We start from the raw sequence: 66,925 nt of genomic DNA on the forward strand, positions 1-66,925 counted from the left end.
CCCCCCAAAAAAAAAAATTAAAATCTAACTTTTTTCATAATTTTAGGCCAATTTGTATTTTGCTACATATTTTTGATAAAAAAAAAAAAAATCCCAATAAGCGTATTTTGATTGGTTTGCCAAAAGTTATCACGTCTACAAACTAGGGGAAAGATTTATGTCATTTTTATTTATTTTAATTATTTTTTACTAGTAATGGCGGCGATCAGCGATTTTTAGCAGGACTTCGACGTTGCGGCAGACAAATCGGACACCTAACTGTCATTTTTGACACTTTTGGGGGGACCAGTGACATTACTACAGTAATCAGTGCTAAAAATATGTACTGTTACTGTAATAGTGACACTGGGAGGGAAGGGGGTTAACCCGAGGTGATCAAAGGGTTAGGTGTGAGCCTAGGGGGTGTTTTCTAACTGTATGGGGGAGGGGCTTGTGAAATGACCATAGAGACCTGTGTTCCTATATAGAAGGATCACAGGCGCTCTGTGATCATTTCAGGGAGAACAACGGTCAGCTGAATTTACAACAGCAGGCCGTCGTTCTCTCTCAGCGGGGAGAAATCGCGGGTGCCCGGCGACAATTGCCGCCGCTGGCCCCGTGGATTGGCATCAACGCTGCCTAGTGGGGGCCCCCAGGAGCGCTCCCACGAGCCAACGTGCCCATACAAAACAACGAAATATACAAGTAGGCACTTTGTACCCACTTTTAATGTACAGAGGGGAAGAGGTGGAGCCTAAAGAGGAAGTTGTGTGGTTTACATATTGAAAAACAGGTCTGAAACAGGAAGGGATGTGGCCTTGACAGGGAGGGGTGGGTCATAGGTAAATTAGGGGGTGCACGAGTTTAGTCCGGCCTAGGGCAGCACAAAACCTAAATACACCACTGGCCTGCCCCGTGCATCAGAGACCCTGCTGGTAAGTGGGGGTGGGAGCGTACAGTAAATCGGCGTTGGGCGATTTACGAAAGTGGTTAAGCTGCCCACTAGATGGCGCTTTTCCCTTTTTATAAACACACACAAAGGAGTGGTGGGAGAAATTGCAAACGATTCAGAAAGGAATCGCAACACATTCCTGTTCGGATTCTGTGCAGTGCGATTTGCGCCCATATATTTTGTATTGACGCAAATTGCACCGCGATGTATCGGTTTTGGGCAGTACCGATACTCACGCCAATGCTTGGTATTGGTACCGTTACCGATACTGGTATTTGTGAACCCCTCATTCCAACCATTCCATTCTACATCCAAAACCAAAAAAGAAAAAGAGTCAGAAATTGGGCTTTAATATCTCGAAGTCTCTTTTTTTTTAATTCTTAAATATTTCCTGAAAATTCTTTTAAGTTTTTATCCATTCTGGAGTCAAGTGTAAGGATTCAGAACATGGTTTCAGTTCCGCAGGACTTGAAAGTCGGGCGAACAAAGGCACGGCGCTTGCTTTGCCTCGTCGGTTCTCAGCTGGGACTTCCTCGGTGCCTCAGCAGAAGACGCTTGTCAAAACCACTTCTGCAGTGATATTTATTAAAGTCGTCTAATTGGAGGTTATCCAAAGGTCATATTTAATGTTCTCTACAGAGAGAGGACGATCACATCCCGTTCATGGGCGATGACAGGAAGGCCGCCGACGATAAAGCCTCAAGGAGGCTTCAAAAACCGGCACGAACCATGGTGGCCTCCAAAGTCTGGGGAAATTCAAAGCCCGACCTTCACGTTTCATCCTTGTATGAGACTCGGGCACCTTCCCGCGGAAGGGAACTGTTTGCATAATTAATTAGGAGACGGTTTAATGCGAGTGATATGTTGACAATGATTAATTAGCTTAATATTTGCTCGGCGTTGGGAGACCTCTCCGCGAGTTGGAAGTCCTCGTAGAAAACAAGTCTTTGTTTACCGCGCTAATTGATTACTAAATAACTTGCCAGAAAATTTGGATTCCTAATTGAAACCCCCCCCCCCCGCCCCAGACGTGAGGGAGTTTGCTTTTTTCTTTACTGCAGGCATGAAGCTAAAATATCCAACAGCATGGAAGAAGACTCACGCCGGCTACGGTACTGCTAGGTCCAGTACTGTATCCACCTAAGCCACCGGGGCACGCAACCTCCGGAATTCCTCACTCCACAAACACATTTACGTAGTGTGAAGCTGCACATTGCTATTCCAAATAACTTAAAAACAACTTTATTGATCTAGCAGGAATGAGGACACCCCACTCACACCTCTTCATGGCATGATTTGCCCCTTACTGGAGGGGTTCATCATAGAGCTCTAAGTGGTTAAATCCCAGTAGGGGGAAAACACGTCAGTAGAATTGTGGGTGGAGTATCCTCATTTATGCTGGACCGGTAAAGTTGTTTTGAAGCCATTAGGGGAATAGTTACATACCACCACTGATGCATTTTGCCCCCTACTGGGTCCTCTTTATAGAACTCTATGATTAAGCCCCGGTAGGGGGTAATATGTGTCAATAGAGATGTATGTGGAGTGTCCTAATTTCTGCTGGATCAATAAAGTTGTTTCAAAGCAATTGGAGGTTTGGTTACATACCGCCACTGACGCATATTGCCCCCTACTGGGTCCTGTTTATAGAGATTTATGATTAAGCCCCCGTAGGGGGTGAAATGTGTCAATAGAGGTGTATGTGGAGTGTCCTCATTTCTGCTGGACCAATAAAGTTGTTTTGAAGTCATTAGGGGGAATAGTTACATACCACCACTGACGCATTTTGCCCCCTACTGGGTCCTGTTTATAGAACTCTATGATTAAGCCCCGGTAGGGGGTGAAATGTGTCAATAAAGCTGTATGTGGAGTGTCCTTATTTCTGCTGGATCAATAAAGTTGTTTCAAAGCCATTGGAGGTTTGGTTACATACCTCCACTAACGCATTTTGCCCCCTACTGGATCCTTTTCATAGAGCTCTATAATTAAGCCCCGGTAGGGGGTAAAATGTGTCAATAGAGGTGTATGTGGAGTGTCCTCATTTCTGCTGGATCAATAAAGTTGTATTGAAGCCATTAGGGGGAATAGTTACATACTGCCACTGACGCATTTTGCCCCCTACTGGATCCTTTTCATAGAGCTCTATAATTAAGCCCCGGTAGGGGGTGAAATGTGTCAATTGAGGTGTATGTGGAGTGTCCTAATTTCTGCTGGATCAATAAAGTTGTATTGAAGTCATTAGGGGGAATAGTTACATACCACCACTGACGCATTTTGCCCCCTACTGGGTCCTGTTTATAGAGATTTATGATTAAGCCCCGTAGGGGGTGAAATGTGTCAATAGAGATGTATGTGGAGTGTCCTAATTTCTGCTGGACCAATAAAGTTGTTTTGAAGCCATTAGGGGGAATAGTTACATACCGCCACTGATGCATTTTTCCCCCTACTGGGTCCTGTTTATAGAGATTTATGATTAAGCCCCGGTAGGGGGTAATATGTGTCAATAGAGATGTATGTGGAGTGTCCTAATTTCTGCTGGATCAATAAAGCTGTTTCAAAGCCATTGGAGGCTTGGTTACATACCCCCACTGACGCATATTGCCCCCTACTGGATCCTGTTTATAGAGATTTATGATTAAGCCCCCCGTAGGGGGTGAAATGTGTCAATAGAGGTGTATGTGGAATGTCCTCATTTCTGCTGGACCAATAAAGTTGTTTTGAAGTCATTAGGGGGAATAGTTACATACCACCACTGACGCATTTTGCCCCCTACTGGGTCCTGTTTATAGAACTCTATGATTAAGCCCCGGTAGGGGGTGAAATGTGTCAATAAAGCTGTATGTGGAGTGTCCTTATTTCTGCTGGATCAATAAAGTTGTTTCAAAGCCATTGGAGGTTTGGTTACATACCTCCACTAATGCATTTTGCCCCCTACTGGATCCTTTTCATAGAGCTCTATAATTAAGCCCCGGTAGGGGGTGAAATGTGTCAATAGAGGTGTATGTGGAGTGTCCTCATTTCTGCTGGATCAATAAAGTTGTATTGAAGCCATTAGGGGGAATAGTTACATACCGCCACTGACGCATTTTGCCCCTACTGGATCCTTTTCATAGAGCTCTATAATTAAGCCCCGGCAGTATATCTGTGGCGGGCGGTCGCAAGTGGTTAATTACCACTGGGGGGATTTTTTATTGTTTGCTAAACAATTTAAAAAAGACTGAAATTTTTGGGGAAAAAAAAACATTTTCATAGTTTGTTATAAAAATTTTAAAGCAGGTAATTTTTCTCCTTCACTGATGTGCGCTCATGAGGCTGCACTGATAGGTTGCACTGATGGCTACTGATGAGGCAGCACTGGTGTGCACTGATGAGGCTGCATTGATAGGTGGCACTGATGGGCTCTGATATGCAGGACTGATGGGCGGCACTTGTAGGTGGCACTGGTAGACAGCACTGATTGGCAGCACTAATAGGTGACACTGATGAGGAGGCACTGATGGGCACTGATTGGCAACACTGATTATCAGTGCCAATGTCCCTTTAACACAAGCTGGTTATAAGCTCTCTTTTTCTCTTTTCACGCTGTCATTGGACACGGCTGATCACTTGATAAAGGGCCGCTGTGATTGTCCCTTTACCCCGATCTGTGATCAGCTGAGTCCAAAGGACTATTTAACAGCAATGTAGGTGTATGATAGGTGGGTACCCTGTATGAGTACAATAGGTAGGTGTATGATAGGTGGGTACCCTGTGTGAGTAGAATAGGTAGTTATTTGATAGGTGGGTACCCTGTATGAGTACAATTGGTAGGTATATGCTAGGTGGGTACTCTGTATGGGTACAATAGGTAGGTGTTTGCTAGGTGGGTACCCTGTATGAGTACAATAGGTAGGTGTATACTAGGTTGGTACCCTCCATGAGTACAATAGGTAGGTGTTTGATAGGTGGGTACCCTGTATGAGTACAATTGGTAGGTGTATGCTAGATGGGTACCCTGTATGAGTGTAAGAGGTAGGTGTTTGATAGGTGGGTACCCTGTATGAGTACAATAGGTAGGTGTTTGATAGGTGGGTACTCTGTATGAGTACAATAGGTAGGTGTATGATAGGTGGGTACCCTGTATGAGAACAATAGGTAGGTGTATGATAGGTGGGTACTCTGTATGAGTACAATAGGTAGGTGTTTGATAGGTGGGTACCCTGTATGAGTACAATAGGTAGGTGTATGATAGGTGGGTACCCTGTATGGGTACAATAGGAAGGTGTATGATAGTTGGGTACCCTGTATGAGTACAATAGGTAGGTGTATGCTAGGTGGGTACCCTGTGTGAGTAGAATAGGTAGTTATTTGATAGGTGGGTACCCTGTATGAGTACAATTGGTAGGTGTATGCTAGGTGGGTACCCTGTATGAGTAGAATAGGTAGGTGCATGCTAGGTGGGTACCCTGTATGGGTACAATAGGTAGGTGTTTGCTAGGTGGGTACCCTGTATGAGTAGAATAGGTAGGTGAATGCTAGGTGGGTACCCTCTATGAGTACAATAGGTAGGTGTATACTAGGTTGGTACCCTCTATGAGTACAATAGGTAGGTGTATACTAGGTTGGTACCCTCTTTGAGTACAATAGGTAGGTGTATGCTAGGTGGGTACCCTGTATGAGTACAATTGGTAGGTGTATGCTAGATGGGTACCCTGTATGAGTGTAAGAGGTAGGTGTTTGATAGGTGGGTACCCTGTATGAGTACAATAGGTAGGTGTTTGATAGGTGGGTACTCTGCATGAGTACAATAGGTAGGTGTTTGATAGGTGGGTACCCTGTATGAGTACAATAGGTAGGTGTATGCTAGGTGGGTACCCTGTGTGAGTAGAATATGTAGTTATTTGATAGGTGGGTACCCTGTATGAGTACAATTGGTAGGTGTATGCTAGGTAGGTACCCTGTATAAGTAGAATAGGTAGGTGCATGCTAGGTGGGTACCCTGTATGGGTACAATAGGTAGGTGTATGCTAGGTGGGTACCCTGTATGAGTACAATAGGTAGGTGTATACTAGGTTGGTACCCTCTATGAGTACAATGGGTAGGTGTTTGATAGGTGGGTACCCTGTATGAGTACAATAGGTAGGTGTATGCTTGGTGGGTATCCTGTATGAGTATAATAGGTAGGTGTATGCTAGGTAGGTACCCTCTATTAGTACAATAGGAAGGTGTTTGATAGGTGGGTACCCTGTATGAGTACAATTGGTAGGTGTATGCTAGATGGGTACCCTGTATGAGATTAAGAGGTAGGTGTTTGATAGGTGGGTACCCTGTATGAGTACAATAGGTAGGTGTTTGATAGGTGGGTACTCTGTATGAGTACAATAGGTAGGTGTATGATAGGTGGGTACCCTGTATGAGTACAATAGGTAGGTGTATGCTAGGTGGGTAACCTGTATGAGTACAATAGGTAGGTGTATGCTAGGTGGGTACCCTGTATGAGTACAATAGGTAGGTGTATTATAGGTGGGTACCCTGTATGAGTACAATAGGTAGGTGTATGCTAGGTGGGTACCCTATATAAGTACAATAGGTAGGTGTTTGATAGGTGGGTACCCTGTATGAGTACAATAGGTAGGTGCATGATAGGTGGGTACCCTGTGTGAGTACAATAGGTAGGTGCATGATAGGTGGGTACCCTGTGTGAGTACAATAGGTAGGTGTATGCTAGGTGGGTACCCTATATAAGTACAATAGGTAGGTGTTTGATAGGTGGGTACCCTGTATGAGTACAATAGGTAGGTGCATGATAGGTGGGTACCCTGTGTGAGTACAATAGGTAGGTGTTTGATAGGTGGGTACCCTGTATGAGTAGAATAGGTAGGTGTATGCTAGGTGGGTACCCTGTATAGATAGAATAGGTAGGTGCATGCCAGGTGGGTACCCTGTATGAGTACAATAGGTAAGTGTGTGTATGATAGGTGGGTACTCCGTATGAGTACAATAGGTAGATGTATGATAGGTGGGTACCCTGTATGAGTACAAAAGGAAGGTGCATCCTAGGTGGGTACTATGTATGAGTATGATAGGTAGGTGTATGATAGGTGGGTACCCTTCATGAGTACCATAGGTAAGTGTATGACACGTGGGTACCCTGTATGAGTACAATAGGTAGGTGTGTCATAGGTGGGTACCCTGTATGAGTACAATAGGTAGGTGTATGTTAGGAGGGTACTCTGCATGAGTAGAATAGGTAGGTGTTTGATAGGTGGGTACCCTGTATGAATACAATAGGTAGGTGTATGCTAGGTGGGTACCCTGTATGAGTGTAATAGGTAGGTGTTTGATAGGTGGGTACCCTGTTTGAGTACAATAGGTAGATGTGTGATCGGTGGGTACTCTGTATGAGTACAATAGGTAGGTTTGTGATAGGTGGGTACATGTATGAGGGTGATAGGTAGGTGTTTGGTAGGTTGGTACTCTGTATGAGTACAATAGGTAGGTGTATGCTAGGTGGGTACTATGTATGAGGATGATAGGTAGGGGTATGATAGGTGGGTACATGTTTGAGAATGATAGGTAGGTGTATTATAGGTGGGTACACTGTATGAGTACAATAGGTAGGTGTTTGATAGGTTGGTACCCTGTATGAGTACAATAGGTAGGTGTATGCTAGGTGGGTACCCTGTATGAGTACAATAGGTAGGTGTTTGATAGGTGGGTACCCTGTATCAGTACAATAGGTAGGTGTGTGATCGGTGGGTACTCTGTATGAGTACAATAGGTAGGTTTGTGATAGGTGGGTACATGTATGAGGGTGATAGGTAGGTGTATGATAGGTGGGTACTCTGTATGAGGATGATAGGTAGGTGTATGATAGGTGAGTACAGGTAGGTGTATGATAGGGAGGTACCCCCATTCATGTTCTGGTGCATCATTCTGCTCCTTGGCATCTTGTTTTCATTATAAGGCTCACAGAGATATTGTTAGCAAACAGATGAGGAATTATCATAAACAATTTCTTCTCCCCCCGAGCCGTCCTCTGATCGGTAAAGTGACATTCTTCATTCTCTTACCGCTAAACCAACCGTCTGCCATCAGAAGGCTCCGGGGAACGTCAGGATGACAAACTAATCACCAATGAAAAGTCATTTCCTATTCCACATCCATCCTGTACTTTTCCAGATGTGGATTGTTATGTTTTCTACACAAAGTTTAAAGTGAATATTCAAATGTAAGAAGGAGAAGATAATCCTCTCCGGGTCACCGATGGACATCTACAGAACTACAGACTGCTAAGTGGAAGATTCTGCCATTACTTTTAGGCCCTGATTAGTTTAAGTAACAGCTGAGTGGGAGGGTCACCGCCACTTCCATCTGATCAGTCCCAGTGATTGCTAAGCAGGAGGATCTGCAGTCAGTACAACATGGTGATGGAAGAGGAAATCTTCCAATGGGGATACTTGTTCTGATGCTAGCCATCTAAAAGTGGGTCCTCTCCAAGGGGGCCCCAGGTCTTTCTCGCTTCTACCAATACCTCTGATGAAACCAGGTGTACAGACCCATGAACTCAGCACAGGGATGGTGGGAACCCTTCATAATGGGAACAGCAGGTGTGCAGACCTGGGAACTCAGCACAGGGGTGGTGGGAACCCCTCATAATGGGCACAGCGGGTGTACAGATCCAGGAACTCAGCAAAGGGATGGTGGGAAACTGCCATTCTACTCCTTGACAGTGAGATATGAGGTTGCTGGTTCCTTAGCTCGTGTGCTTCCAGAAGCCAGGGGCTAGAGTTGCTTCTCTGCCCCAGGAAGGATGCTGGATCCTGGGGAGGACCCTGGCGGGGGCCCCCTGGATAGGCCTGAGACTAGGCCTCAGTCTAAGGAAGACATGGAGCTCGGCCCAAGGAGGGGTGAATCCCTGCCTACCTTTAGGCGAAGGACTGTTGAAAAGCTGAGGCGGATTGAGAAAGAGGAGGAGAAATTGGCAACTTTGAAAGTAGAATTTAAAAAGAAAAAGTTGTATTGTGCCAAACTGTACAGTAAGAAGAGACCGGCTCTGAGGCCTGAATTGAAGGACTTAGAGCAAGCTTTGAAGAAGCAGAAAGAGTTGGTGAGCTCTCTGAAGGAAAGCTGTGAAGCACTTCAGGAGAAATACAGGAATGAGGAACGTTTTAGCCGTATGAGGAGAGGAGCCGTTTCCAGCATGGAGAGTGACCCAGTCAGTGAGGAGATTCAGGTACCGACAGAGTCAGCAGAGAGTGAGAAAGTGGGCCCGGAGGATGAGCCCAGCTCTTCAACACCTCAGGCATCTGCTGAGCCCCCAATGGCGGAGGCCTCTGTCTCCCTCCCTCTGCAGCAGCAATGTGGAACATCTGAGCAGGAGGTTGAGGGGGGTACTGGCATGTTGGAGTTCGTCGCTGAGCTGGAATCCCCTCTGGATGGAAGAAAGTTCCATTTTTCTGCAGATTCCCCAGATGAGGAGATGGATACCGTTCCTCGCCCTATGAGAGAGAGACCTGTGGAGAGAGGAAGATTCACCATAAAATCTGTAACAGCCAGGAGGGAGTTTGATCCCACCATCAGCCATGACACTGCAGAGGTAACACAGCAAGCAGGTACAGTGTGTGTGCAAAGTGGTGATGTGAACTTTAATGACAATATGCTTGCTGAGGGTTGTAGTGCTATGGGCTGTCAGCCCACACCCATAAACAAAGTGCAGCATGCAGTGCAACCTGATGCACCTGCTGAAAAAACTCCACTTTTAAATGCAAGTGGTGAGAAAACTGAAAATAACATTAAGCTTCTGGTTGAAGAGTCTGCAGAGAGGAGCACCTCGGACATTGCAGAGGCTTTGCCTGGACCAAATACAGTGGCTGTTCCTGAGCATGGTGGAGGAGATGCTGGGAGCAGTAGTACTATAACTTTTTTGGAGTCTGCAGTAGACAAGTCTGTGATTGAACCCAGGAAAGCAGCTGAGTGCTCAGAGAAGGGGGAGGGGGTGGGTCTTGTCTCTGCTGCTCCAAAGACTGCAAGGGTTGATTCAGGCTTCTTGTCATCAGGTGTGTCTGTGTCCAAAGACAATGCTGCAATTGCTGGTGGTATGTCTGGGAGGAAAACCTATGCTGGTGCTGCTGAAGGGTTTGGGAGGGGGGTGCAAGCAGGGAAGGAGCATGGAAATGTTTTATCTTCCTCATTATTTAAAAGGAGGAATGTGGTTCAGCTCAGATGGGAAGGCGAAGGTATTCCGCCATATAGGAGAGCTGTGGTGGATAAGATTCTGCAGATGGGCTTTAAACCTGCAGATATCTTTGCCCTGATCAGTCCGACCGGCTCCTATGAGTATGATTTGTCCTTTGTCCGTCCGGAGTCTTTGGACATATTTTGGGAGAAATATGAGCATGTGTGTAGGAGCCTGCCGGACTGGAAAGGGCTCATCCCCAAAGTTGTGTCACGTCAGCCACTTATTAAAATAGTGACAATTCTTGTGCGCAATGAGTCCATTCCACAAGGGGATTTATCTGTATGGCTGAGGAGATATGGAGACATCCTGAGCCCCTTACACAAAATTATGGATGATCGAGGAATATGGACGGGGGGATGGTCTGTGCAGCTAAAACTAAGAGTCATGGATAATGTCATCCAGCATCTGCCATCCTCAGCTTTCCTGGGGAGGGACAGACTGACCATATTCTATCCAGGCCAGCCAAAGCTGTGCAATAAGTGTGGGGATAAAGGGCACTTTGCATCCTCCTGTCCAGTAATGAAATGCTCTCTGTGTCAGGATTTAGGGCATTTGGCAAAAGATTGCAATATTATAAGGTGCAACCTGTGCAATGTGGTGGGGCATCCTTATAGCCAGTGTCCTGAGGCAATGCACAACCAGCCTGAGCTCATGAGAGAGTTCTTCCGCCTGGACATGGAGGATGCTCAGAGCTCAGCAGCTAGGGTGCCTGCGATTTCCTCCGAGTCTGTACCAATACCCAGTGTGCCTGTCTCTTCCCAGTCTGTGGTGCCCCAGTCTGTGCCGATTCCCAGTGTGTCAGTGTCTTCCCAGTCTGTATCTAAGGTATCGGTTACTAAGAATGTGTCCAATCCTTCTGTGTCTATGTCTTCCAAAATTGCAGAGGCGGCAAGAGGTGCTGAGGCAGGGGCATCAAGTACAGTGCCAGTCCCCTCCCCTAGACATTGCAGGGCTTCTATTAGGGACCATGGGGTGCAGAGGAGTGGGGAGAATGGTGAAGAGGCTGGCCTGGTGGTAGATCAGGTAAGGGAGAGTGGGGGTGAAGGGGAGGGTGAGAGTGGGGAAACTGTTATTTCCAATTTGTCCAAGGGGGATGTGGAATGGTTGGAGGAGAAAAGAAAGAAGGGCAAAAGAAGAAAAAAAAGGGTTCAGCTACTCACAGTCCTGAGGTTTTGCCTTTGACAAATAAGTTTGGGGTCCTGTCAGATGATGATGATGAATGGGACTTGTTGAGTACAGAATCTTCCATGGATGATGAGTCGCAGGGTGCATTGAAGCGCACTGGTTCTCCAGGGGGAGAGAGTAGTCAGCCTAAGAAACGGCTGCCTCAATTATCCGTTAAAAGTGGCACCCAATAATGTTATCAGCTGAAAATCAGTCATAAAATATAATTTTTGATTAAAGGTTCCATGCATGGTGAAGTTTCTTAGTCTGGCTCTCTCATAGGGTTTATGCTGTGTGCAATTTGGTTTATTTATTATGTTCTTGTTTTGTATAGTTATATTCAATTATTTTGTAAATATGTTATTTATAATTTATTTATTATGGTTTTATTGTATATAAGTTGATTGTTTGTAAGAATTTCCAATAAACAAAATTAACCCTTCATAATGGGAACAGCAGGTGTGCAGACCTGGGAACTCAGCACAGGGGTGGTGGGAACCCCTCATAATGGGCACAGCGGGTGTACAGATCCAGGAACTCAGCAAAGGGATGGTGGGAAACTGCCATTCTACTCCTTGACAGTGAGATATGAGGTTGCTGGTTCCTTAGCTCGTGTGCTTCCAGAAACTGGGGCTAGAGTTGCTTCTCTACCCCCAGGAGGGATGCTGGATCCTGGGAAGGACCCCGGCGGGGGCCCCCTGGATAGGCCTGTGACAAGGCCTCAGTCTGTGGAAGATACTGGGCCTGATCCAAGGAGAGATGAGTCCCTGTCTGCAATTAGATGGAGGATTGTTGGTAAGCTGACGAGGACTGATAAAGAGGAGAAATTGGCAGCTTTGAAGGCTGAGTAAAGAAAGAAAAAGCTGATTTGTGCCAAAGTGTACACCAAGAAGAGACCGGCTCTGAGGCCTGGGTTAAAGGACTTGGAGCAAGCTTTGAAGAAGCAGGAAGAACTGGTGAGCTCTCTGAAGGAGAACAGAGGAGCATTTAAGGAAAAATATAAGAATGAGGAATGTTTCAGCCGAATGAGGAGAGGAGCCACTTTCAGCATGGAGAGTGACCCAGTCAGTGAGGAGATAAAGGTACTGACAGAGTCAGCAGAGAGTGAGAAAGTGGGTCCGGAAGATGAGCCCAGCTCTTCAACACCTCAGACATCTGCTGAGCCTCCAATGATGGAGGCCTCTGTCATCCTCCCTCTGCAGCAGCAATATGGAACATCTGAGCAGGAGGTAGAGGGGGTACTACTGGCATGCTGGAGGTTATCGCCGAGCTGGAATCCCCTCTGGATGGAAGAAAATTCTATTTCTCTGGGGATTCCTCAGATGACGATGAGGAGAAGGGTACCATTCCTCACCCTTTGAAAGAAAGACATGTGGAGAGAGGAAGATTCACCATGAAGTTTGCAACAACCAAGAGGAAGTTTGATCCCACTGTCGGCCATGACAAAACAGCAAGCAGGTACAGTGTGTGTACAAGGTGGTGATGTGAACTTCAATAATGACAATGTGCTTGCTGAGGGTTGTAGTGCTATGGGCTTTCAGCCCAGACCCATAGACAATGTACAGCATGCAATGCAACCTGATGCACCTGCTGATAAAACCTCAAATTTAAATGCAATTGGTGGGAGAGCTGGAGATAACTGTGAGCTTCTGGGGGAAGAGACTGCAGAGAGGAGTGCCATGGACATTGCGGAGGCTTTGCCTGGAGCAGTTACAGTGGCTGTTCCTGAGAATGGTGGAAGAGGTGCTGAGAGCAGTGGTACCACAACTGTCTGGGAGTCTGCTGTAGATGGGACTGGGTTTGAACCCAGGAAAGCAGCAGTCAGAGTGGTCAAAGCAGGGGGAGGGGGTGGGTCTTGCCTCTGCTGCTCCAATGACTTCTATGGTTGATACAAACTCCTTGTCAGCAGGTTTGGTTATGCCTAAGGACATTGCTGCAAATGCTGGTGGTGTGTCTGTGAGGAAAACATATGCTGGTGCTGCTGCAGGATCTGGGAGGAGGGAGCAAGCAGGGAAGGAGCATGGAAATGTTTTATCTTCCTCAATATTTAAAAGGAGGAATGTTGTGCAGCTTTGATGGGAGGGTGAGGGTATTCCTCCACATAGGATAGCAGTAGTGCATAGGATTCTGCAGATGGGGTTTAGACCCACAGATATCTTTGCCCTGATCAGTCCGGCCGGGTTCCTATGAGTACGATTTGTCCTTTATCCGTCCAGGGTCTTTGGACATATTTTGGGAGAGGTATGAGCATGTGTGTAGAAGCCTGTCGGACTGGAAAGGACTCATCCCCAAGGTTGTATCACTTCAGCCACTCATTAAAATGGTGACAATTCTTGTCCGCAATGAGTCCATACCACAAGGGGATTTATCTGTATGGTTGAGGAGATATGGAGACATCCTGAGCCCTTAACCACTTGCCTACAGTTTACTTTCACCCCCTTCCTGCCCAGGCCAATTTTCAGCTTTCAGCACTCTCACACTTTCAATGACAATTGCGCGGTCATGCAACACTGTACCCATATGAAATTTTTATCATTTTTTTCACACAAATAGAGCTTTCTTTTGGTGGTATTTAATTACTGCTAGGTTTTTTATTTCTTACAAAAAAAAAAAAGAAAAAGTCAGAAGATTTTGAAAAAAAAAAAGTTTTTCTTATTTTCTGTGAGTAAATTTTGAAAATAAATATATTTTTCTCCTTCACTGATGTGCGCTGATGAGACGGCACTGATGGGCACTGATAGGCTGCACTGATGGGCGCTGATGAGGTGGCACTGATGAGGAGGCACTGATGAGGAGGTACTAATATGCCGCACTGATGGGCACTGATAGGCGGCACTGATGAGCACTGATAGGCGACACTGATGAGCACTGAGAGGTGACACTGATGGGCACTGAGAGGCGGCACTGATGGGAGGCACTGATGGGCACTGACAGGCGGCACTGATGGACACTAACCAGTGGCATCGATGGCCACTGACGGGTGGCACTGATGAGCGGCACTGATTGACACTGATGGGCAGCACCATTAGTGCCCATAGTGCTGCTAGTCAGTGCCCATCAGTGCCTAGATAAGGAGGCACTGATGGGCACTGACTGGCAGCACTATGAGCACTGATTGTGGGCACTGATTGTGGGCACTGATGGCGGGCACTGATGCTGGGCATTAATTGGCACTATATTTACATTTTGTGTAATCAGGGCACTGATGATCAGTGCCCTGATTACATGTATTTGTCTCCCCTGTGAGGAGGAGCCGCTGATCGGCTCTCCTGGCCTCACACACTGACAGTGTGAGGCGAGGAGAGCCAAATAACGGCACTTCCTCATTTACATGTGACCGGCTGTGATTGGATGCAGCCGATCACATGGGTAAAGAGTCATGTCATTGACTCTTTACCGAGATCGGGATCGCACCGTGTCCTAACAACAGGGGCGCACGAGAGAGGCTGTCCTGGTGGGTAGTCATATGACGGCGTCCCAGGATAATAGCTACACCGATACGCCGTCATTTGACGGTGGGCGGGTAGTAAGTGGTTAAAGAAGATTATAAATGATTGAGGAATATGGACGATGGGGTGGTCTGTGCAGCGAAAACTGGGAGTCATTGACAATGCCATCCAGCATCTGCCATCCTCAGCTTTTTCTGGGGAGGGACAGGCTGACCATCTTATATCCAGGCCAGACAAAGTTGTGTAATAAGTGTGGGGATAAAGGGCACTTTGCGTCCTCCTGTCCGGTGATGAAGTACTCCCTGTGTCAGGGTTTAGGGCATTTGGCAAAGGATTGTAACATTATAAGGTGAAACCTGTGTAATCCAGTGGGGCATCCTTATAGTCAGTGTCCTGACGTAATGCACAACCAGCCTGAGTTCTTCCGTCTGGACATGGAGGATGCTCAGAGCTCAGCAGCTAGGGTGCCTGTAATTCCCTCTGAGTCTGTGGCAATGACCAGTGTGTCAGTGTCTTCCCAGTCTGTGGTGCCCCAGTCTATGCGTTTGCCTAATGTGCCTGTGTCTTCCCAGTCTGCGGTTCCCCAGTCTGTGCGTTTGCCTAGTGTGCCTGTGTCTTCCCAGTCTGTGGTGCCCCAGTCTGTGCATTTGCCTAGTGTGTCAGTGTCTTCCCAATCAGTTCCTAAGGTATCAGTTACCGAGAATGTGTCCAATCCTTCTGTGTCTATACCTTCCAAAATTGCAGAGGTAGCAAGAGGTGCTGAGGCAGGGGCATCAAGTGCAGTGCCAGCCCCCCTTTCTCAGCAATGCAGGGCTTCTATTAAGGACCATGGGGTATGGAGGAGTGGAGCAAATGGTGAGGAGGCTGGCCTGGCGGCAGATAAGGTAAGGGAGAGTGTGGGGGGGGGGGGGTGAAGGGGAGGGTAATAGTAGAGAAACTGTTATTTCTGGTTTGTCCAAGGATAATTGGTTAGAGGAGAAAAGGAGGAAGGACAAAAGAAGGAAAAAAAGGTGTTCAGTTACCCAAGGTCCTAAGGTTTTGCCTTTGGAAAATAAGTTTGGGGTCTTGTCAGATGATGATGATGAATGGGACTTGTTAAGCACAGCGTCTTCTATGGATTATGAGTCCCAGGGTGCACTGAAGCGCACTGGTTCTCCAAGGAGAGAGAGCAGTCAGGCTAAGAAACGGCTTCCCCAATTATCCTGAAGGCAGTTCCCTCTCCGTTAAAAAAGGCAACCATTAATGTTGCAAGCTTAAAATCAGTGAATGCTCATCAAATGGCCCTATTTTTGCTCAGAGAGTTTGATGCTGACATTTTGTTTTTTTGCAAGAGATCAATCTGAGTAGTCTGGCTGATATACATCTGGCAAAGAAGGAGTGGAAGTGTGGTCCCTCCTTTTGGTCTCTTGCGGCCGAGCCTTACAGGGCGGTTTGCGGTCCTATTTTCCGGTATGGTAATGTGCCGACGAGTAATTGAGGTAGAGATTGGGAGATGCATGAATTTGGATGTCTCTGTTAGAGGGTAGGACCTGCGCCTGATTAACAGATGAAATGGAACAGGAAATGCCTCATTACAGAGATTAACCCTTTTCTTTTTACGGCTCAGCAGGTTATCTTTGGAGGAGACTTCAACACCATTACTAGGTCTAAAGAAAGGAGAGGTTTCAGAGATAAGCTGGGCTATGACAGCCTTTTCCTGAATGCAATGGTTAGGGAAGCAGGTCTGGTAGATGCGCACATTAAGCGCTGCCCAGACAGAACGGGGTTCACTTTTCAGCGAGGTAATAGTCAGAGTAGGACAGAGAGATTTTTTTTTAAAGGGGGACTTTACTTTTTCGGCACCTGTGTGTCGGGCAGTGGAGTTTTCTATCTGGGATTCTGAATGCCTCAGGGATGCCACCTTGGAGGAAGGGTATCTGGAGATTGATTTTGGTCACCCTGGATGATGAGGAAGTAAGACAATCCTTTGAGGATTTTTTTCAGGCACAGGTAACTATCCTAGACTTTTGCAACAGTAAGTCAGAATGGTGGGAGCTTATAAAGCAGCGGCATTTTAGGCTTTTCAAGGCCATAGGGAGAAAGAGACATCAAAATAAGTATATCACCTACCAGGGTTTGCAGAGGAAACTTGGCCACCTTGTTTTTAATGGAGGAGATTCTGGGGCGATCTCTGAGGTGAAGCTCCTCCTGAGGAGACATCAATATGACCGGCACGCCTCTTTGGTTCAGGAAAGGGACTATGGGAAATACCATTCACCTGACCCTTACCAGAACTGTAAACAGAGCGTAGCAATTAAGATGGTCAATGGCCTGAAGGACAGTACGGGCTCTCTGACGAAGTCTAGGTCAGGTATCCTGGAGGTCATCAGGTCATACTATGCCGATCTCCTGGGAGGAAAGAACCTTGATCGGGCAGGGTTGTTAAGCTTTTTGGACTCTACACCAGGTCTGGAAAGTAATGTTCCTTTGATGAATTTGACAGATGAAATCACTGCAGATGAGGTGATCCAGGCTATTGATCAACTAGCCATCAGGAAAACGCCAGAGCCAGATGGTTTTACAGCTGAATTTTATAAATGTTTTAAGACGATCCTGGCTTCATACCTCTAGCCTCTATCTTTATATATGTGAAGGTAAACTTGAAGTTTCTTTCTGTGAGTGATTGGGGCTGCCTGAGAGTGGAGGAGTGGTGGAGTCCATGGATAATTTTTGGTGCCCTTTTAATATAGAGGTGTACAACAGGGTAGGGAGGGCTCTGAGTGTGCCCTTCCTCCCCATATGAATTATGCAGCATGGGTGTATGGGGAATTCCTTACACCCTTTTGAAAACACTTTTTTTAGTTAGTCTAGTAGTCCATTATTTGACATGGAGTGCACGGTGCCAGGTATCCTTACGGAGTAAAATCCTCCCTGTTGAGGTGGTGGTGCAGGACATTCTGGGTGAGGTTGGGAAGATTCGGGGTCTTGAGAAAGACAGGTGGCAGCAGGAGGCCTGGATAAAGGCGTGGAGGAATATCAGGACTCTGTAGCTGCTGCCTGTTGATCTCGGGGTGTGCGGCTTTTCTTTCTGTCCTTGCTTCACTCCCCTAGATTTTCAGATAAAATATATTTTTGATAAAAGGCTACATGCATGGTGACGGTGATGTTCCTTAGTCTGGCTCTCTCGCAGGGTTTATGTTGGTTTATTTATTATGTTCTTGTTTGTTTTTTGGTTTTGTATAGTTATAATTATTTTGTAAATTTGTTATTTATTAATTTATTTATTACTAGACATTAAGCCCGTTAAATTAACGGGCGCTAGAACATATGGCTGACTGAGCGGCTCTCGCTTATCTCTTTTTTTTTCTAACAACGCGAGAGCCGCATGACACAGCCAGCTCTGCACATAGCGTCCCTGTGGCCCTAGCAACAGAGACACGCGCAGAGCTGACCGAGCGGCTCTCGCGTGCGAGTGCGTACCCGCCGCGTGCCCGCACACACACGCTGCTTCAAGAGTTTTGGCCAGCCGTCCGACTGGGGTGTATGTAGAATATCTATTCTATACTAATAATATGCAAGTGTCTCTGCGTCCGTCCCTGTGTCTGTTGGATTGCGCTACTGCGCATGTCCCCCACGGACAGCCGTTGGGACTGGGGGCGGGCACCATGTCAGGGGCCCCAGAAGTAAGTCACACTGACCTGTGTAGGATGGGGAGCTCCTCGGTGTCGGAGGCCAGGTCCCGGGTGTTGGGGGTTACCCCGATAATGGTGCTCTTCAGGGAAGTTCCTCTGAGCAGGCGGCTCCGGACCAGATCCATATTCCCCGGAGAGTCTACACTCACCCGCATGCTGGAGCCGGGCAGGAGCACCTCGTCATGGGTCAGGAGAAGAGGCAGGCGCCGGGGGATCTAGATAAAACCGCTAGAGGCCATGACCGGCCACACACACAATCCGCACACCGACCGACCAAACTCACTGACAGCTCCGAGTCCGGGCAAAGAGCAGCAAGACTACAACTACGGAGAGCGGCCGGAGACAAATCATCTCCGCCTGAGGAAACCACCGCCATCTTGTGATATCCTACATACACCCCAATATAATCACCTCATCATATACTATACACCCCAGTATCATCACCTAATCAGATATCCTGATGATACTGGGGTGTATAGTATATGATGAGGTGATTATATTGGGGTGTATAGTATGTAGGATATCACAATATATGATGAGGTGATTTCTGTCCTCAGCCCTGTGTGGTGAATTCCCAGTTGTAATACTCACAGTTGGCCAGTAGATGGCGGTGGTTTCCTCAGGCGGAGATGATTTGTCTCCGGCCGCTCTCCGTAGTTGTAGTCTTGCTGCTCTTTGCCCGGACTCGGAGCTGTCAGTGAGTTCGGTCGGTCGGTCGGTTTGCGGATTGTGTGTGTGGCCAGTCATGGCCTCTAGCGGCTCTATCCAGATCCCCCCGCGCCTGCCTCTTCTCCTGACCCATGACGGGGTGCTCGTGCCCGGCTCCAGCATGCGGGTGAGTGTAGACTCTCCGGCAGGGCCGGAGTGCGACTCATTTTCAACCAGGAGTTTCATGCCTTAGACCGGCCCACTTTAGTTCACGACTGACTATATTAAAATAATGTAATTAAAACCTCAGAATATAAGTTCGCAATGGCTGCGGGCATGGTACAGGAGAATGCGGGGCTGCGCGCATGGTACAGGAGAATGCTGTGGTGCTGCGGGCATGGTACAGGAGAATGCGGGGCTGCGGGCATGGTACAGGAGAATGCGGGGCTGCTGGCATGGTGCAGGGGAATGCGGGGCTGTGGGCATGGTACAGGAGAATGCTGCGGGGCTGCGGGCATGGTACAGGAGAATGCGAGGCTGCAGGCATGGTGCAGGGGAATGCGGGGCTGCGGGCATGGTGCAGGGGAATGCGGGGCTGCGCGCATGGTACAGGGGAATGCGGGGCTGCGCGCATGGTACAGGGGAATGCGGGGCTGCGCGCATGGTATAGGGGAATGCGGGGCTGTGGGCATGGTACAGGAGAATGCTGCGGGGCTGCGGGCATGGTACAGGAGAATGCGGGGCTGCGGGCATGGTGCAGGGGAATGCGGGGCTGCCGGCATGGTACAGGGGAATGCGGGGCTGCGGGCATGGTACAGGGGAATGCGGGGCTGCGGGCATACTACAGGAGATGCAGTGCTGCGGGCATGGTACAGGGGAATTCGGGGCTGCGGGCATACTACAGGAGATGCAGTGCTGCGGGCATGGTGCAGGAGTACCATGCCTGCAGCACTGCATTTCTTGTCGTATGCCTGCAGCCCCGCATAATGGCAGGCAGTGCGGCAGTGGAGGAGTCTCACTTACCTGTTCCTGATATGTGCTGGGGAGGATGGGGGAGCTCCTCGGTGTCGGAGGCCGGGTGTTGGGGGTCACCCCCGATAATGGTGCGGTGTGAGGGCTGTTGTACTGCCGATAGTTTCAGTAGCCACCGTTCTGAATTCGTATGTGCTGGGGAGGCGGAGTTCCGATCAGTTGCCTTAGATTTAAAAATGGCGCCACCCGGCGCCAACACGTCATTGCGCATGCGCCGCCGCTCGGGCTTTTACCGAGCAGCGGCGCGTGCGCAGTGACATGTTGGTGCCGGGTGGCGCCATTTTTAAATCTAAGGCAACTGATCGGAACTCCGCCTGCCGCCTCCCCAGCACATAGGAATTCAGAACGGTGGCTACTGAAACTATCGGCAGTACAACAGCCCTCACACCGCACCATTATCGGGGGTGACCCCCAATACCCGGCCTCCGACACCGAGGAGCTCCCCCAGCCTACACAGGTCAGTGCCCGCCCCCAACCCGCCCCCAGTCCCAACGGCTGTCCTGTGGCACATGCGCAGTAGCGCATTTCCACGGACACAGGGAATCTGGAATGTGGACGCAGGGACACATGGGTTTAATAATATAGATGGTTTTATTGTATATAAGTTGTTGTTTGTAAGATTTTTCAATAAACAAAATTAACCCCTCATAATGGGCACAGCAGGTGTACAGACCCGGGAACTCAGCACAGGGATGGTGGGAACCCCTCGTAATGGGCACAGCAGGTGTACAGACCTCGGAGCTCAGCACAGGGAGGGTGGGAACCCCTCATAATGGGCAAAGCAGGTGTACAGACCTAGGAACTCAGCATAGGGATGGTGGGAACCCCTCATAATGGGCAAATCAGGTGTACAGACCCAGGAACTCAGCACAAGGATGATGGGAACCCCTCACAATGGGCACAGCAGATGTGAAGACCCAAATATCTCAAAATGTGCATCTGTGAGAGATCTGGGAAATCGCTATGCGCTTTAACCCTCCAGCATTACGAAAAAATAAATACATATGATTTAAAGAAGCAGACATTGTTTGTGAGGCTGATAGTAGGGATTTCTCAGGTACTTTCCTCCTGAGCGGATCAGCCCTCCCTGTATGCGACCTTGTACGGCGTTGTCATGTGTCGGGGCTTTTGGCTTATTCTGCCATGTGATCTGGTCTGCTATCAATGCTCTCCTATGGGTCTGGTGAGATGGGGTGTGTGTCCCTGGGTGATTGTGCAATGCTCCTCGCATGGTAATCTATATTTATCTTGTACAAGGTGCAACCATCTTTCAATACATATATATATATATACTGTATAAAAAAACTGGTGGCTATAAATGGGCTGGAGATCAGGCTAGGACTTGTAGTTCCTCAGCTGTCCTCGGGTCCCCATCAACCTTCCTTGTGGCAACTTGCCGTGCCGGGAAAGGGAAACGTCTGATATTTGCACAGACATGAAGCTGCCAGGAAGACGGGCGGATCGGGGAGAATGCAAACTGCAAATTTGAAGAGCAGAAAAAGGGCAGATTGTCCATTAGCAGACATTCCAGATCCGCTGTCTCTGTAAATGAGGCAGAAGAGATGTTTGAATAAGACACTCAATTATCTTCTGTCCACACCGGCCGGATCAGCGCACGCCGCCTGCAACATACTAAGCGATGCGGCCGCGGCTCACATCCAGGGAAATGTCACACATCTTACTAGCTGGACCTAAACTGCATCACTCAGCAGAGATTAAATCTGACCTCCCGCCCTCCATTCAGTACATTCACTCCATTCAGACTTGCACGGTTGTAGCGGCTCCTCTACTGGACTGAAATGGCTTCCTCTGATTTCACCGCACACTGTGAGCTTCTCACAATGTGTATTAGAAGCTGCAGCAAGTGAGATAGAGCCCGGCCTCATTTCCTGGCTGGAGGACAACCAACATCATCTAGCTCAAGGATCTTTGAACTACGGCCCTCCAGTTGTTCAGTAACTACAATTCCCATCATGCCTAGTCATGTCTGTGAATGTCAGAGTATTACATTGCCTCATGGGACATGTAGTTCTGCAACAGCTGGAGGGCCATAGTTTGAGGATCCCTGATAGCTCTTTCCTCCTCAGCCTGCCTGTCTCGCACATTTCATTAACCACTTAAGCCCCGGAGGATTTGGCTGCTAAACGACCAGAGGCTATTTTGCGATTCGGCACTGCGTGATTTTAACGGACAATTGCGCGGTCGTGCGACGCTGTACCTAAACGAATTTGGCGTCCTTTTTTTCCCACAAACAGAGCTTTCTTTTGGCGGTATTTGATCACCTGTGCGATTTTTTGATCACGCGCTATAAACAAAAAAAGAGCGTCAATTTTGCAAAAATAGCAATATTTTTCCCTTTTTTTTATATGAAATTCCCCCAAAAAAAAATGTAAAAATCAAAATTTTTTAATATTTTCGGCCAATTTGTTTTATGCTACCTATGTTTGGTAAAAAAAATCGCAAAAAGCGTATTTTGATTGGTTTGCGCAAAAGTTATCGCGTTTACTAACAAAGGGAAAGATTTTTGTCATTTTTGTTGTTTTTTTTTTTAACGCGTAATGGCGGCGATCTGCGATTTTTTTTGCGGTACTGCGACATTGCGGCGGACAGATCGGACCCTTGACTGACATTTTTGACACTTTTGGGGTTACCAGTGACATTTCTACAGTAATCAGTGCTATACATATGCACTGTTACTGTAAAAATACACTGGTAGTGAAGGGGTTAACTTTATTTGAGAGGGAGGGGCTGTGTGTGTCCCTAGGGGCGTGATTCTAACTGTGATTGGCTGTGGCTTCAACTGTATGCAGAGTGATCAATGGATCTACATAGTAGATCCATGTGATCAGCTCTCATACAGAGAGGAGAATGACAGGCAGCTTGTTTACACAAGCTGCCTGACTTTCTCCCTCTCCCCCGCCGATCGCAGAGTGGCCGGCGGCGATCGGGTCCGCCGGTCACACGCGCGGGGGGGTCCGTGACCACGCGGGAGCGGGAGCGCGCCTCCGGCGGCGCGCGCTCGCTCCCTAAACCCTCACAGGCGAGCGACGTAGACCTACGTCACTTTGCCTGTGAGGGGCTGACCGCCGCCGTAGATAGTCGTGCGGCGGTCGGCAAGTGGTTAATTTAGGGTGACCACTTTTCCAAACTGCCATTCAGGGACATCCCCCCCCCCCCGACAACTCCCCCGCCCCAAAAAAAAGCTGATTTTTTATATTTGTTTTGCCAATTAGTTAAAAAACAGGTTGTTTACAATGTGCACCTGCTTTAACTAAGTCCCTTTCTTGATTACTACCCCCCACTTGCGTCACCTTCTTCTTGATTACTGTCCCCCACTTTTTTCACCTTCTTCTTCATTACAGCCTCCCACTTGTGTCAACTTTTTTTTCATCACTGTCCCTCACTTGTGTCACCTTCTTCTTCATTACTGTCCCTCACTTGTGTCACCTTCTTCTTCATTACTGTCCCTCACTTGTGTCACCTTCTTCTTCATTACTGTCCCCCACTTGTTTTACCTTCTTCTTCATTACAGCCTCCCAAACGGTCTGGTGTGCGGCTGCCTTCCCAGACCGGAGCCAGTCTGCGACTCTGCGTTGAGCTCCCTCGGTGCCTGTGAGCACCGGGAGGGCGGCGCACACTGATCATGACGTCACCGCGCAGGACGGGACCGGAAGTCCGTAGATGGCCAGCCGGAGGAGTCACCCGGAAGCCGAGAAGAGCGGAGGACTGGACTGGATACGTTCGCTTCTGTGACTGTGGAGCCAAAATCATTCCGGGACACTGCATTGTCCCGGAATGAGGGTGACCGGGACCCGGGACAGACTCTCCAAATGCGGGACTGTCCCGGGCGATCCGGGACACGTGGTCACCCTACATTCATTGGATGTCAGTTCTGTCATTTATAGAGATTCAGCATCATGTAGGTGTTACCTGGGGTGGTCCTGCAGACTGTTCCTCTATCTTGAGGTATAGTTGAGGTATAGTCCTTCAGTTACGGGGCTGGAGGAAGTGCCAGTGGACTACAAGTTTGGTGATGTCACTGTATTTGTATTCAATTGAGAAATAGAAGTCCCCCTGCTGCACGGTGGCTGATGGGATTTGTAGTCTTTTCATTCTCAGATCTCTGGAGCCATGTACAGCAGCGCCTAATTCAAATAATGACAGGTTCCTGCAGAGAGAAGAACCCATAGATACTGTAACAGACTGAGGGAGGGTGCGGGCTGCAGATTTTGACTGCACTTCATGTAACACCTAGTTACAGATAGATAGAGACTATATTGTCAAAAGTATTGGGACAATACTTGGGACACAGATCAAAAAAAGGTATTTAGACGTTAAAAAAAAAAAATATATATATATATATATATTATCTTTTTAGAAATGCACTGCGGAAAGCCATTTGGATAAGAGTAAACTTAAAAAACGGGTGGAACTCTGCTTTAAGGTATCAGCATGCCAAGACATTTTGGACAATTTCATGTTCCCAACTTTGTTGGAACAGTTTGGGGATGGCCCCCTTCCTGTTCCAACATGACTGCGCACCAGTGCACAAAGCAAGGTCCATAAAGACATGGGTAAGCAAGTTTGGGGTGGAGGAACCTGACTGACCTGCACAGAGTCCTGACCTCAACCTGATAGAACAGTCATCACTAAATGGCGGACCGCGGTCCGGGTCCGGACCCAGCTAATGTCTCATCCGGACCCCTGCAGTCCCACTCTTTAGAGTTGTTCTGCCCACAGCCATAACCACGGCCATTCCCCCAGAGCCAACAGCTGGAGGCAGGACAGCTATGGACAGAGGGCGGGGGCTACCCAAGTTAACAAGCAGGTGATTGGTTGCGAGGATACAGGGCGGTCATCGCACAAACATGCGGTTCGGACCTCTGCTGGAAGAATATTTTACTGACTGGACCTTTGTGAATTTTAATTCAATACCCCTGGAACATCTTTGGGATGAATTAGAGCGGAGACTGCGAGCCAGGCCTTATCGTCCACTTACAAATGCGCTTCTGGAAGAATGGTCAAACATTCCCATAGACACACTCCTAAACCTTGTGGACAGCCTTCCCAGAAGAATTGAAGCTGTTATAGCTGCAAAGGGTGGGCCAACTCAATATTCAACCCTACGGACTAAGACTGGGATGCCATTAAAGTTCATGAGTGTGTAAAGGCAGGCGTCCCAATACTTTTGACAATATAGTGTAGATAGATAGATAATATATATGTGTATATATATATATATATATATATATATATATATATATATATATATAGTACAGACCAAAAGTTTGGACACACCTTCTCATTCAAAGAGATTTCTTTATTTTCATGACTATGAAAATTGTAGAGTCACTTCAAGAGGAGTCACCTGAAATGGTCTTCCAACAGTCTTGAAGGAGTTCCCAGAGATGCTCAGCACTTGTTGGCCCTTTTGCCTTCACTCTGCAGTCCAGCTCACCCCAAACCATCTGGATTGGGTTGAGGTCCGGTGACTGTGGAGGCCAGGTCATCAGGTGCAGCCCCCCCCCCCCCCATCACTCTCCTTCTTGGTCAAATAACCCTTACACAGCCTGGAGGTGTTTGGGGTCATTGTCCTGTTGAAAAATAAATGATGGTCCAACTAAACGCAAACCGGATGGAATAGCATGCCGCTGCAAGATGCTGTGGTAGCCATGCTGGTTCAGTATGCCTTCAATTTTGAATAAATCCCCAACAGTGTCACCAGCAAAGCACCCCCACACCATCACCCCTCCTCCTCCATGCTTCACGGTGGGAACCAGGCATGTAGAGTCCATCCGTTCACCTTTTCTGCGTCACACAAAGACACGGTGGTTGGAACCAAAGATCTCAAATTTGGACTCATCAGACCAAAGCACAGATTTCCACTGGTCTAATGTCCATTCCTTGTGTTCTTTAGCCCAAACAAGTCTCTTCTGCTTGTTGCCTTTCTTTAGCAGTGGTTTCCTAGCAGATATTCTACCATGAAGGCCGGATTCACACAGTCTCCTCTTAACAGTTGTTCTAGAGATGTGTCTGCTGCTAGAACTCCGTGTGCCATTGACCTGGTCTCTAATCTGAGCGATTTCTGAGGCTGGTGACTCGGATGAACTTATCCTCCGCAGCAGAGGTGACTCTTGGTCTTCCTTTCCTGGGGCGCTCCGCATGTCAGCCAGTTTCTTTGTAGCGCTTGATGGTTTTTGTGACTACACTTGGGGACACTTTCAAAGTTTTCCCAACTTTTCGGACTGACTGACCTTCATTTCTTAACCACTTTACCACCGGAGGACTTTGCTGTCTTACGTCCAGGCCACTTTTTGCGATTCGGCACTGCGTGACTTTAACAGACAATTGCGCGGTCGTGCGACGCTGTACCCAAACGAAATTTACGTCTTTTTTTTCCCACAAACAGAGCTTTCTTTTGGTTGTATTTGATCACCTGTGCAATTTTTACTTTTTGCGCTATAAACAAAAAAAGAGCGTTTATTTTGAAAAAATAACAATATTTTTCACATTTTTTATATGAAATTCCCCCCCAAAAAAATGTAAAAATCAAATTTTTTTTTAATTTTTGGCCAATTTGTTTTTTACTACATATTTTTGGTAAAAAAAATCACAATAAGCGTATTTTTATTGGTTTGCGCAAAAGTTATTGCGTTTACTAACAAAGGGAAAGATTTTTGTCATTTTTGGTGTTTTTTTTTTAACGCGTAATGGCGGTGATCTGCGATTTTTTTTTGCGGGACTGCGACATTGCGGCGGACAGATCGGACCCTTGACTGACATTTTTGACACTTTTGGGGTACCAGTGACATTACTACAGTAATCAGTGCTATAAATATGCACTGTTACTGTAAAAATGACACTGGCAGGGAAGGGGTTAATTTTATTGGAGAGGGAGGGGTTAATGTATGCCTGGTGCTTACTGACGTGTGGGGGGGGAGGTGACAGAGTGACACAGGGACAGATCCAGGGTTCAGCTATGCTGAACCCTGCAATCTGACCCTGCCTGTCACTTCAGAGATCCGCCCGCTGTGTTTACACAAGCGGGCGGATCTCCAGACTCGATCCCCGACGATCGGGTAAGAGCAGCGGCGATCGCCGCTGCTCCTCCCCTGGCCCGACTCCCGCTTTGACTGAAAACAGCGGGAGCGAGCCTCAGGCGGCGCGCGAGCCTCCAGGCGGCGCGCGCGCTGCCCCCAAGGGGCGGAGTCCAGCGACGTAGGTCTACATCGTTGGACGGGAACGAGCCACTTTACCGCAGTAGCAGCAAAGTGAGCGGGGGTAAAGTGGTTAACCCTGACAGGGCACACCTGTGAAGTGAAACCCATTTCAGGTGACTCCTCTTGAAGTGTGACTCTACAATTTTCATAGTCATGAAAATAAAGAAAACTCTTTGAATGAGGTGTGTCCAAACTTTTGGTCTGTACTGTATATATATATATATATATAGTTTTTTTATTTTGATTTTTTTCATTCATACATCAAGCTCATATTCTGTGGCTACCTGGAGTATTGTGGATGTTTCACGTCACTGGAGCCTGAAAAGCACCGATTGTTATCAGTAAGAAATGTGCACAGGGAAATAAATGTACAGTAGCTGCCCCATGTAAGTAAAGGTAATATCGTCTACATTGAACGGGCGATTGGAATCCATTACCCCTCACTGATAGGCCTGTTTATATATGTACTGTGTATCTAAAAATAACTTTTAAAGGCTACTTTGTTTTTCATCGTTATTTCCTTTAGTTAATGCAATTTCTGAGGTGCCATAGTGCCCTCTGCTGGCCAATTACACTTATTACAGTACACTCACTTTTCTAACACACAAAATTTAATATTATTAATATTATTATTATTATACAGGCTTTAAAAAGCTTCAACATTTTTTGCAGTACAATTACAATACAGTTCAATACAGAAGGAATAGGAAGGCACTGCTTATGGAATTACTATATATAACAAGTTGTCCGGTTTGTTTCCGGATTAATTTATTGTGTTTATTAAAGCGATTGTAAAGTCTCCTTTTTTTTCCCTATAAAAATAACGAACATATTATACTTCCCTCCTCTGTGTAGTTGGTTTTGCACAGAGCAACCCATATCCTCCTCTTCTCGGGATCCCCCCTTCGGTGCTCCTGGCCTCTCCCTCCTACAGAGTTCCCCCGCAGCAAGTAGCTTTCTATGGGGGAACCCGAGCCAAATCACTGCTCCCTATGTCCATTCAGACATGGAGCCCCCGACTCGGCCCTGCCCCCTCTCTCCCCTGATTGGCTAGCTGACTTTGATTGACAGCAGAGGGAGCCAATGGCGTCGCTGCTGTGTCTCAGCCAATCAGGAGGGAGAATCTCGGACGGCTGAGACACTCGTGGACATCGCTGGACAGAGATGGGGCTCATGTAAGTATTATGGGGGTGAGGGGGGGGGGGCTGCTGCACACAGAAGACCTTTTATCTTAATGCACCTTCTGCCTTTACAGCCACTTTAAACTATTAAAAAAAATATATTGTGTCTATTAAAAAAAAAAAAAATTATATTTTTTTTTTCTTTTATTTGTCAAGAGATGAAGTCTAGAATAAGGGTTTGCCCTCCCACAGTATGATATAATCACACACATATACTGTGTTTTTATATATAAATGCAAATAGAGATGTAAATATGGATTGTTTTTACAATTATTTTTTTACATAGTGTCACCAGAGCAGTATTCAATTTTTAGTTTTTATTCAATTTTTTAAATTTTAGTTAATGCAATTTCTGAGGTGCCACAGTGCCCTCTGCTGGCCAATTACACTTATTACAGTACACTCACTTTTCTAACACACAAAATTCATATTATTAATATTATTATTATTATTATTATAATAATACAGGCTTTAAAAAGCTATAATCGCACACATATACTGTGTTTTTATACAAAAATGCAAATAGAGATGTAAATATGGGTTGTTTTTACAATTATTTTTTTACATACTGTCCCCAGAGCAGTATTCAATTTTTAGTTTTTATTCAATTTTTTTTAACAATGTTTTTTTTTTTTTAATTTTTTTTTAAATGTTTTTTAATTTTTTACATCAGAGTAGTTTATGTTTTTTAATTTTTTTTTTTTTTTTTTTACATCAGAGTAGTTTAGCATCACCATAGTACCACTGTACTACTCTTGATGATAGTTACAGTGATGATTACTGTACCAGCCCTCTATTGAACGGTCATGAATGGCTTTTATTCATGACTCCGGGTTTACTATTGTGAGCTGTAATTGGCCACAGCTAATCACATAGTACAGGGTGCCATGATTGGCCCAGGTACCATGTGATAGCTGTGGGCCAATCACAGCATCACAATAGTAAGCAAGATGTCATGAATGAAAGCCATCCGTGACCGTTCAATAGAGGGCTGTTACAGTAATCATCACTGACTATCATCAAGAGTAGTACAGTGGTACTATGGTGATGCTTTTGCTTATATTATTTATTTATTTCAGGTACTTATATAGCGCTGTCAATTTACGCAGCGCTTTACATATACATTGCTCATTCACATCAGTCCCTGCCCTCAGGGAGCTTACAATCTAAGGTCCCTAACTCCCATTCATACATACATAGTAGGGCCAATATTATACAGGATCCAATTAACCTACCATCATGTCTTTGGAGTGTGGGAGGAAACCGGAGTACCCGGAGGAAACCCATGCAGGCACAGGGAGAACATGCAAACTCCAGGCAGGTAGTGTCGTGGTTGGGATTCGAACCAGCGACCCTCTTGATGCTAGGTGAAAGTGCTAACCACTACACCACTGTGCCACCCAATGATCATGATTATATGATATCATGTGATCGCTATGATTGGTAATAGAGATCACATGATACCCCGGCCACCCAGAGAGGCCGGGTACCAAACACTATGATCTGCCGTGTCATAGCATCGTGCTCAGGGCCGCTGATAACGCAGTACAGTCAGCCCTTCTGTACTGGGCCCAGGCCCCATCAGTTTAAAAGGGGGGCCCTGGCACCTGCTGAGCAGGAGGTCCGGCTGAACTGTCTTATTGCAGACACCGATCCCCCGTCCCTTGCAGTGCTGCCGGCTTCTCCTCCTCTTTCTTTCTCCTGCTGCACTGCAGGGTGATTGGTTCTAGAACATGTGCCTCTTCCATCTGCTGTCTGGGACCCCCCAAATGCCCCTTTCACCCGCAGCGCTGCCAGCTTCCCTCTCATATCCTGCCAGCAGCTGCTGCTGGCACACAGGGGAATGTTTCAAGAGAGAGTAGGGGAAGAGGCCGGTAAGTATGTCATTTTCTGGCCCCTTCTTTTCCTGAATGAACACAGTGAGGGATCAATCACTCCTGTGTCCATTCATCATTAAAGCATAGCAAACGGTGTTTACTATGCTTCAGTTTGTGAATGAGCAGGAAGCCTCAGAGCGCATCCCTTTCATTTATTGGCGCAACTGAGGCTACAGAGAAAGACTGATCAATCTATGTCCTCAGTCACTTTTGGACGGGGTAAGGGGGCCCTGTCAGGTAGGCTGTATGGGGCCCCATGTTTGCTAACAGCAGCTGTGTGTGCATGTGCACCACGACGTATGAGTATGTCCCGGTGCCTGGGGAAGCCGCCGGCCAGAAGTAAATATACTGCCGGAGACCGGCGAGTGGTAAAGCTGAACTCCAATCTAATATGAAAAAAGAAATGAATGCATCTCTGTAATCATGAACACATCATTAACCACTTTAGGACCGGAGGATTTTCCTGATTTACGTCCAGGCCACTTTTTGCGATTCGGCACTGTGCCAGTTTAACTGACAATTGCGCGGTCATGCAACGCTGTACCCAAACAAATTTTACATCCTTTTTTTTCCCTACAAACAGAGCTTTCTTTTGGTGGTATTTGATCACCTCTGCGCTTTTTATTTTTTGTGGTATTAATAAAAAAAGAGCGACAATTCTGAAAAAATAATATTTTTCTACTTTGACAGTTAAAAAATATCCAATATATTCAATGTTTGTCATATATTTTGGCCAAAATGTATTTAGCTACATGTCTTTGACAAAAAAATTCTCAATGAGCGTATTTTTAACCGCTTTAAGACCGGAAGATTTTACCCCATTCCTGACCAGCTCATATTTTGCGATTCGGCACTACGTTACTTTAACTGACAATTGCGCGGTCGTGCGACGCTGTACCCAAATTAAATTTATGTCCCTTTTTCCCCCCACAAATAGAGCTTTCTTTTGGTGGTATTTGATCACCTGTGCGATTTTTAATTTTTGCGCTATAAACAAAAAAAAAAAAAAGAGCGACAATTTTGAAAAAAATAACAATATTTTTCAAATTATTTTATATGAAATTCCCCCCCCCCCAAAAAAAATGTAAAAATCTAAATTTTTTAACATTTTAGGCCAATTTGTTTTCTGCTACATATGTTTGGTAAATAAAAAATAAAAAAAATAAATAAAAAATCGCAATAAGCGAATTTTGATTGGTTTGCGCAAACGTTATTGCAGCTACTAACTACGAGAAATTTATGTCATTTTTATTATTGTTTTTTTCTTTTTAACTAGTAATGGCGGCGATCTGCGATTTTTTTGCGGGACTGCAACATTGCAGCGGACAGATCGGATCCATAACTGACATTTTTTACACTTTTGGGGGTACCAGTGACATTACTACAGTAATCAGTGCTATAAATATGCACTGTCACTGTAATAATGACACTGGCAGGGAAGGGGTTAACTTTTATTGGTGATCAAGGGGTTAATGTATGCCTGGTGCTTACTGACGTGTGTGGGGGGAGGGGACTGAGTGACACAGGGACAGATCGCAGGTTGAGCTATGCTGAACCCTGCAATCTGACCCTGTCTGTCACATAGGAGATCCGCCCGCTTTGTTTACACAAGTGGGCGGATTTCCTCACTTGATCCCCGACGATCGGGGAAGAGCAGCGGTGATCACCGCCGCTCCTCCCCTGGCCCGACTCCCGCTGTGACTGAAAACAGCAGGAGCGCGCCGCCCACAAGGGGAGGAGTCCAGCGACATAGGTCTACGTTGCTGGATGATAACGAGCCACTAAACCGCAGTACGGTCAATGTGAGCGGTCGGCAAGTGGTTAACCACTTAAGCCCCAGCCCTATTTCGGACACTTTTTGTTCACAAGTTAAAATCAGTATTTTTTCCTAGAAAACTACTTAGAACCCCCAAACATTATATATATTTTTTTTTTTAGCAAAGACTCTGGAGAATAAAATGGCGGTCATTGCAATATTTTTTGTCACACGGTATTTGCGCAGCGGTCTTTAAAACATCATTTTTTTTTTTAAATTTTGAAAAATCACATTTCACTGCATTTAAAAAATACTAAACAGTAAAGTTAGCCCATTTTTTTTTTGTATATTGTGAAAGATGATGTCACGCAGAGTAAATAGATACCCAACATGTTACGGTTTAAAATTGCGCCCCCCCCCCCCGTGGGATGGCGACAAACTACGGTCAATAGAGATCTCAACCGGCGACAATTTAACGGTTACCAGTTTAGAGGTAGAGTGTAGCTCTTTTTTTTTTTAAATGATTGCCCACGCTCTGGCAATCGCAGCGATACCTCACATGTGTGGTTTGAACAGCGATTTCATTCGCGGCTCGACTTCCATATATGGTTTTTTTTGTGCGCAAGCTAAATTTTTTTTTTTTCCTATTTATTTTATTTTTTTAACTTTATTACAGGTTTAAAAAAAAAAAATAAAAAAATCTGATCACTTTTATTGCTGTCACAAGCAATGTAAACATCCCTTGTGACACCAATATGCAGTGACAGGGACTCTTTATGGAGGGATCGAGGGTCTAAAAGACACCAAACCCCTCCACTGCACTTCCCTGTATGCAAAACGCCGAAAATGGCGTTTTTGCATACAGCCGTTTTTTTAAATTTGCCGCCTTTTGCAGCACAGTAACCCGGAAGTGACGTCATGGACGCCGCCTCCATGTTAAGTCATCGGAGACCCGATCGAAGCTTTTTCCGGCTTTGATCAGGACTCCATCCAGCCAGCGAACTTGCCGGCTGGGTGCTCGGGGCTCCCGGTGGGACGGGAGCCCCGAGCAAAGTCTCGGAAGGGAGGGGGGGGGCGTCCTCTCCCGCTCACCCGGGTAACGATCGAGCGGCTCCCGAGCCGCATCGGTCCTTACCGACAGAAAGCCCAGTCCCCCCCCCCTTTTTATATCATAGTCCTCAGTCCACCCCCCCTTTTTATATCAGTCCATCCCCCTCCCTTTTAGTCCATCCCCCTCCCTTTTACATTAGAGTCCTCAGTCTTCCCTCCATTCATAGGACTCTGATGTGAATTGAGGACTATGAGGGTGCTCCTCAGCACCCTTGTAGTTCATTGAGAACCACAAGCCGTGTCTACCACGGCAGAAGACGGGACTTGTAGTTTATTCATTCACAGATCTCTGAAAATGAATGACACGTCTGTGTGGGCGGAGCTCCGCAGTTTTCAAAACGTGACAGCAAGCGTGTAAAAAAGGATCCCCCGCCCACTGTCATGGGGAAGGGGGGGGGGGGGGGAGGATGCTGAACATGTTACACCCTAAATACAGATGTAACATCTTCAGAAGGTGACCTTCTCCTATAATGCAGTGGCAGCACGGACTGTCGTCAGATAATAGACAATGGGTGGATGTGAGAACCCGCAGTGCTGAGAAATATTCTCCCCTCTCCTCTATGGATGTCATTGTTTTCCACTTCCTCCATCTGGCTTGGTGTGGATCTGCTGGGATAAATACAGGTCCCAGTGTCCCGTCTCCCGGGCAGACGGTGCGATCCTATTCTATCATATGCTGCTTGGAGAAAATAGATAGCGACCAGGAGATGTAGATATGAGAGCCACCATCCTGTGCAGCATATCAGCCTTGGCCTTTATAATTCAGCAACTGGTGTGGAACTACAGATCCCAGCCTGATCTCTCTGCAACAGTTCCTGAGGTTTATCATAAGCTTCTTTTTATCTAAAGGGGAGGAGTTTAGGCAAAATGTATTATCTATTAGGGTTGCACCGGTATTTAGCAGTGAGTACTGATACTTATGCTAAAGTACTCGCCAATTCCTATTACCGAACTGTGCGATTTTCTTCCATACAAAAGAATTGCTATGGGTTCGCTGCACCACTAGCTAAGGTGCATGTGGCCACAATAGGGCCCCCTTCCAGCCCAGGCCCCTATGGCAGCTGCATGGTCTGCAATAAGTATTGTACACCACTGGTTGGAGTAGACGTAGACCATGGGTGGATGAAGCCTTCATAACGGGGCCCCTTCCTCCCCAAGCCCCATAGCAGCTGCATGGACTGCTATGGCTACACCACTGGCTAGGGTGCATGTAGCCTCAATGGAGCCCCTGCCAGCCTAGGCCCCATAGCAGCTGCATGGGCTGCAAAGGCTATTGTTACTCCACTGGCTGGAGTACATGTAGACCATAGTTGGCTAAAACCTTCCTAATGGGGCTCCAACCCCAGGCCCCTATAGCAGCTGTATGAACTGCTAAGGCAATCGCTGCACCACTGGCTAGGAGGCATGTAGACCGGATGTGGCCCCACCTCAGGCCCCTATAGCAGCTGCATGGACTGCAATGATTCTTGTTACACCACTGGCTAGGGTGCATGTAGACCAGATGTGGCCCCCACCTCCAACCCCAGGCCCCTATAACAGCTGCATAGACTGCAATGACTATTGTTACACCACTGGCTAGGGTGCATGTAGACCAGATGTGGCGCCAATGGGGCCCCCCTCCCAGCCCAGGCCCCTATAACAGCTGCATGGACTGCAATGATTCTTGTTACACCACTGGCTAGGGTGCATGTAGACCAGATGTGGCCCCCACCTCCCACCCCAGGCCCCTATAACAGCTGCATAGACTGCAATGACTATTGTTACACCACTGGCTAGGGTGCATGTAGACCAGATGTGGCCCCCACCCCAGGCCCCTATAGCAGCAGCATGGACTGCTATGGCTATCGCTGCACCACTAGCTAGGGTGCATGTAGACCGGATGTGGCCCCACCTCCCACCCCTATAGCAACTGCAATGATTGTTACACCACTGGCTAGGGTGCATGTAGACCAGATGTGGCCCCCCACCCTAGGCCCCTATAGCAGCTGCATGGACTGCTATGGCCATCACTGCACCACTGGCTAAGGTGCATGTAGACCGGATGTGGCCCCACCTCCCACCCCAGGCCCCTATAACAGCTGCATGGACTGCTATGGCTATCGCTGCACTACTGGCTAGGGTGTATGTAGACCGGATGTGGCCCCCACCTCCCACCCCAGGCCCCTATAACAGCTGCATGGACTGCAATGATTATTGTTACACCACAGGCTAAGGTACATGTAGACCAGATGTGGCCCCACCTCCCACCCCAGGCCCCTATGACAGCTGCATGGACTGCTATGGCTATCGCTGCACCACTGGCTAGGATGCATGTAGACCGGATGTGGCCCCACCCCTATAACAGCTGCATGGACTGCTATGGCTATCGCTGCACTACTGGCTAGGGTGCATGTAGACCGGATGTGGCCCCACCTCCCACCCTAGGCCCCTATAGCAGCTGCATGGACTGCTATAGCTATCACTGCACCACTGGCTAGGGTGCATGTAGACCAGATGTGGCGCCAATGGGGCCCCCCTCCCAGCCCAGGCCCCATAGCAACTGCATGGGCTGCAAAGACTATGGTTACACCACTGGCTGGAGTACATGTAGACCATAGGTGAACTGAACTTTCTAATGGGGACCCCCTTCCACCCCAGGCTCCTATAGCTGCTGCATTGTCTGCTAGGATTCTTGTAAAGGCAACCATAGATGGATTGAAAAATAAGCAAAATAAGGCAAGGACCGGCCATTCCTTCCCAAGAGAAGTCAATCTATTGACCTCCTCCCCCGATCTGGAAGATAAAATCAGTGACAAGGTGATAAATATGAAGTAGATTGTCAATATACAACTTTCAGATCACAAGTAAAAAAGATGAAGCCTTCTATGGAAGTAAATATTTTATTATCATGTTACATTCTACCATATTATATGCATCTCTCTCTAGAACAGTGGTCATCATCTGACTATAATACAAGGATAGAGGGCCGCCCGTTCTACACCACACATCCACTAGGGCGGCGATAAGTGGCTTGGTGGCATTCACAGATCTTCCATTACACAAGCCGACAATACAGAATAGGTACAACAGTTCATAGTGATAAATAAGGCTTCTCTGGTGTGCGCAGGCCTCGCTCTGGATAAACAGTCCACACAACAGGCCTCCTCCATTACTTCCTCCCCTGACTCGGCTCCGCGTCCAGCAGTGCGGAACGAATGCCCAGCTTCTTCAGTTCTTCCACCAGGTCTCCATTCTGATGCATTTGGAGAAGAATGTCGCAGCCTCCGACGAACTCCCCATTCAGAAACACCTGCGGGATGGTGGGCCAGTTGGAGAAGCTCTTAACCCCTGCAAGGATGAATGAGAAAAACAAAATGTTATTATAATCTAGAGATAATATTCTGGACCAACATCAGGTGTCACTGCAGGCCTAGTCTACAGAACAAAGTGCATGAAACAGAGCAACCAATCAGAATCCACCCTCTACTAGATGTGGCTTCACAAAAGGGAATTGAAATTGGTTTTAATGGATTCCTACAAAGGTTTATTCAGCCAGCTGGAAGAAACATTCGATATGAAGAAAATGTATTCCGTTGCTGCTGCTGTCAAAAAAAAAAATAAACTGGCTACTACAGTGTTTATATAAACATTGATCATACAGGAGAGAGATGCAAAGTAACATTGTTTATAAACACTGATCAGATGGGAGATAGAGAGATACAGAGAAACATTGTATCTCATCTGAACAACGTTTATAAACAATGTTACTTTAAACCAGGCATCACTAAATGGCGGACCGGGGTCCGGATCCGGACCCAGTTAATGTCTCATCCGGACCCCTGCGGTCCCACCCTTTAGAGTTGTTCTGCCCACAGCCATCACCACTGCCAGTCTCACAGAGCCAAAAGCTGGAGGCAGGACAGCTATAGACAGAGGACGGGAGCTATCCAAGTTAACAAGCTAGTGATTGGTTGCGAGGATACAGGGTGGCCATCGCACAAACATGTGATTCGGATCTCTGCTGGAAGAATATTTTATTGACTGGACCTTTGTAAATTTTAATTCAATACCCCTGCTTTAAACGTTCAGATGAGAGATACAAAGTAACATTGTTTATAAACGTTGTTCAGATGAGATACAATGTTTCTTTGTATCCATCTCCTGTCTGATCAATGTTTATAAACAATGTTACTTTGTATCTCTCATCTGAACAACGTTTATAAACAATGTTACTTTCTATCTCTCCATCTCCTGTCTGATTAATGTTTATAAACAATGTTAGAGAGATAGAAAGTAACATTGTTTATAAACGTTGTTCAGATGAGAGATACAAAGTAACATTGTTTACAAACATTGTTCAGATGAGAGATACAAAGTAACATTGTTTATAAACACTGATCAGTCGGGAGAGCGAGAGATACAAAGAAACATTGTTTATAAATGTTGTTCAGGTGAGATACAATGTTTCTTTGTATCTCTCGATCTCCCGTCTGATCAGTGTTTATAAACAATGTTACTTTGTATCTCTCATCTGAACAACGTTTATAAACAATGTTACTTTGCATATCTCCATCTCCTGTCTGATTAAGGTTTATAAACAATGTTACAGAGATACAAAGTAACATTGTTTATAAACATTGTTTAGAGCAGAGATATTGTTTATAAACATTGATCAGACAGGAGATAGAGAGATACAAAGTAACATTGTTTATAAACCTTAATTCAGGGCTCAACAAACCCCAGTCGGCCATTGAGACCTTACGTTTCGACCTAGCGCCTGGGGCTGCTCCTCAAATGCTTAACACCCCATGCACACCCCTCCCGCTCTGTATCCCAGGCACCACTTGCCCATCCGCGGGCCTGGGACCGGCGTAGCGGGTGCCACTGGGTAGAGGAGGGGAGGGAGAAGAGCAGACAAGTCTAGTTGTTGGCCCGGAAGTAACATGTGGACATTTCTGGGTCCTCAGTGACCGTTTCCCCGGCCACCAAGGGCGGGAAAGAATGCAATGCAATGCACATTGTATTACATCAAGTGGAGCACGGGAGACGTACGGGGTCTTTTGGACCCCCGATGCCCCATTAAAGAGAATTTGTCACCAGAAAAATCATCACATAGGGGACTTTTTGTCTCCTATGTGATGGAAAAAAAAAAAAAAAGTTGCAAACCCCCCCCCCCAAAAAAAAAAATAAATAAGACCCCTTTCCCCCCCTATAAGCACGTACAAACACGTGTGGCAGTGCGCCAAACATCTGAAAATGTCAATTGCGATACACGTTACATAATCGCCGCACACGTCGGGAATGAGAGCTATGATTCTAGCACCACCCCCCCCTCCGTAACACTAAACTGATGACCTATAGGGGGCTTTGAAAAGCGTCACCTATAGAAAATATAGGGTGCTGACAGGTTTAACCACTGGACACTTATATCCCCTTCCTAAACAGGCCACTTTTCAGCGCTCTCACATTTTGAATGACAATTACTCAGTCATGCAACACTGTACCCATATTACATTTTTGTCCTTTTATTCCACACAAAATAGAGCTTTCTTTTACTGGTATTTAATAATCACCAGGGTTTTTATTTTTTTGGTTATAAATAAAGAAAAAATGTTTTTTTTTTTTTTTGTTTTGGTTATATTGCATATTTAATACATTTTCAAAAATGTTGGCAAAAAGTTACTGCTAACATTGCTTTGGCAAAAATAAACAAAAGTAAGTACAGTGCCTTGCGAAAGTATTCGGCCCCCTTGAACTTTGCGACCTTTTGCCACATTTCAGGCTTCAAACATAAAGATATAAAACTGTAATTTTTTGTGAAGAATCAACAACAAGTGGGACACAATCATGAAGTGGAACGAAATTTATTGGAGATTTCAAACTTTAACAAATAAAAAACTGAAAAATTGGGCGTGCAAAATTATTCAGCCCCCTTAAGTTAATACTTTGTAGCGCCACCTTTTGCTGCGATTACAGCTGTAAGTCGCTTGGGGTATGTCTCTATCAGTTTTGCACATCGAGAGATTGAAATTTTTGCCCATTCCTCCTTGCAAAACAGCTCGAGCTCAGTGAGGTTGGATGGAGAGCGTTTGTGAACAGCAGTTTTCAGTTCTTTCCACAGATTCTCAATTGGATTCAGGTCTGGACTTTGACTTGGCCATTCTAACACCTGGATATGTTTATTTGTAAACCATTCCATTGTAGATTTTGCTTTATGTTTTGGATCATTGTCTTGTTGGAAGACAAATCTCCGTCCCAGTCTCAGGTCTTTTGCAGACTCCATCAGGTTTTCTTCCAGAATGGTCCTGTATTTGGCTCCATCCATCTTCCCATCAATTTTAACCATCTTCCCTGTCCCTGCTGAAGAAAAGCAGGCCCAAACCATGATGCTGCCACCACCATGTTTCACAGTGGGGATGGTGTGTTCAGGGTGATGAGCTGTGTTGCTTTTACGCCAAACATAACGTTTTGCATTGTTGCCAAAAAGTTTGATTTTGGTTTCATCTGAGCAGAGCCCCTTCTTCCACATGTTTGGTGTCTCCCAGGTGGCTTGTGGCAAACTTTAAATGACACTTTTTATGGATATCTTTAAGAAATGGCTTTCTTCTTGCCACTCTTCCATAAAGGCCAGATTTGTGCAGTATACGACTGATTGTTGTCCTATGGACAGAGTCTCCCACCTCAGCTGTAGATCTCTGCAGTTCATCCAGAGTGATCATGGGCCTCTTGGCTGCATCTCTGATCAGTCTTCTCCTTGTATGAGCTGAAAGTTTAGAGGGACGGCCAGGTCTTCGTAGATTTGCAGTGGTCTGATACTCCTTCCATTTCAATATTATCGCTTGCACAGTGCTCCTTGGGATGTTTAAAGCTTGGGAAATCTTTTTGTATCCAAATCCAGCTTTAAACTTCTCCACAACAGTATCTCGGACCTGCCTGGTGTGTTCCTTGTTCTTCATGATGCTCTCTGCGCTTTAAATGGACCTCTGAGACTATCACAGTGCAGGTGCATTTATACGGAGACTTGATTACACACAGGTGGATTCTATTTATCATCATTAATCATTTAGGTCAACATTGGATCATTCAGAGATCCTCACTGAACTTCTGGAGAGAGTTTGCTGCACTGAAAGTAAAGGGGCTGAATAATTTTGCACGCCCAATTTTTCAGTTTTTTAATTTGTTAACAAAGTTTGAAATATCCAATAAATTTCGTTCCACTTCATGATTGTGTCCCACTTGTTGTTGATTCTTCACAAAAAATTACAGTTTTATATCTTTATGTTTGAAGCCTGAAATGTGGCAAAAGGTCGAAAAGTTCAAGGGGGCTGAATACTTTTGCAAGGCACTGTATATATTATTTGGTCTTTATGAAGGTTATAGAGTCTACAAGCTATGGTGCCAATCTTGGAAAATGTATCACACCTAATGTACTCATTTCTTGAGATACTAACAAGCAAGGACAGTACAAATACCCCCCAAAAGACCCCTTTTCGGAAAGTAGACATTAGAAGGTATTTAGTGAGAGGCATGGTGTGTTTTTTGAAGTTGTAAAATTTTCCCACAATTCTTAGCAAAATAAAGATTTTTTTTTTTTTTTTTAAATTGTCTCATTATCAAGTTATTTCTCACACACGGTATAGGCATACTTGCAACTACACCCCAAAATACATTCTGCTACTCCTCCTGAGTATGGCGATACCACCTTTGAAGGCCCTGGAGCTCCAGGACAATGGAAACGCCCACAAAATTACCCCATTTTGGAAAGCAAACACCCCCAACACATAATCTAGGAGGAGTTATGAGGAGTCTTTCGAACATGTTATTTTTTCCCCACAAGTTTTTGGAAAATGAGGAAAGAAAATGAAAAATGCACTTTTTTTTTTTTTTTTTTAACCAGCTCTGAGATTGGAAGGATTCCCCCCCCCCCCCAATGACCAGGCTATTTTTGGCGATTCGGCACTGCGTTACTTAATGGAAAATTGCGCAGTCGTGCGACGCTGTACCTAAATTTCCGCACAAACAGAGCTTTCTTTTGGTGGTATTTGATCACCTGTGCAATTTTTATTTTTCGCGCTATAAACAAAAAAATTCTGGAAAAAAAAAAATTATATTTTTCACATTCTGCTAATATGACATCCGTATCCAACCCCCCCACCCCCCCAAAAAAAATTCATCCTTTTTAGGCCAATTTGTATTCTGCTACATTTTTTTTTTTTAAACCAAAAATATCCCAATAAGTGTATTTTGATTGGTTATTGCTTCTACAACCTAGGGAAAAGATGTCATTTTTTTTACTAGTAATGGCGGTGATCTGCGATTTTTAGCGGGACTGCGACGGGAAATTTATGTCATTTTTATTGTTTTTTTTTTTTAACTAGTAATGGCGGCGATCTGCGATTTTTTTTTTTTTCCGGACTGCGACATTGCGGCGGACAGATTTGACCCCTAACTGATATTTTTGACACTTTTGGGGTTACCAGTGACATTACTACAGTAATCAGTGCACTGTTACTGTAATAATGACACTGGCAGGGAAGGGGTTAACCCTGTGGGTGATCAAAGGGTTACGTGTGAGCCTAGGGGAGTGTTTTCTAACTGTATGGGGAGGAGCTTGCCAGTGTATAGTATATGACCACTGTATTAGTGTTGGGCCTCTGTATGTGGTCAGGCTGTGTCCAAGTCACACATGTGGTATCACCATACTCAGGAGGAGGAGCAGAACGTATTTTGGGGTGTTAGTTTTGACCATAGAGACCGGTCTGTGTTCCTATATAGAAGGATCACAGGCGCTCTGTGATCATTCAAGGGAGAAGAACGGTCAGCTGTGTTTACAATAGCCGACCGTTCTTCTCTCAGCGGGGAGCGACCGCGCATGCTCGTCCCCCAGCACCCTGCGCGTGACTGACGTAGAGCTACATTTGTTTGTGCAGGAGAGCCAGCCTGTCCGCAATTGGATAAACAATGTTACTTTGTGTCTCTCCATCTCCCGTCTGATCAATGTTTATAAACAATGTTACTTTGTATCTCTCCATCTCCCGTCTGATCAATGTTTATAAACAATGTTACTTTGTGTCTCTCCATCTCCCGTCTGATCAATGTTTATAAACAATGTTACTTTGTGTCTCTCCATCTCCCGTCTGATCAATGTTTATAAACAATGTTACTTTGTATCTCTCCATCTCCCGTCTGCCCCCGTTCACACTGGGGCGACCTGGTCGCCTGACAGGTCGCCGTAAGTCGCCTTCCATAGAGAAGCTGTGGACCCATTCTAATAGGAGTGACACAAGTCGCTCCGACTTAGAAAAAGGGTCCGGAGCTTCTTTGGGGCGACCCGGAGCGACCGTCATAGACTTCAATGTTATGAAGTCCATGCCGGCCGCTCCGAGGTCGCGGTGCGAGCAGTGCGCCGCAACCTAAGAGGTCGCCCTGGGAAGTAGCGTCGCCCCAGTGTGAACGGGGCCTCTGATCAATGTTTATAAACAAGGTTACTTTGTATATCTCCATTTCCTGTCTGATCAATGTTTATAAACAATGTTACTTTGTATCTCTCCATTTCCTGTCTGATCAATGTTTATAAACAATGTTACTTTGTATCTCTCCATTTCCTGTCTGATCAATGTTTATAAACAATGTTACTTTGTATCTCTCTATTACCTATCTGATCAATGTTTATAAACAATGTTACTTTGTATCTCTCTATTACCTATCTGATCAATGTTTATAAACAAGGAATGAACAGGAGATTAAGGCTACATTCACACCTGAGCGTAGCGTTTTTCGCGCGTTTTTTACCGCGATTTTTGCGGCGTTTTTTACCGCGATTTTTGTGCAGGCGTTTTTAGATTGAATAAAGATCAATGGAAAACGCCTGTAATCTGCCCAAAAAGAAGCTCATGTACTTTTTTGAGCGTTGGGCGTTTTGTATACAGCGTCAAAACGCTCAGATGTGAACAGGGGCCATTGAAATGAATAGGATTTGTCTTGTTGGGCGTTTTGAGAGCTGATCCTAGAGCAGAAAAACGCCCCAAAACGCCTAGATGTGAACGGAGCCTTAGGTCCGGTTCACACTTATGCGATGCGGGAAGGCTGTGAATTTGCAGCCTGTTCCCGCATCGCACACGCACCCCCGGCAGTTCACACTGCCATATGCGATACGCTGGGGGTGTCAATGAAATCTTAACGACACCCCCAGTTTGATCGCATATCGCAGTGCGATCGTGCAGTTCGCACAGGATCGGATCGCACAAGTGTGAACCACTGTGCGATCCGATCCTGATGCGGCTGTAAAAAAAAAGGGTCCTGTGCGTGTTTGCTGCGGCTGCGGTGCGAATTTAGCCATACAAAGTGTATGGCTAAACTCGCACCGCACAGCCGATCGCATGTAATGAAGGAGCAGTGCGCTCCGATATTACATGCGAACGCCGCACACGCATAAGTGTGAACCGGGGCTTAAGAGATACGAAGTAAAAAACTTTGTTCAGATTGAGACATATATTGTTACAATAAAAAAAATCTTCTACAGTACACATGAAATCCACATGACTGCACTCCAATGGTAAAATCGGTAAACAAAATTTTCCAAATATTTGACACCTCTCCAGCGCAGCATCAACCAACATGCACATCAATGATAGGTAAACACTTAAAGTATGTGAAAGCACACACAAAAAAAAAAAGATAGAGATATATATATTATTAGGGATAATCAGAGGCCCATATTCACTTTTTTTTAATGTATCGGCCACAAACTTGCCCGATATTTTCTTAAGGTAGGGCCTATTGGGCTGCCTCCGGAGGAGAAGGGGAGATGGGGATTAGAGCGCCACCCGATTACACAGAGCAGGGTTCTTCTGCTTACCCGGTGCGGGCGCTCTCATACGAAGTCCCACCTCCTGGACTGGCTCCTACCTATGAAAGACAGCACACTGGTGACGTCTATCATAGGAGCCAGTCCAGGAGGCGGGACTTTTGGGGCACACTGGTCACCCTGCAATGCACTGGATGGGGGGCACACTGCTCACTCTGCATTGTATGTGTGATTGAATGTGCAGAATATCGGCCCATACCGATACTTTGTGACCAAAATATTGTATCGCCCCTGGAAAAACCATAACAGCACCGGTTTTTATTGCTATTTTTTGTAATTATTCTTCAGGCTCTGAGTTTTTCTTGTGTCAGGACTAAAAAGTGCCGAGTCACAGTTCAGATGGAGATAGATTACCATGCGAGGAGCATTGCACAATCACCCAGGGACACACACCCCGTGTCACCAGACCCATAGGAGAGCATTGATAGCAGACCAGATCACATGGCACAATAAGCCAAAAGCCCCGACACATGACAACGCCGTACAAGGCCGCATACACGGGGGGGGCGATCTGCTCAGGAGGAAAATTACTACTATCAGCCTCACAAACAAACCGTCTCTGCTTCTTTAAATCATATCTATTTATTGTTCGTAATGCCCGAGGGTTTAAATGCATAGCGATCAACCAGGTTTCTCACGGATGCACACATTGAGGGGTTCCCACCATCCCTGTGCTGAGTTCCTGGGTCTGTACACCGGCTGTGCCCATTATGGGGGGCTCCCACCATCCCTGTGCTGAGATCCCAGGTCTGTACAGCAGTGCAAGAAGCCTTCAGGGTCTCACCATTGACCTCCTTTCAGCTCATCACAACCCAATAACACAATGTAACAAAATGTTACAGTTCGTCACTGAGAAGATCTTTCTGTAGAGGAAGAGAAGAACCTTCAACCAACATAACCGTCTCAGGAGAAGAAAATCTGAAGGACAAGAAGAGATCTAAATGTATTGGGGGGGGGGGGATTTATGAATACTTAGAAGTATTGATAATATTTATAATATAGTATTTATGGAAGGAAGAGGGGGGTCATTGTCCTCCAGACGTCGCTCTTCCTCCTCTATAGGAAACCTGAGATCCGGCCAATTGTTGGTTTCCAAGAATAGCAAAGAAAAGTTAACCATGCGCCTTCACATCCAGACATTTCCATACCATCCCCCCAATATCACAACGATCGAAACACCAAGGATGAAGATGACAGATCTGGGGTCTTGGCTCCTCCCCCGTTTGTACTACCTGATATCATGGAACCAATGGGACACCTGGCCAACCGAGGGCACCCAAATCAGGTATTTTCCCTGAAGGAACACACGGGGTGTCTGATCGACCTGACCTCACCACTGATCCCAAACATCTCACCTAACCCTATATGTGACCCCATACATAGAGAGCCCTACAGATACCCTCTGGCCCCACTATGGGCCTCTATGTGTGACCCCATATATACCCGTGTGATTCCATAGAGAGCCCTACAGATGCCCTCTGACCCCACCATGGGCCTCTATGTGTTCCTCAGCCCCCTTTAGATGCACTCCGGCCCCTCTAAATGCCATGTGGCCCCCCTTGGGCCTCTAAAGACTCCCTTGGCCCCCTATAGTGCCCCACTGATGCCCTATGTTTCACCCAGATATCCCCCAACTTCCCTAGATACCCGTGTGACCCCAGTGTAGCTTCTTATACTTCATATGGCCAAACAAGTGTCCCAAGACCCCCCCAACCCCACACACACACCCAATCAGAGGTCTGCTGACCCTTTAGACCCCCTCGCCCCTCCATGGGCTCCAACAGACCAAAGAGATGCCTCATGACCTCATAGGGCACCCTTTGACCCCTGTGTTCCTACAAAACCCTTTTGTCCCCACATATGCATTGTCACCCCGCAGGTCTCCTCTCAATCCCACATGACCCCAGCGGTCCCTTCCCTTGATGGCTGTGCATCCCTATAGACCACTTCTGACCCCACAGATTTCTCCTGACCCCTGTGTGTCCCTTTAGACCTTCTCTGAACCCACAGATACCCTCTAACTCACGTGTGACCCCCCCCCACCATGACTCTGATCCCTTTGAAGCCCTCAGAGCCCATTGCTCACTCTAACATCATGGATGATCCCTCTGACTCCTGTGAGCCCCTATGAAGCCCACAAACCTTGTAGACCCCTATAGACACCCTGTGATCCACAAGTTCCCCTTTTGAACCCATTTAGGCCCTCGACTTCCCCTCCCGACCCTCCACAGATGCTGTCCCGTGTGACCCTATAAACCCCTCCAACCTCATTGACTTTAGTGTGTCCCTTTAGACGCCCTTTGACCCCATAGTCCCTAAGCTGCCCCTATAGACCCCCTCTGATGTCCTTTGATCCCTGTACTCCCTACAGACCCCCTCTGGCCCTATAGATCCCTAATACCACAGATGTTTTCTGACCCATGCTTGCCCTTATAACACCCTCCAACTCCATGGATCCTGCTAAACCTGTACACCCCTATAAACCCCATAAAGGGTTTCTGGTCCCTGTATGCCCCTATAGACCCCCCCCCCCATAGCGATATAGACCCTGTTACATGCACATCTGCCCTCCTTCCCCTGTGTGGCCCTATAGGCTCCCCTTGATACTATAGACCCCAGACAGCCTAGATACCTTTTGGATCCCACAAACCTCTATAGCTACCCTGTGGACCCCTATAGATGCCCTCTGGCCCCCTAAGGATCTCTATATGTGACCCACTGCCCCCCCCAATGGGCCCCTATAGACACCCCTGGGCCCCTTATAAATGCCCCCCTGTGACCTGCCCAGCCCCCTATTGATGCCCTTTGAACCCTGAATGTCTTATTGACTTCCCCTGACACCCTCTGGATCCCATAAACTCCTAAAGATATCCTGTGGACCCCTGTAGATGCCCTCTGGCCCCCTAAGGATCTCTGTATGTGACTGACTGCCCCCCCCCCCAATGGGCCCCTATAGACACCCCTGTCCCCCTATAGGCCTCTGTGACCACCCGCCCCCACTGATGCCTTTTGAACCCTGAATGTCTTACTGACTCCCCCTAATACCCTGTGGACACCTATGGGTGACTCTCAGCCCCGACAGACACCCCCTGGCCCCCATAAATGCCCGATGACCCTGAAATGTCTTGCTGACTCCCTCTGACACCATAAATACCCTTTGGATCCCACAAACTCCTATAGACACCCTGTGGACCCCTATAGATGTCATTTAACACCTGAATGTCTTTTTGATTCCCCCTGACACCCTCTGGCTCCCATAAACTCCCAAAGACACCAAGTGGACCCCTATGGATGCCCTCTGCTCCCCCCCCCCCATGGGTGACTGTCAGTCCCTACAGACACCCCCAGGCCCCCCATACATGCCCTTTGACCCCCAAATGTCTTATTGACTCCCTCTGATACCCTTTGGATCCCACAAAAGCATACAGACACCCCATGGACCCTGATAGACGCCCTGTGGACCCCTATAAATCTCTATACGTGACCCACTGCCCCCCCAAAGTGCCCCTATAGACAACCCTGCCCCCCTATAGGCCTCTGTGACCCCCCCCCCCATTGATGCCCTTTGAACCCTGAATGTCTTTTTGATTCCCCCTGATACCCTCTGGCTCCCATAAACTCCTAAAAACACCAAGTGGACCCCTATGGATGCCCTCTGCCCCCCCCCTCCTCCCATGGGTGACTGTCAGTCCCTACAGACATCCCCTGGCCCCCCATAAATGCCCTTTGTCCCCCAAATGTCTTATTGACTCCCTTTGATACCAACTGGATCCCACAAAAGCATACAGACACCCCATGGACCCTGATAGACGCCCTGTGGACCCCTATAGATGCCCCCTTGCCCCCTAAGGATCTCTATACGTGACTCGCTGCCCCCCCCCAACGTGCCCCTATAGGCCTCTGTGACCCCCGTCCCCCATTGATGCCCTTTGAACCCTGAATGTCTTATTGACTCCCCCTGATACCCTCTGGAATCCTATGGGTGACTCTCAGCCCCTACAGACACCATCTGGCCCCCATAAATGCCCTTTGACCCCCAAATGTCTCATTGACTCCCTCTGATACCCTTTGGATCCCACAGACCCCTATAGACACCCTGTGGACCCCTATAGATGCCCTTTGACCCCCAAATATCTTACTGACTCCCTCTGACACCCTAGATACCTTTTGGACCCCATAAACCTCTATAGCTACCCTGTGGACCCCAATAGATGCCCTCTGGCCCCCTAAGGATCTCTATATGTGACCCACTGGTCCCCTTTAGACACCCCTGCCCCCCCTATAGGCCTCTGTGACCCACTGCCCACCACTGATGCCCTTTGAACCCTGAATGTCTTATTGACTCCTCTGATACCCTCGGGACTCCTATGGGGGACTCTCAGCCCCTACAGACACCCCCTGCCCCCCCCCATAAATGCCCTTTGACCCCCAAATGTCTTACTGACTCCCTCTGACACCCTAGATGCCCTTTGGATCCCAAATACCCCTATAGACACCCTGTGGACCCTCTGAGTGTCTTATTGATTCCCAGGAACTCTTACAGACCCCCCATGGGCCCCTATAAATCCTATGGGTGACCCCCCAGCCCTCTACACACTCCTGGCCCATGCGAGCCCCTATAGACCCTATAGACGCCCTTTGACCCCTGATTGCCCTCTGGAGCCCCTCCCCCCGGCGGGTCACTCTCACCCTGTCGGAGGTCCTGGTCCTCCAGCACATTGTATGCGGCGTATCCGTCCACTCCGTGCATCCGCAGGATCTGCACCACCGCATTACTGAATCCGCACATCGGCTGCTCCGGGGTCCCCTTCATAAACACCACAACCTTATCCTTCTTCACCAGACCCTCCACCTCCGCCCGGGAACTGACACTCAGCAGGCGGACAGCGGCCGGGATCCGGACCGAACACACACGGGATACCAACCAACTCATCTCCGATCTGATAGCGATCACTGCCCGGACACACTCATCACCCGGCCCGGCCACCGTCACCCCGCCCACAGCAGCCCCGCATTGGCTGAGATGTGTGGGCGGGGGGAAAAGACGTACACTGTGCGCTTCATTGGCTGGGACGCGTGGGCGGGTAGGAATAGACTTACTCTGAATGCCTCATTGGCTGTAAAATGTGGGTGGGTGATAGACGTACACTGCGCGCTTCATTGGCAGGGACGTATGGGCGGGGAAGGAAACGGACGCACCGTGCGCGCTCATTGGGTAAGAGGTTTCCCTCTTATATTGTAAACCAATGAGGAAACATGATGGTGTATACAGGGCGTGGTTTGTACATGTTATTTATCTGCTATCGTCCTTGAGCTCAGTGTTGTATCCGAAAACCGGAAGGCGAGGAGCAGCCATCTTGGTGAAGGAAGGCGAGGCGTGAGACCGCCATCTTAGTACCGGGTGAGTATACCGCTCTCTTCCCCCTCTCCTTTTTATATTATTCACTGCTCAAAGAATGAAAGGAAAACTCATCAAATCTCAATGGGGAAAATAGAATGCTGGATATCTATACTGGTATGGACTGGGTAATGTTAGGATCTATACTGGTATGGACTGGGTAATGTTAGGATCTATACTGGTATGGACTGGGTAATGTGTTAAGATCTATACTGGTATGGACTGGGTAATGTGTTAGGATCTATACTGGTATGGACTGGGTAATGTTAGGATCTATACTGGTATGGACTGGGTAATGTGTTAGGATCTATACTGGTATGGACTGGGTAATGTGTGAGGATCTATACTGGTATGGACTGGGTAATCTGTTAGGATCTATACTGGTATGGACTGGGTAATGTTAGGATCTATACTGGTATGGACTGGGTAATGTTAGGATCTATACTGGTATGGACTGGGTAATCTGTTAGGATCTATACTGGTATGGACTGGGTAATGTTAGGATCTATACTGGTATGGACTGGGTAATGTTAGGATCTATACTGGTATGGACTGGGTAATCTGTTAGGATCTATACTGGTATGGACTGGGTAATGTTAGGATCTATACTGGTATGGACTGGGTAATGTGTTAGGATCTGTACTGGTATGGACTGGGTAATGTGTTAGGATCTATACTGGTATGGACAGGGTAATGTGTTAGGATCTATACTGGTATGGACTGGGTAATGTGTTAGGATCTATACTGGTATGGACTGGTTATTGTGTAAGGATCTATACTGGTATGGACTGGGTAATGTGTTGGGATCTATACTGGTATGGGACTGGGTAGTGTGGTGGGACGTAAGCTGGTAGGGGGCTGGGTAGCCTTTATTTGCCTTGTGGGGTTTTTTGCTGATGGTGGGACGGTCTGCGTCCTCTTCTGTGCCCCGTGTTGCCTGTACTCGGGGCGATCGGAGTCGCAGACAGATTGAATTGTAGAGGAAGCCGAGACATCGCTGTGAAAAGCACCGACAAGCCGATGTGCTATATTCCTCTCACACCCCTCTGTTGCCACGGAGATGATGGCTTTCACCATGTTGTCATCGATCGATCAACAGACAGATGAACGCAGAGCGATATTACTTACAGAATGAAGATTTCTGATAAATACTGTGACCCTGCGACACCAATGTCTCCCGCTATCTGTAGGCTGTGTGACCCGATGCCAATGTCGCCCGCCATGCGCGGGCTGTGTGACCACCTGCGTGCTGCGACACGTCTAACATTCCTTCCTTCTGTCTTCACAGCAAAGTCCTCGGTGCGGGCGGAGTGCCTCCAGTATGAGCTGCAAAACTTCCTCCAAGACGGATCGGCCCAGGTGAACGCGGGATCGGATAATTAATCACTCGATTGTGGCTTGGAGATAGTCATGGTGATGGCTGTAATGGCGGCACGGTGGTGGTGATTGGGGGAAAATATCCAGACAACCCCAAAGCTGTATTGCATGACTCTTAGGCTCGGTTCACACTGCCGCAATGGGAAATTTGTGTAACTTTGCAACGCAACTTCATTGCAGCTTGCTTGTGACTTCTTTAACAAGTCAATGCAAGTTGTGATGGAGTCGTCCTATAAGTTGTGCAGGGACCCTTTTCTAAGTCGCTGCCAGTGGAGCGGCACTGATTAGGAATGCTTCCATTGCAGTTAGAGGTGCAACTTTGAACTCTCAGGTCCCGGCAGTGTGAACCGAGGCTTAAAGCGGAAATAATGCCATTGTTTTAACAGTTAAAAAAAAGTACATTCCCGTCACAAGTTGGCAATGTAACGGTCATATTTGTGTATCAACCAATTTGTCAGACCATCCAATGGCCGGTGTTATAAATAATCGCATGTGCAGCACCATGGCAGTTGCAGATCAGCTGTCCTGGGCTCCCCAGCTGTCCCTTATTTGGAACAAAATCCCTCGTGTTGGTCTGATCTATGTAGTTGAATATAAAATGCACTTTTTATTTTCAGAAAATGTTACCTGGTGCTAAACCTTTTTGTCTAATTTCTAAATGTCTGCATTTGTAACCTTCAAAGGCCAATATAAAGGAAGAGTAGTGGTAAAAAAGAAACTCTTGTGGGTTTAACCATTTTTTGGACCGCAATAAAAGTGAAGAAAGAGTGTACAAATACAGAAGTTTAGAAATTGGACAAAAGTGTGTGTGTGTGTGTGTGTGTGTGTGTGTGTGTTCTATTTTGAAACCGTACAAAAAATGTAAAAGTTATTAGTAATAACAATAAAGGCTTTTTTCAGTATTGTACTATTTGCTCGTCTCCCTTTTTTTTTTTTTATTTTTTTTTTTTCTTGCACTAAAATTGACAAACAGCAAGGGATCAGCTGGATGATGTCATGATCTCCACCTCAGCCAATTAGAGGACGCCTTGTATTCCCTGGTAAAGTACAAGGCTCCCTGTGAATAGCTGAGCAGGGCTCATTTTGTTTGGGGAAGAGGATGGGAAGTTCTCTGGCACACAGCAGTGGCCACCACGGTGTATACAGAGCTGAGAGCAGTGTTGGGGCCCTTTCCAGTGCTTTTGCATTTAAAAAAAAAAAAGCTCAAGAAAAATACTTCCCTTTTTTTAAAATGTTACACTGGTTCAGTAAAAAAAGACACCTTCCCATTGAAAGCGATGGAAAATGCGCCCCCTATGCCTTAAAAGACCACTGTTCCCACTACTATGTGGTCTTTTTGGCTGTGAGAAAGAGAGGAACATCCTTGAAACACATCAGCCAATGGGATTTTCATCTCCTTGTAGATTGTTGGGCTATGTGTCACATTCGTACTTCTGCAAGGACTTTTCAATGCTTTGTGATGAACTTTTATACAATTGTAAGTATAATACTCACAAATTAATCTAAAGTTTTTTCTTTTTTCCTTTCTTTTTTCTTTCCTTTCTTTTCTTTTCCTTTCTTTTTTTTTCTTCTGCGATTTCAGATTACTGTGCTTACCCAGTCTTTGTGGGGCAGCAAGACGAGGCATATCTTATATCGGGGATCCTCAAACTACAGCCTTCCAGCTGTTGAGGAACTACATGTCCCATGAGGCATTGTAAAACTGACATTCAGACATGACTAGGCATGATGGGAGTTGTAGTTCTTGAATAACTGGAGGGCCGTAGTTTGAAGACCCCTATATAGTTATGAGGAAAGTTCTGGCCTATCTTTCCCGGGTGCAGGAGAGGTTGTTCTTGTGCCAATAAAAACCTGGCAGGGGTTCTAATGACTCTCCACTCTATACAAAACTAGTAAAAAAAAAAAGTTTTCCCCTAATTGTCTTTCAGGACAGGCACCTTTTAGAGAACCTGGCTCCTCCCATTTCAGGTAACACCACCCAAATCAAGATTTAAACCACCTGCCGGCTGGCTGCCTCAGTTCTGGTGTTTCCTCCAGTAGGGAGACACCGTCCAATAGCTGGAGCGAACAGAGGGAGTCAGGCTCTCTCAAAGGCAGCCGAAAAACAGGGACTGCGGGCGGAGAGAATCCCACCTACCTGTCAGCCGAAAAACTCATCACCCCAGCCCCGCTCAGGGAAGCTTCCAGGCTGGGGGGGGCCTACTCTCAATGCACAGGGAGAGCGTTCGGTGGAGGCGCAAGCCGCCTCCTGCTCTGCGGCCGGCTTGAAGCAGCTGGGCTGGATGATGGGGACGTCTCTTCCGGTTGGGGCGGGCACTTCTGCCGTCACCCGTGACTTCCGGGTCACGTTAGAGCGGGCCTGATGAAAATTCGCTGGTGCTACAGTCGCATGCTGGGGGACAGCAGGAAAGATTTTTCGGTGAGCCCCTCCAGGAAGCTGTCGGAGGCACAGGCCGCAGGGACTGCTCCTGGGGAAGCCAGCAATAAAAGGTAAGGAACCCTGGGGTGGTGTTTCCTTATACCCCTCCCACCAGCTCCATGTTTGTTTGTTTCCCTTATGGCTCTTAAGGGAAGTAAGGGAGGTCTGTGGGGTACACTTTGGGATCTTGGTGGTGGTCATCCCTAGTAACACTCCCTTGGGGGCATGCTATGCGGGGCTGGGGGGCCTCAAGTTTTTAGTGAATATATTATCTTTTTATTTTTCTGAAGAAAACAGATGTACAAAATTAGATCTAGCAACATCAGTTAAGGAGCTTGCTAGCACCTTTAAGGAATTATTTACAAAGTTTCAGCCCCCCCCTGCTGGCAACAGCAAGAAAATGCCTCCACCGGTGGTACCCTCAAACAGGGAGACACCGGGGGGTTCTGAAATTCAGAAGGAAGAGTGCCATGGCACACCTCCAGATTAGTGGAGTGCAAAGAAAGGTTGTAAACGGCGCTACCTGGTGCAAATAAATATTTAGATAAAAATAGAGTGCAATCTCTTATAGTCCATATTAAAATGAGGGGGTGTATCCCAAAAAAATTATTAAAGATATCTACACTGTGTGTCAAGTGATTATAAATAAATTACCTGGTATGTGATGGATAAAACCCAGAAAGTGCTAAAGTGCAACAAATAAATAGCATAGACAGTGTTTTTTATTTATTGTGATATACAAATAATAAAATCATCAACTGTGAGAAAAACAAATATTGGTGAGTATTTCTGGCAATGTTACTGTCAAGGGTGCAGCATGCCAGTGGAAACCATTTAAGTGAAGAAAGGTGAAGTCAGGGATTTAACCCTGGTGAAAAATAAACCAACAAAAAGAAAACCAGCTGCAATCACCTGTGTGACCACTAGGTGTCGCGCTGTATATACAACCTGCCCTAAGCAAATGTTCAGGCAAGATGGATCCTCACAGGTCCCCTCTCCACAATCAGCCAAGCACCAAATGGCGAATATCCATATGGGGAGAAGAAGAAAAGGGGAGCCTCGTGAAGTATACAATCAAAAACTGCAGTGAAAAAGAACGTAGCATCCACTCACTATATGGAGCCGCGGTAGCTGCCTCGCATCAGTTGCAATCGCCGGGAAGCTTCCGCGTTCCACGACGGTAGAGTCTCAAACCGGAAGTGACGCTGTGACGCAATGGACCCGCCCTACGCGTTTCGTCATCGACGTCTGCTGGAGCGGCGTCACCACGGCGCACTCCCGGTCTTCTTATAGCCAGCCCTTGTCATGGCAACAGATAGGCTGCCGTCAGCCATCTTGGTGCTCCGTGTTCGTTGCCGAATGGAGGCCATCTTACTCCTCCCTGTATTGCTACAGGTGAGCAAAGAGGGCGGCTTAATTTACATCATTTGTGAAGCAGCTATTCACGGGGCTACTACGGAGACCACAGCATAAAAATAAATTAAAAATTGCAAAAGAAAGAGTATATCATTTTTTTCTAAAATATTTTAAACTGGGGTATAACCTTTAATGATATAAAATATAACAATTAATCGTACTGAAAAAATTTACAAAACTTAAAAACAATGTGGAGAGTCTTTGCAAGCCCTGAATGCATAAAAATACTGGGAACATTCCTAGGGCTATGCTCTATATAAGTTATCCTATCCACCTCATGGGGGGATTTGGATGTCAAGGTATATTCTTAGGAAAAAAACGGCTAAATATGTAAGGGAAAAAAGCTGGAAAAACTATAATCCAACATCATCTAAAAAAACACAAACCAAAACCAAAAAAATATAATCCGATGTTGGATGAGAAGGCTAGGACATGAATTTTCTTGAACACATAAAAATTGCCGTTTTCAGTAGGAATGGGTATAATGGGAAGTTTATTCAAATGCAAAGAGGATATGTGTGTGTGGGAAAGGTATATATTGATAGTGTATATAAAATTGTGATAAAAAATGGTAAAATTGTTGATAAAAAGGAGGATACAAAAAGGAGGATAAAAACGGAGGATAAAAAAAAGGATAAAATTGAAATAATAAAAATAGAAAAAGAGGAATTGGAACTAATGGATACGAGAAATCCTCAAAGTGTTCTGCACAAATACCAGAAGGGAGGATGGGTAGTAGCAATGATAATAGATGCGGAAGAGGCTATACATCTAATGGAATTTTTTGGTACAAAAATCTGTCCAAGGTATGTACTGGAGGAACAAAACAACTACATAAAAAACTGCATAAAAAAGCGTAAAAAGCACGTGAAAAACAACAGATGCATAAAGGGAGAGAAAGAGCCAAGGCATGAGAAACGGTAAATGGAGAGTGGTAAAAATTACTGAATGTTCATGGTAAAATATAAATTATATTGAAGTGGACATGTGGAAATCCATTTAAAACTCTGAACACATCTTATAAAAACTCCAAAAGAACTCCAAAAAATATCTTTTTATCTTTTTAAAATCATATCTTAAAAAATCTCCTGTAAAAATCTCAAAACTTTTCAAAAGGTTCCATAAAGAAGTCCTAGTGAAAAAAGGAGGACCTTTTCCAAGGTAAGGGGAGGGGGGTTTTTTGAATGTCAGATAAAAGCGGAGATTTTGAATACAAAGAATCTTTTTTTGTAAAAAAAGGGGGTGTTCAGACATCAGTAATAAAACAGTTCAGGTCTATGTCAGCATTTAGTCCATCAGGTCTCAAAGATCGCATCAGGAAAATCCACTTAGTTTCATTTTTCGAAATCATTCTTCTCTTATTACCTCCTCTCCAGTCCCCTTTTATTTTATCAATGCCATAAAAAATTAGGCCAGAGGGGTCCTGGGAGTGTCTTTCCTTGAAATGTCTCGACAAGTTAGGTTTGTCAAAGCCCTTCTTTATATTTTTGACGTGTTCCCCGATTCTCACGTATAGGGGGCGGGTGGTTCTCCCTATATACTGCAGATGACAAGGGCATTCAATGACGTATGTAACATGTGTACTGGTGCAAGTGATGGTGTCTTTTATTTTATACTCTACCCCTGTAGTGAAAGATTTAAAAGTTTTGATTTTTCTAGGTTGCCTCCTGTTGGTCCTACAAGGTAAGCATTTTTGGCACCTGAAAAAACCATTGATGCTTGTAGGGAGAGAAATGGTTTTGGGTGGATTTATCACATTATGTACCACCCTATCTTTAAGTGTGGGTGCCCGCCTATATACGAAGGATGGTTTGCTTGGAAGAATTCTCTTCAAGGTTCTATCTGCTGTCAATATGGGCCAATGTTTTTTAATAATATTTTCAAGTTGCTTATGTTGTCTATTAAAACCCGTTATAAAAGCGAATTCGTGCTTATTCTCATTTACCTTACGATTGTTTTCTTTAATTAAGTCCTCTCTTCTGGTATTCCTTACTAGTTGTTTCAAATGTATTAAATCTTTCCTTTTGTAACCTTTTTCAACAAACCTCTGTATTAAAATGTCCGCTTGTATTTCATAGTCCTGTATGTTGCTACAGTTCCTCCTTATCCTTAGGAGTTGTCCCTTGGGGATGTTACCCAACCATTTCGGGTGGTGACAGCTCCTAGTTGGAATGTAGCCGTTCTTGTCCGTTTTCTTGAAAAAAGTCTTACTTGCTAATTTTCCTCCTTCTTTGTACAATTCCAAGTCCAAATAAGCGACTTTGTCTCGATTCCAGTTTCCTGTAAAAGTGATACCGTAAGCATTGCTGCTAATCTCATCAAAGAAGGTTTGTAAGGTGTCCATGTTGCCTTGATGCACTTTATTCTAGATGGGTTAAAAATGGCTATGAACTCGAACTACTTTTGGTACAAGGGACGATATTATGCGCAGACCAAAGGAGTCGCTATGGGGGCTAAGTATGCCCCCAGCGTCGCTAATATCTTCATGCAGAAATGGGAGGAAGAGCAAATATACAGCGTGGAACGCCCTCATCTAATTTATTACCGCAGATACATAGATGATATCATCATGATATGGAGAGGCAACATGGACACCTTACAAACCTTCTTTGATGAGATTAGCAGCAATGCTTACGGTATCACTTTTACAGGAAACTGGAATCGAGACAAAGTCGCTTATTTGGACTTGGAATTGTACAAAGAAGGAGGAAAATTAGCAAGTAAGACTTTTTTCAAGAAAACGGACAAGAGCGGCTACATTCCAACTAGGAGCTGTCACCACCCGAAATGGTTGGGTAACATCCCCAAGGGACAACTCCTAAGGATAAGGAGGAACTGTAGCAACATACAGGACTATGAAATACAAGCGGACATTTTAATACAGAGGTTTGTTGAAAAAGGTTACAAAAGGAAAGATTTAATACATTTGAAACAACTAGTAAGGAATACCAGAAGAGAGGACTTAATTAAAGAAAACAATCGTAAGGTAAATGAGAATAAGCACGAATTCGCTTTTATAACGGGTTTTAATAGACAACATAAGCAACTTGAAAATATTATTAAAAAACATTGGCCCATATTGACAGCAGATAGAACCTTGAAGAGAATTCTTCCAAGCAAACCATCCTTCGTATATAGGCGGGCACCCACACTTAAAGATAGGGTGGTACATAATGTGATAAATCCACCCAAAACCATTTCTCTCCCTACAAGCATCAATGGTTTTTTCAGGTGCCAAAAATGCTTACCTTGTAGGACCAACAGGAGGCAACCTAGAAAAATCAAAACTTTTAAATCTTTCACTACAGGGGTAGAGTATAAAATAAAAGACACCATCACTTGCACCAGTACACATGCTACATACGTCATTGAATGCCCTTGTCATCTGCAGTATATAGGGAGAACCACCCGCCCCCTATACGTGAGAATCGGGGAACACGTCAAAAATATAAAGAAGGGCTTTGACAAACATAACTTGTCGAGACATTTCAAGGAAAGACACTCCCAGGACCCCTCTGGCCTAATTTTTTATGGCATTGATAAAATAAAAGGGGACTGGAGAGGAGGTAATAAGAGAAGAATGATTTCGAAAAATGAAACTAAGTGGATTTTCCTGATGCGATCTTTGAGACCTGATGGACTAAATGCTGACATAGACCTGAACTGTTTTATTACTGATGTCTGAACACCCCCTTTTTTTACAAAAAAAGATTCTTTGTATTCAAAATCTCCGCTTTTATCTGACATTCAAAAAACCCCCCTCCCCTTACCTTGGAAAAGGTCCTCCTTTTTTCACTAGGACTTCTTTATGGAACCTTTTGAAAAGTTTTGAGATTTTTACAGGAGATTTTTTAAGATATGATTTTAAAAAGATAAAAAGATATTTTTTGGAGTTCTTTTGGAGTTTTTATAAGATGTGTTCAGAGTTTTAAATGGATTTCCACATGTCCACTTCAATATAATTTATATTTTACCATGAACATTCAGTAATTTTTACCACTCTCCATTTACCGTTTCTCATGCCTTGGCTCTTTCTCTCCCTTTATGCATCTGTTGTTTTTCACGTGCTTTTTACGCTTTTTTATGCAGTTTTTTATGTAGTTGTTTTGTTCCTCCAGTACATACCTTGGACAGATTTTTGTACCAAAAAATTCCATTAGATGTATAGCCTCTTCCGCATCTATTATCATTGCTACTACCCATCCTCCCTTCTGGTATTTGTGCAGAACACTTTGAGGATTTCTCGTATCCATTAGTTCCAATTCCTCTTTTTCTATTTTTATTATTTCAATTTTATCCTTTTTTTTATCCTCCGTTTTTATCCTCCTTTTTGTATCCTCCTTTTTATCAACAATTTTACCATTTTTTATCACAATTTTATATACACTATCAATATATACCTTTCCCACACACACATATCCTCTTTGCATTTGAATAAACTTCCCATTATACCCATTCCTACTGAAAACGGCAATTTTTATGTGTTCAAGAAAATTCATGTCCTAGCCTTCTCATCCAACATCGGATTATATTTTTTTGGTTTTGGTTTGTGTTTTTTTAGATGATGTTGGATTATAGTTTTTCCAGCTTTTTTCCCTTACATATTTAGCCGTTTTTTTCCTAAGAATATACCTTGACATCCAAATCCCCCCATGAGGTGGATAGGATAACTTATATAGAGCATAGCCCTAGGAATGTTCCCAGTATTTTTATGCATTCAGGGCTTGCAAAGACTCTCCACATTGTTTTTAAGTTTTGTAAATTTTTTCAGTACGATTAATTGTTATATTTTATATCATTAAAGGTTATACCCCAGTTTAAAATATTTTAGAAAAAAATGATATACTCTTTCTTTTGCAATTTTTAATTTATTTTTATGCTGTGGTCTCCGTAGTAGCCCCGTGAATAGCTGCTTCACAAATGATGTAAATTAAGCCGCCCTCTTTGCTCACCTGTAGCAATACAGGGAGGAGTAAGATGGCCTCCATTCGGCAACGAACACGGAGCACCAAGATGGCTGACGGCAGCCTATCTGTTGCCATGACAAGGGCTGGCTATAAGAAGACCGGGAGTGCGCCGTGGTGACGCCGCTCCAGCAGACGTCGATGACGAAACGCGTAGGGCGGGTCCATTGCGTCACAGCGTCACTTCCGGTTTGAGACTCTACCGTCGTGGAACGCGGAAGCTTCCCGGCGATTGCAACTGATGCGAGGCAGCTACCGCGGCTCCATATAGTGAGTGGATGCTACGTTCTTTTTCACTGCAGTTTTTGATTGTATACTTCACAAGGCTCCCCTTTTCTTCTTCTCCCCATATGGATATTCGCCATTTGGTGCTTGGCTGATTGTGGAGAGGGGACCTGTGAGGATCCATCTTGCCTGAACATTTGCTTAGGGCAGGTTGTATATACAGCGCGACACCTAGTGGTCACACAGGTGATTGCAGCTGGTTTTCTTTTTGTTGGTTTATTTTTCACCAGGGTTAAATCCCTGACTTCACCTTTCTTCACTTAAATGGTTTCCACTGGCATGCTGCACCCTTGACAGTAACATTGCCAGAAATACTCACCAATATTTGTTTTTCTCACAGTTGATGATTTTATTATTTGTATATCACAATAAATAAAAAACACTGTCTATGCTATTTATTTGTTGCACTTTAGCACTTTCTGGGTTTTATCCATCACATACCAGGTAATTTATTTATAATCACTTGACACACAGTGTAGATATCTTTAATAATTTTTTTGGGATACACCCCCTCATTTTAATATGGACTATAAGAGATTGCACTCTATTTTTATCTAAATATTTATTTGCACCAGGTAGCGCCGTTTACAACCTTTCTTTGCACTCCACTAATTTCTTGACCCCTTTTGGGGTTCGGTTGTTGGCCGCTTACACCTGTTACTCCTTCACGCTTCACCGCACACTCCATAGCGCTGGTCAATTCTTGCTTTTATATACACCTCCAGATTCCCAAGGGGAGTCAGAAGCAGAGGGGTTGGATGGGGAATCCACCAGAGCTTCTAGATATAAGTTAACCCTTGAAGAGGAGGAGGATCCCTTGGGAGCTATCCACACCACCTTAGGCGTAAAGGAGGAGAAGACCTTGTCTCTTCACAATCAAATTACCTGGGATTCGGCAAACTAAAGAAAGTCTTCCCAGTGCATGAGGTTCTGAAAGAGGGTCCCCTTTTTCTGAAGAAAAGACGTTGAATTCCTCTTTAGGGAACCTTAAACTGGCCATGGCCATTACAGTGGTTGCCCGTAATCTGGAACATTGGCTAACACAGATTAAGGCCCAGCTCAAGGCTGGCACTGCGAAGGAAACAATCCTGTCTTCCTTCCCCATGCTTCTTCGCAGCGTGGTGTATATTGCGGACGCGTCGGTGGAATCATAGTTGCATAGTAGGTGAGGTTGAATAAAGACAATAGTCCAACCTGTGTAGGTGTGTGTGGCTGTTATCTCACATAGCCCTAAATGTTCTGATTCTTGAGATGTATGTCTAAGAGTCTTTTGAAAGCCACCATACTTCTGCAGAAACCACCTCTTGTGGTAGAGAATTCCACAATCTTGTAGCCCTAACAGTAAAGAACCCCCCACGTTGCCTGAGGTTAAAACACTTCTCCTCTAATCGCATTGTATGTCCTCGAGTCCTCATGCAATCCCTTCGCCTGAACAGCTTTTTTTCTAAGCTGAGATCCCCAATGAGATATTTATAAATTGCTATCATGTCCCCCCCTCAGGCATCTCTTCTCCAGGTAGAATAAATCAAGAGATTGCAGACGCTCTTCATAATTAAGGTCCTCCAATCCCCTAATTAGTTTAGTTGCCCTTCTCTGGACTCTCTCCAGCTCCAACACATCCCTCCTGAGGACTGGCGACCAGAACTGGACAGAATACTCCAGATGCGGTCGGACCAGAGTTTTATAAAGTGGAAGGTTTATAGTCTTATCTCTGGAATACATCCCTTTCTTTATGCATGCTAATATTCTGCTGGCTTTGGCAGCTGCCGCCTGACATTGCATGCTGTTGCCTAATCTATCATCAACCAAGACTCCCAGATCTTTCTCCATTTTTGATTCCCCCAAGGGTTCCCCCCCTAGCGTGTATTGTGCTTTTATGTTTTTAGTCCCCAAGTGCAAAACCTTACACTTCTCCACATTAAACCTCATTTGCCATGTCGTTGCCCACTCTTATTTTGTCCAGGTCATTCTGTAGGATATCTGCTTCATGCTGTGTAGTTATTGCCCTGCCCAATTTTGTGTCATCTGCAAAAACTGATATCGAACTCCTGATCCCGTCCTCAATGCTGTTTTATGAATAAATTGAACAAGGTTGGTCCCAGGACTGAGCCTTGGGGCACCCCGCTTACCACCTCAGACCAGTCTGAGTATGCGCTGTTTTTTTACCACCCTTTGGACACGCCCTTTTAGCCAGTTCCGTATCCAAGAGCAAACCCTGCTGTCGATACCTGCAGACCTTATTTTATAATCCGTATGCATGTCCGCTAGGTCTTCAGCTTTAGCCAATTCAGCAAAAAGAGCTATTTGGCTAAAGACTTGTCAGAGGGACAGTGGATCCAAGGCCAAGCTCTGTGGTATTCCTTTTTCTGGGTATCACCTGTTCGGTCTGGATTTGGAAATGACTTTGGCTCAAACAGCAGATCGAAAAAAAAAAAGTAGCCTCATGGTTAGCGCTCTGATCTAGCAACAATCAGGTCATGGGTTCAGATCCCACCTATGCTACCGATCACCTCTCTAAAGTTTCCATGGTGAATGGATATGTGTGTAGGTGAAAGCATTTTGCCGTCAGTTTGATACAATTTAAAACCTGAAGCCCTTTAGAAAAAATTCAGGATGGATTCAATCTTTTCAATAAGGGCTATTCCCCCCCCCCCCCCCCAAAAAACTGCTTCATGGCCTCGATAGACGTAGGTTTATCTACAGAAGCCTTGGCGTCCATGTGGTGATTGCTTATCTGGACAACCTGTTGCTGTTTGCTCCTTCCCAGGAACAGCTGTCCAGGGATCTTCTGGAGGCAAGGCTAGAAAGCCTAGGATAGCTCCTAAATCTGAAAAAATCCAGCCTAGTACCAGCACAAAGATCACGTTTTTAGGCTACGAAGTAGATTCCACCCTTCAAAAAGTCTTCTTGCCTGTAGGCAAAAGCCAGAAAATAGACAAAGCAGTAAGCCTTTTACAAAGCAAACAAGCGATATCTGTAAGACAAGCCATGTCGATACTGGGGTCGCTTACAGCCGCAATTCCAGCAGTACATGCCCCCTTTCAATGCAATGAACAATGTGCTGTGCCCCCTTCAATGCAATGAACACTGTGCTGTGCCCCCACAATGCAGAGTTCAGCGTGCATGCCCCCTTCAATGCAACTGTGCTGTGCCCCCTTCAATGCAATGAACACTGTTCCGTGCCCCCACAATGCAGAGTTCAGCGTGCGAGCCCCTTTCAATGCAGAGCGCCACAGCATTGTCCCCAATCACTGCAGAGCACCACAGCATTGTCCCCAATGATTGCAGAGTGCGCCACAGCATTGTACCCCAATGATTGCACAGTGCCACAGCATTATACCCCAATGATTGCAGAGTGCCACAGCATTGTACCCCAATGATTGCAGAGTGCCCACAGCATTGTCCCCTAATCAATGCAGAGACCAGCGTGCGTCCTCCCTTCAAACTTACCTGGCGGCGGCTCGGCTCCCAGCGGCGGCTTCTTCCCTCCTCGATACTTCCTCTTCTGCGGCGGGTCCTTCTCCCTCGTCTCGGCCTCTCCTCTGCGGCTGGAACCGGCGGGCGACCTCTCCTCTTCTCTGAGCGGCGGTGACGGTGAGTGACTGACGCACGCACCGGCACCGCCCCCATTGCGACGTCGGCGATGTCCTGGATGATGATTGGTCCAAGCTGGAGACTGGACCAATCATAGCCAGGATATAACGAAGGTGGGGGTGGCCAAGCGTTCTTTGCTGCGCCCAGGTTACGCCCCCAGAAGGCAGCCAATTGGCGCCTCTTCTGGGTCGTAAACCCCACCCCCCCTTTAGCCACCACATAGGTCGGTCAGGCCGGCGAACCGATTTTTTTTTTTTCCGAACTTTATTGTTCTTTTTGTCTTTTTTTTTTTTTTTCCTTTTCTTTAGGGGGGGCAGCACCCTGGCGCCCCCTATGCACGGGCCGCCACTGTACAGAATTGTCACTACGGATGCAAGTGGCACAGGTTGGGGCACGCACCTGGAATCCAAGCTAGTACTGGGGTCCTGTGGGTCCGAAGAGTCAAAACAATCTTCAAATTAAAGAGAACTGAGAGCGGTGGAACTGGCCCTCAGAACTTTTCAGTTAGAATTACAGGGATACAGGGTACAAGCCCGCTCAGACAATTCCACAGTAGTTGCTTATGTCAACCGATAAGGGGGAACAAGAAGCAGCTCTCTGATGGTGTTAGCAGAGAGAATTCTTCAGTGGGCCGCTGATTTGCTGGTGCTAATAGCCTACGGCCACATCACCCTGAACGCGCCCAACCTTGTCTGATCTCGGAAGCTATGCAGGGTCGGGCCTGGTTAGCACCTGGATGGGAGACCGCCTGGGAATACCAGGTGCTGTAGGCTTAAGCCCAGGATTCTCTCTCGGCGTTTCACCTCAAAGGAGAATTAAACCATTTAGCTGACTTCCCAAGCGGAAAAACCTTAAAAGAGGGCGACTGGACTCTAAAACAAGAGGTCTTCAGGTGGATTACCCAGAAATGGGAAAGACCACGTGTGGAAATTTGAAGTCGCAGCTCTTCTTTTCCCTGAACAGATGGGACTGGGCTCTAGAAATAGATGCCCTGGCACAAACTTGGTCTTTCCCCAAGTGGTATGCCCCCCCCCCCCGCCGATACTACCGGCAGTTCTGAGAATTTCAGGAAGAAAAGACTATCTTGATTCTCATAAGGACCACACTGGCCCAGGAGACCATGGTTCTCGGTTCTGAAAAAACTGGCAGTGGAACCCCCCTGGATTCTACCAGTTCAGGAGGACCTTCTCTATCAAGGCCCAGTTTTCTGTCCATGGGTGGAACGTTGGGACCTCGCAGCTTGGCTTCTGAGGAACAGTTGTTGAGGAACAAAGGATTTTCAGATCAGCTGTTGACACCTCTGCTTAAAAGCAAGAAAAAGGAAATGCAGATCATTTATCTTAAAAATATGGAAGCACTTCAAATGCTGCTGCTCAAGAAGTGCCCTAAATTTAGATAATCCAGTAACAGTACTGAAATTTCTACAAGACGAGGCAAATAAAGGGCTAGCACCCTGAAAAGCCAGGTTTCGGTCATTTGTGTCTTCTTGGAGACATCGTTGGCAAAGATCCCTGGGAGATTCGCTTCTTTGGGGCTTTAGGCAGGCAGAGTACCAGTCTCCCATTTCTATTGGTGTACCAGTCTCCCATTTCTACAAATTTGTTTGAATCGCATTAGAACAGATCAGTCTTTCCTTCCGAAGATGGTCTCGAAGTTTCATAGAGACCAGGAAATCGTTCTACCTACTTTTTGTTTAGTTCCTGTGAAGGAACAGGAAGTACATTTTCATAAGTTGAATGTTAGAAGATGTGTTCTTCGATACATAGCTGGTACAAAGGAAGTTAGGAAATCAAATTCCCTGTTTGTCTTATTTGCTGGTGCTAATAGAGGTACTAACACATCTTAACTATGGGGTTTTACTACCCCCCCCCCCCCAAACTGCAAACGTAAATGAACCCCTTCTGTTTGAGCCCCTTATCATGTTGCTTTCACACTGATGTGCCGTGGTTTACCTGCACCTCATCTATGACTTTCCTGGGTTAGGTGTTCTTTTTCCATAGTCTTCTATTATTTCGTGCAGGTTTGCTGCGCTTAGCCATAGACTTCTATTATATCCTGTGGGTTTGCTGAACTTTCTGAATTTGGGAGGTTTGGTGAACTTTCAGAAAGTGACCACACCTGCAGGATATAATAGAAGTCTATGGCTAAGTGCAGCAAACCTGCAGGATATAATAGAAGTCTATGGCTAAGTGCAGCAAACCTGCAGGATATAATAGAAGTCTATGGCTAAGTGCAGCAAACCTGCAGGATATAATAGAAGTCTATGGCTAAGTGCAGCAAACTCGCAGGATGTAGTAGAAGTCTAGCAAGTATACTGTACCCTGCAGTGTGCGTAAACCGCAGCAGATCAGTGTGAAAGCAGCTCTATACTATAATGCCCGGTGTATTGCTTCACAATGAGCTGAAGATCTCTTCTTTCCTGCTGCTGGCACCACTCTGGAGACCGCTAGCCAGGATAAGAGGAGGAGTGCAGTTGGTATCACTCCGCATGGGACAGGAGCCGGCACCAGAGAGGAGGCATCATATAATGCGGCTCTCGCTCCCTACTACACCTCCAACTTTACAAGTAGTCTCTGTATTGCACTCTGATGCTCTGGAATTGTGGGTTTAGCAAGCCCAGACCACGAGCTGCCAGTCGCCTTGCCATGATCTGCAGGTTGCTGATCCCTGCTCTAAGGTCTCTGCGAAGGGGAGTTACCCTTTTTAATTTGTGGTCAATGTAAAAAAAAAAAAAAAAAGTAGCCGATTTACACGGGTGATTGTGGAAGGGCCCCCTTACATTGGTGGTCTGTGTAAGCAGGGGCTAAGCTGCAACTGCTTTCTTCTCTAGAAACCTCTAGACCAGAGATCTTCAAACTACGGCCTCCAGCTGTTGCGGAACTACACATCCCATGAGCCATTGTAACACTCTGACATTCACAGACATGACTAGGCATGATGGGAATTGTAGTTCCTGAACAACTGGAGGGCCATAGTTTGAAGACCCCCTGCTCTAGAACCTTCTGAAGAACTCAAAGTCTCCTGGAAAGCCTGATTAAAAGGCTGGGTTAGAGCCCCTGCCAGATTGATCTTTTCATCTAGGCCCCTGTCAGGGAGACCCTTATAAATAAGCCCCTATCTGTATAGTCAGTCATGGTGAGGCATCCAGATTTTATTATACAGGATTTATATAGCGCCAACAGTTTGCGCAGCGCTTTACAAAGTAGAAGAGGAACGGCAAATTACAATACAGAAGGAATAGGAGGGTCCTGCTCCTATGAAAACACCTAAAACTTAGTGTGTGGCCATAACATCCAATCAGATTAATTAATTCAGTATTGACGTGTTCCTCTACTAAAACCAAATTCATTTCCACGCTCCTTTCCTT

The 66,925-nt window shown here is 46.0% G+C and overlaps 1 protein-coding gene across 1 annotated transcript; it reads right to left on the minus strand.

The window, feature by feature from the left end:
* Positions 1 to 36,130: 36,130 nt before the first annotated feature.
* Positions 36,131 to 49,067, minus strand: GLRX5 (glutaredoxin 5). The gene is made up of 2 exons (XM_082275136.1): positions 48,795 to 49,067; positions 36,131 to 36,586 (listed from the first exon to the last, which is right to left on the minus strand). The coding sequence occupies exons 1-2, from the start codon at positions 49,036 to 49,038 to the stop codon at positions 36,408 to 36,410; spliced, it is 423 nt and encodes a 140-aa protein (XP_082131262.1). The 5' UTR covers positions 49,039 to 49,067; the 3' UTR covers positions 36,131 to 36,407.
* Positions 49,068 to 66,925: the final 17,858 nt, after the last annotated feature.

The sequence above is a fragment of the Pelophylax lessonae genome (genome assembly GCF_965119305.1).
Source record: "Pelophylax lessonae genome assembly, chromosome: 13".
Lineage (NCBI taxonomy): Eukaryota > Metazoa > Chordata > Amphibia > Anura > Ranidae > Pelophylax > Pelophylax lessonae.

Bases quoted from the DNA above. Each gene is read 5' to 3' on its own strand.
- GLRX5 (XM_082275136.1), bottom strand. From the start codon at position 49,038: ATGAGTTGGTTGGTATCCCGTGTGTGTTCGGTCCGGATCCCGGCCGCT. The intron at 36,587-48,794 runs GTGAGAGTGACC...TCATCCTTGCAG, and splicing joins GGACCAGGACCTCCGACAGG to GGGTTAAGAGCTTCTCCAAC.